The sequence below is a fragment of the Lissotriton vulgaris genome, unplaced genomic scaffold (assembly GCF_964263255.1).
Source record: "Lissotriton vulgaris unplaced genomic scaffold, aLisVul1.2 SCAFFOLD_4875, whole genome shotgun sequence".
Taxonomy (NCBI): Eukaryota; Metazoa; Chordata; class Amphibia; order Caudata; family Salamandridae; genus Lissotriton; species Lissotriton vulgaris.
In genome coordinates, this window is record NW_028246126.1 from 74,942 (window position 1) to 147,030 (window position 72,089).

A 72,089-nucleotide genomic window follows, 5' to 3' on the forward strand; every position below is an offset into this window, starting at 1 on the left:
AGAAAAATATCATAAAAGAATACACAATAAAATTCATCATAAAACATTACAAATATTAAAAAAGTACAATAGTACAGATACCATACAATTCATTCTCAATAAAACCATTTATCAGGGATCGAAGGCCAGTCAGCAGAAAATACCTCGGATCAACTCACCCCCTGTATCACCTCAACAGTTGCATAATTAGATTTCATCTCAATTTACCACATATTTTCTTTTGGTATTCCACATGGCAGCCAGGAATTTTGTGACCGCAAAACAATTATTGGCGATGTCTGTTTTTAATATTCGGTAGGAGTGAAAACACTGCCTGATACCCAAGTTTTTGCAGATGTGGATGATCCACTTCTTCCTAGAAGCCTTATAGGAAGGACAGAAAAAGACCGTGTGTAACTTTGTCTCTATTTCAGCCCCACACGCAGGGCAGTTCCTGGGGGCATTAGGGTGCCAGCGTGAGGTCAGGGCTCTTATTGGTAGGGAGTCATATCTCCATTGGAGGTATAGCTTCCTGTGACCATTAGGGCTGATGATGTCAAAAGCAGTCTCCAGTTTATAATGATCTTTTAAACCCAGGAATGATCTTGTTATTGTTCCAATTTGGGCATTTGATAGACAGGCCAGAAGATTTTGATCGTAATACAGACTAACTAGATCCCTTCAGGATTAGACCATAATGAGGATCAACCTAGCCTGTCAAATTCCTGCCTGATATATTTCAGCCAGGAAAGATTCCAGACGTTAGGAGCTTTTAACAGTTCTACAAGCTCACGCCTATAACTGGCGAGTTCAGGGGTAACCCAAAGTCACCTCCAAAAAGTAAGAGGCTTGAGTCCTTCTTCTTCCTTGAGTGATCTAAGTCCCAAGTCTATCCTAAGGGGAAGTAGGGGCGTACTAGGAGGCAGGGATACCAACTGCCTAAGAAACCTATTTTCCGCAGTAGTGATTGCTGGGTGGCAACTGTGACCCCACAGTTCCTCACCGTAGATCACCGCTCCCTGTGCCTGCATTTTATACATTTCAAGTGGGGGAGAAATAGGTTTTGAAATAGTTTGTTTTAGGAGTTTAAGGATCCCCCCTGTTTTTTGCGAGAGTTTTAATTGAGTTTTGGTCTGATGCTGTGCCCAAGTCATATATATATGAGTGAAATGTCCAGCTAACTATAACACTCATGAAACCTATGTTTTTTTCGATGAATTTCTAAGGTTTTTTAAATGATAATTCCTAACTATAACCTGCTTGAAACCTATGTTTTTTCAGTGAATTTCAAAGATTTTCTAAATGATAATTCCTAACTACAACCTGCCTGAATCCTATGGTTTTTTCAGTGAATTTCAAAGGTTTTTTAAATGACAATTCCTAATTATAATGTTGACCACTTCCACATGTCTTCAACAAGAAACCAAATCTGCAATGCTACCTAAAAAATGGCAATAGTTCTACTTACCACTAACAAGTTAACATCAACATTTAACTAGTGTAAGGACGTTGACTATGTACTGCGTGAATTATATCCAACTCACACCCGTATTTAAAGAGAAATATGTAATAGAGGTACTAATTTTACACTTACGACACCCAACAAAATCAAAATACCTGGCGCTACTACCATTACAACCACTCCTCCTGACCCCTCCCCCTCTACTACCTCAGAGGCAGTGCAAAACAGGACAGCGAACCTTCCCAAAATAATGTATCACTCAACAGTACACTAGCTCAATGTTCAGAGATGTGGCAAACAACTATGTATAAGGGAAGGAATTCGCACATCAACAATAATGTACACAATGCTAACACTACCGGTGATATGCTATACACAACTCACTATCAAAACTAAATACTTTGCTGTGTGTAGATATACCATTGATACGTGTAGTGTACTGCACAGTGGACGCAACCATATTATATCAGACTCTAGGGAATATCTTGGTCATGTTGGTGTGTTGTCTCCCCCCCTTAAGGCGGAACCGAAGTGGGCTGATCCAATGTACGCAACGTCAGCGTAGGAGTATAAATAATTGGCCTATGCCTTGAGCATGGATGACTTCTTCAAAGAGAAAAGACTCTGCCACAGCGTAGGTCCTCACCTTGGAACGGGGCTGCCGCCATGACCACGTGCTTCCTCGCTAGGCCCATTGCGAACTTAGCACCACTGCAAAGCAGACATGTCTGTAGCGACTACTGTCTTCGATCTACACTGCTTTGTGTCTAAATATGTCATCGGTATGTGTGCTGAAAACTGCCTTCAATCTACTCTGCAGTCAGTAGAATTGACAACTTGATACCAGTTGCGCATCAGCACTACAGAGAACATTGAATTCAGTCTCGATTTGTTTAAAGCAGAGACAATTGTACTATGTCCTCAGATTTTGTTAAAGTTTGAACAGTAAGAAATTGAGTCGTCATGCAGAGACAATAACGGACAGCATTCAACTTATCCCTGATTTATGTAAGGCAGAGACAATTTTGTTAATAATGCATGCCACAAAAAAACATTCCTCAATGTCTGTACTAAGTACTGCCTTCATATGTACACTGCGATCAACAGAGTTCACTACTTGATACCAGAAGCACATCAGCACTACAGACAACATTGAATTGATACTCAATTTATTTAAGGCAGAGACAATTCTACTGTGTCATCAGATTTTTTTAACGTATGTGACAAAAAAGCATTTGTCGATGTATCTTTTGACTACTGCCATAAATGTACTCTGCGGACAGCAGAGTTGACAACTTGAATTCAGCTTTCCATCTACACTACGGACACTAGGGAATTCAGCCTTGATTTATGTAATGCAGAGAAAATTCTACAGTATGTGTTCAGATTTTTTTTTACATAAGTCACAAAAATCATTTGTTGATATCTGTGCTGACAACTGCCTTCGATCTACATTGTGAGGGCTCACGATTCAGGTGGAATGACGATTGCACATGACGCATTCTAATAGCCAAGAGACATTGTACTAGTTCGACCCGCCTGACCCACGAATAATTAGGGTGCGCACACACTGAGTTCTTCATGTACCACTAACTCACTGCACCACAAGTCATCTTCACGTGGCCTTGTTAAAGTAGAATTCACTAGGCAAAAACATTGCTCCCAGTGTGGCCTGTCCGGACCACACATCATCACAGATTACGTAAACCCACTGCACCATAATTCATCACCACGTGGCCGTATTCAGGCAGCATTCAATAGAGAAAAGACATTGGTCTGAATACGGCCCCCCCTTACCACTCATTATCGCAAGGTACATACAAGCTCAGCGCCAAAGATACTACTAACTCAGTGCACCATAAATCATCGCAAAGAAGATTGAACAGTTTTATGTCAGCAATGAGGCATAGTATCACTTTTAAATGGAATTCAGGCAAAATTCAATCAACAAAAGACATTACTTCAATTACTGTGCCTCCCCTCCCACCGACCATGTATCATCGCAGGGTACGTACACTCTAAGCGCCAAAGATACTACTAACTCAGTGCACCAAAAATCATTGCCACATGACCCTATTGAGTCAGATGTCTTATTTAGAAGAAAATATGTCATAGTTTTTGGCGATGTACTGCAACTTACTCCTGTGAAAGGACAACCAATATTTATAACAAAACTTGATTTTAAAGACTTTGCTACCATTGCGTCCTGCTTGGAACACGCATCATTGCAGGCTCCACAGAACTTTGTTGCTTCAGTTGCCACTAACTCTGTGCACCACTTATCATCACTGGCTGCACACACACTAAATTACGAATACTGTGAACCTCTAATCAATGCCACGTGGTCTTGGCCTCTTGCTAACCGCTGCCTCCTGCCTACACTGCGGTCATCAGAGCTCACAATTATTTACACTGTAATTTTATTATTTGCAGAGTACAATACCAAACTAAGTATAACATTTATCAAACCCTATACAATATCACGTAATTATGCTTCCTTTAACAACTTATTTTATATGAATTATAGATTTACTTGAATAATAAATTTCATGTTGCAATTGCAAAGGTATACTTAATGATAGTCTACATTGTGGATAGCATAGGTCACAATTTGAACCTCACTTCATTGGAAACCTGAATTGCCTTTTTGGAGAAAAAATGGCTACATCACTGGAAGAATCATCTGATTCTGATCATTTTGTTGCTGAAGAATTCATAACCATCAATGGTACTTTTTTCTTTCACCTCAAAGTACATACAGTCCAGTATGCAACAGTCAATGCTTTCAGTGAAGCCCGTACACACCAAGCATTGTCGTAGGGTGAGCACATGCTAAACACCAGACATACCTCTAACTCAGTACACCATAAATAATCACCACAAGGCTTTATTAAGGCAAAATTCTGTAGTCAAAAAACATTATCCCCAGTGCGGCCTATCCGGACCACGCATCATAGCAGGTTACGTATGCGCTCAGTCCTAAAGGTAGTACTAACTCAGTGCACCATAATTCATCACCTCATGGCCGTATCCAGGCAGAATTTAACGAATTCTTAATTCATTATGTATAAAGTGCATTACCAAACAAAGTAATGTTCCTCAAACCTACACAAAATCACCACACAGCCTTACTAAGTCATAATTCCCACGACAAAAAACATTACTATCAGTTCGACCTGCCCAAACCACACGTCATTGCAGGGTCCACAGAACATTGTTGTTCATGGCCGTATCCAGGCAGAATTTAACTAATTCTTAATTAATTATGTATAAAGTGCATTACCAAACAAAGTAATGTTCCTCAAACCTACACAAAATCACCACACAGCCTTACTAAGTCATAATTCCCACGACAAACAACATTACTTCGACCTGCCCAAACCACACATCATTGCAGGGTCCACAGAACATTGTTGTTTTAGGTGCCACTAACTCAGTGGAAACTAAACTAAGTATAACACCTATCAAACCCTACACAATATCCCTTAAGAATGCATCCTTCAAAAACAATTTATATCACTTATCGATTTAGTTGAATAATAAAATGCACGCTGCATACATGTTCTATCTTCCACTTCAATCATAATTGAAGATGATGGACTCCACCCTAAGATCTAAACTGCAAACAGCAGGGTTTACAACTTGAATTCACGTTTGCATCTACACTATAGACAGTAGAAAATTCAACCTTGATTTATTTAATGCAGAAACAACTATATTGCATTTATTCAGATTTTGTTAAAATAACTGAAAAAAAGCATTGTTCTATAACTGTACTGACTTTTAGCTTCGATGTACACTGTTCACAGTAGGGGTCACTATTTAAATTTACCTATTCATCTACACTACAGACAGCATTAAATTCAGCCTCAATTTATTTAAAGCAGAGAAAAAAATAGTGATGTTGCACTGCTAGTGTGTGCAAGCACTTCCAATAACTGCATCGTGTGAACTATGATAACAAAGAATGTAGAAGATTGCGCCAAAATGTACCTCCACCACCAGCAATACCATGTACCTCTGGGGTATTACCTTCAACATCGCCATCAGACATACGCCCCCAATTTGTGAAAGTTACAATGCACTGTATGAAGAGGAATTGTTTAATTTGTTATGGGAAGCAATCAGTACACCCAGTTTGCACAGCAATGGATAACCATTGATGCTAGGTTGTTTTGTCCTCCCTCAAAGTTCATATAGTCCAGTATGCAACAGTGAATGATTTCAGTGCAGCCCGCTCAGACCACGCATCATCGCAGGGTGAGCACATGATAAACACCACACGTACCACTTACTCAGTACACCATATTTGCCCTAGTTTTGAAGGTAGATATGCTAGCTCAGTTTGAGATAAGGCCCACAAAGGTACTCAGACACCCCCCAACTTGCATCCACAAACTGGAAGGAGTTGGATTTAGCATAGTGAGTGCTCTAAAGGCGCATGGAAGACATGTCTTCCTGAGCCTCATGTGGCTGTCATGGAAGCAATTAGTAAAGGCTCACACGGCATGCGTTCAATAACGTTCAGGGAGAGGGAGGGGGAGACTTGACAGGAGGCAAAATGTAGTCAAACTCATTATGTCTTGTGGCATATTATTGTTGTTGCCCGTTGCATGGCGGTGGTGTGTTTGTGTGAGTGCAAGTGATCTGGTTGTTTGGGCCCATTGCTGGCGGTATGGATGTCTTGTGTGCAATGTGTGAATGGCGTGTGAATGACCATAAAGTGGCTTGTGTCGTGAAGTGGCTTTATGGGTCCCCTTCAGAAGGCTTGACTTCAATATTTATATACTTTGGTAGGTGTTTGTGCTTTGAAGCCAGCGTTTATGGAGGTGCTAAAACCAAACTAGTGTAAGTGGTGGATTAGCTTTATCAAATTAGTGTTAGATTTATATTTGTGGAGGTGTAATGGACTTTTGAAAGATTTGATTTTTGTCAATACGGGTAGCATGGAACGTTGTGCCCTAGCTCAGTCATCACCTAGGCAAATTTTCACATTTTTGAGTACTAGACAAAGGTGGAAGTACAAGGGTGAATGAATTGCGTTGCTCTCACTGTTTTTTTACCCAACATGCCCTGCAAAGCTCAAATGTAGTTGAAAAAAACTTTTTCCACACATTTTTGTGTGGGAAAGTTGTGGAATCACTGATCTGACACAAATTTCCTACCACTCAGTGTTCCCTCAGGTATCCTGATAAAAATGGTTTCTCATTCGTGTGGGAGGCCCAAGTACCTGTGACAGGCAAGGGCCCAAAACGTATTGAGGAGACAATCAAAATTGCCTATCACAAAACAATCTGCTTTTGCAAGGGGGTCACCTGGGTTTTTGTCCCTGTGCTTGGCGGCCAGCTAGGGAACCCTACCAAACCTACACATTTCTAAAAATTAGACACCCAGGGAATTCCAGGGCGGTATGGCTTGCGTAGATCCCCCAACGTTTTCTTAGCCAGAATCCCCTGCAAACCTCAAATTTAGCTGAAAGAAAATAACTTTTTTCACATATTTTTGTGTGGAGAAGTTGTGGGTTCACCGGGCTGACCTACCACCCATCATTCCCCCAGGTCTCCAGATAAACATGGTGCCTCACTCGTGTGGGAGGCCCAAGTGCCGAGTCGTTTCCTGTCGCTCGCGCTAGGCCTACCTGAACAAGTGAGGTACAATTTTTATCAGGAGACTTAGGGTAACACAGAATTGTGGTGCAACTGTTATTACCTATTGACTTTTGATGCATTTCTGCCTTCCAAATGAAACATGACATATCATTTTCATGCTAGTATGGGTACTCACTATTTTGGAAATGTGCAAATATCTACTGTTTCTAAACTCTATATTTTGTTCCAATTTCAGAAATACACAGGTGTCTTTTATACCCATTTTTCCATGTATATATTTTCCCAAATTAATTGCAAATGCCTGGTACATAATGAAAAACCATTGCAAGATGCTGCTCAGTTATTGGCTCTAGGATCCTCGGGTTCTTGGTGAACCTACAAGTAGAAAGATCCTGCGGATGTAACTGTGTATTGCTTTCAAACAGCTGCCAAAAATAGAAGAAGTTACAGATGAAAGGGTTGGCACAAATGTCCTGTTTTTTCAACTAATTTACATTATTCCAATATTCAAATGTTAGTTTCTATAAAGAAACCGTGAAGTATCTACACAAATTACCCCTAGGTGAGTTTTGTCTCCTTTTATAAAATGTATAGATTTCCAGAATTCTATATTGCTTTCATACCCATTTCTACCAGTAACTGGAAGAAGGTTAAAAAGCACACAAAATAGCAAAAATAGGCTATATCCCAGTAAAATGCCAAAACTGTGGAAACACTGTTGGTTTTCTGACAAAAGTCTGTCAGTCCCTAAATGCTGGGAAATGGTGATTTCAGCCCCACAAACCCTTTGTTGATACAATTTGCAGGGAAATAAACACACAGTTTCATTTGCATCACTTTTATCCCCTTTTTCCAATAAAAAAAAAACATTTTGCTGTATTTTGGCAAATCTCAGGATCCCCTCCAAGGGAATCCACAAACCCTGGATACCTTCATAATCCCCATGATGTTGGAAGAAAAGGATGCACCTTATGTGGTCAAAATGTTACAGAGGCCTAAGCGCAAACTACCCCAAATAGCCAAAAATTAGCTCAGCCCTAGGGGGGGGGGAGGCTGAGCAGTTAAGGGATTATTATTATTGTTATTATTATCCATGCCATGCAGTTCCTGCATGGCATGGACTAAACAGTCCGTCCTGATTAGAAGCTTGATTTGGAGTTCCTATGTTGGTGCCTGTTTCAAAGACACTGTCATGGGAACACCAAAGTACCGCCTGCCAGACCAGGAGAAAACTCCTAATCTGGCAGGCGGCCAGGGGTCGACTATGGCAGAGAGGTAGGAGTACAGTGATAATCCACCCCGCTCCGGGAACACCTAAGTTGTAATTACACACCAAGGTTCTTATTTAGAGTTACGATATAAGGTCCACAGGCCTGCCATGTTGGAGAGGCATGTTCTCTCTTTCCCCTGCTTAGAAATCCTTATCAGGCAGGCAAGTAAGAATCGTGGTTCCTTGAGCTGAGCCACCATGCCAGTAGCTCCACTGAAGGCATTGAAGCATTGTGGGTATGCTCCTTGAGTAATGCACCTTCTCAGGAAGGGCTTTTGTTTTTCAAAACAAACTCAAAGAGTGGGAATTAGTATTGAAAAACAAAGAAACACATATACCGAAGCACAGTGAGTTTTCTCCCTGTGTTTGTAGGTCATATCTTTTGACTCCTGTTCATGGACCTCTGGGCTTTCCCCTGTGGTTCTGAACAAGGAATCTGGTCTGATGTACTTTGAGCGACAACCCAATGGTCGACTGGCTGCCGGTCAAAGATTTCTGCATTTAACATCAATCAATCAATTAGGGGGTTTATAAAGCGTGCTACTCACCGGTGAGGGTCTCAAGGCGCTGCGAGGGGGGTGCAGCTCTGGTTCAGTCAAAGAGCCAGGTATTAAGGTTCTTCCTGAAGGTGTGGAGGCTGGAAAGAATCTTATGTTGACAAGGAGCTTGTTTCAAGCCTTGGCTGCGACATAGGATAAAGCTCTTCCGCCCGCTCTGATTCTATGGATTCGGGGGTTTCTACAAGCGTGAGGTCTGCAGAACGAAGGTTCCTCTTGGGTACGTGGACGGATACTCTATCGTTGAGGTATTTGGGTCTGATGTTTGTAGGCGTGGGTGAGCAGTTTGAAGGATACTCTCTTCTCGACAGGGAGCCAGTGGAGGTCACGTAGGTGTTGGGTCATGTGTTCGTGCTGAGGTGTTCCGAGAATGAGTCTGTCTGCGGCGTTCTAGATGTCTTGGAGCTTGTGGAGGTGGGTTCTGTCGATTCCGGCATAGAGGGCATTGCTGTAGTCCAATTTGCTGGTTATGAGTGCATGGGTGACGGTTTTTGTGACTTCTGGGGATATCCATTTGAAGGTCTTGCGAAGAATCTGAAGGCAGGTGAAGCTGGTGGAGGTGATGAAGTTAATCTGGTGAGGGATGATGAAGGAGGAGTCGAGGATGATGCTGAGGTTCTGTGTATGGTCTGTCAGGGTGGGCGGACTCCCGAGGGCAGAGGGCCACCATGTGTTGTCCCAGGCGGAGGTGGAGGGTTCGAGGATGAGGACCTCAGTCTTTTCCGAGTTGAGCTTCAGGCAGCTGCTTTTCATCCAGGTAGCTATGTCCCTCATTCCTTCATGGAAGCAGTGTCTGGTGCCTTGGTGGTTCTTTTTGTGAGGGAGAGGGTGAGCTGGGTGTCATCGAGGTATGAAATTATGCTGAACCCGTGTTGTCTGAGGATGGTAATGAGGGGGACCATGTAAATGTTGAAGAGCGTCGGGCTGAGCGATAATCCTTGGGGTACTCTGAAGTTGTTCTGTGTGGGTTTGGAGATGAATGGAGGAAGTCTGATCCTCTGGGTTCTGCAGAGAGAAAGGATTGGATCCAGGAGAGGGTAGTTCCTTATATTCCAGGATCTTGAAGTCTGGCTGCAAGGGTGCGATGTGAGACGGTGTTGAAGGCTGCGGAGAGGTCTATTAGGATTAGTGCTGCAATGTGTCCCTGGTCTATTAGCATGAGGATGTCATCGGTGGCAGCGAGGAGGGCCTTCTCGTTGCTGTGGTTGCTGCGGAATCATGACTGTGAGGCATCTAGGATGGAGTTCTCTTGGATGAAGGATGTCAGTTGTATATTTATGAGTCTCTCTGTGACTTGGGCTGCGAAGGGGAGGAGGGAGATGGGGCGGTTATTTTTCAGGCTCGTCGGGTTTGCAGTGGGCTTCTTGAGGAGGGGTTTGACCTCCGCCTATTTCTAGTCATCTGGAAAGATGCAGGATTTGAAAGAGGTGTTGATGGTACGTCCTATTTTGGGTGCGATGGCGGTGGTAGCCCTGTGGTGGATGTGTAGTGGGCAAGGGTCATTGGGTCAGGCTCCCGAGTGGGTGTTCTTCATGATCACAGTGGTGTGCTCGATGGTGGCCGGAGTCCAGGTTGTGATGATCGGCTCTGTGTCAGTGGTTTGATGTCAGTGGCTGTACTGGGGGGTTTGATGAGTTGCTGTATAAAGTTGAAGAGTTCTTAAATGTTAGTCATGTTAGTGTGGATCTTGTTCTTGACAAAAGTCCTCTAGTTTTCTCTTTGTCGCTGGTAGCCTTCAGGGCATCAAAGTAGCGTTTCAGGTCTTCCGTGGTTTTCCGGTTTCGCCAGGTTTTCTCAAGTCATCAGCAGGAGCGCCTGGCTACTTTGAATTCGGTGGTGAACCAGGCGGCTTTCAGGGGTCGTTGTTTCCCGGGGCTGGCAGAGGGGTGCAAGCTTGTTGGCACAGCTGGAGACCCAGTAGTTAAGTTCCTTGGCTGCAGAGTTGGCGTCCGTCATGGCGCAGGGAGGGTCAAAGAGGAGGAGGGTAGTGTTGACGTGCTCTTCTTTGATCTTGCTCCAGTTCCTACGAGGTGGGCGTGGGGGGGTTTGGGTCCGGTGGAAGTGTTGAAGGTGAAGTGTACGCAGTGGTGGTCAGTCCAGGGGAGCTGTGAGGTATGGCTGAACTGGATGTTCATCCCTCCTGGGAAGATGGGGTTGACGGTGTGTCATGCTTTGTGCGTGGGGTGGTGACGAGCTGCTTTAGTCCGAGGTTGGAGAGGTTGTCGAGGAGGGTGATGGAGTCGGGGTCGCTGCGATGGTCAAGGTGGAAATGTAGGTCTCTAAGTAGAATGTAGTCTGTAAATGTGATGGTGTGGGGTGCGATGAGGTTGGCGATGGTTGGTACGGAAAGGGTGCGCAGTCCAGGGGGTCTGTTGGCGAGGGTGCCCCATAGCGTGGTCATGGGGTTGGTCTGGATATGAAGGTGAAGGTGTTCTGTGCTGGCGTGAGGGTCGTTTATGTTTGAAGTCAAAAGTTGAAGGGAGGTTTAGTGAGCGATGGCGAGTCCTCCTCCAGAGCGGTGGGGGTGGTCCCTTCTCTGGATCTTGTATCTGTCGGGGATGGCGGTGGTGATGTCTAGGCCGGAGGTGGCGTTAGTCACTGCGAAGATCTGCCATGGATGCATAGAACTTGTACTGACTTTCAACAGAGTGAAAAACAAAATGTTTGACAGCCGGGTCATCTGCCATTTTTGAGATGGTATCCAACAATTTTCAAACTCTTAGTGACCTGTAGCTGCTGAATATATAACTAAGATAGGACCTTAATTAATGTAAGCATGTTTTATTTGGTATAAATTCTTAGGTATAGATGCCAATGCAGATGAATACATTTCAAAATATTTATTTGGCATAATAAAGAAACAACTTTCTCAGCACACATACTTCACATCACCCTTTTCTTTAGAGTTGAAATAAATATCAGCCTTCTTACAAATGTATTTTCTTATATTTCTCCACTGGTCCTCCTCACCTTTACAGATAGCTTTGGCTTTGTTAGAGCAGGTGCACGGTTGAAAAGTCAACTACTCTTAGCATATCAACGAAAAATGAACCTAATAAAATCCGCTTAGAAAGAAACACAGTTCATTAATTTAGTATCATACAAAATTAACAACCAGTCTTCTCAACCCAATCTGTCAATAATTGGACATCTGACCCTCTGAAAAGCTATGAGAGGATAAAAAAGAATGTTACAATGCTAATGAGGCAAATGTGTTCAGTTCTACCATCTCATTAATGTCAAAATGTCATTCCTCACTAATGACTCATTTACAGCAAAATTCTTGTCTGGCATATTTTATGTTTCACACAGTCTCAATGCGTGTCATGATTCTCGCGTTCCACAGAAAGAAAAACTGTATTAACATATTTTAAAATTTCCAAATTCAAATGACATTTTAACGAGGTAGCTCTCTCGCTCATTCTTTTATAATGCATTGCTTTAATGCAGTAGGCTTTTTTAACTTTCAAGCGCTTATAATAATATGAAAGGTAAAATCTTTGAATGTCATTGATAATTCCGGGTCATACACAGGTGTTTTGCTCTGTTATGAACAAAGATATAATCGTGTATACCAATATTATAGAAGATAATAATAGCTGAATGCATTCTTACGTTTGACAACTAGTTGAACATAAGGGGATACCTATTATCAAACAATTATGGCTGCATTTATTTGGCAAAGAGTGAAATAGCTTGAGACACATTTAGCAATTAGAATATATAAATGAGTTTCTGTTCCAATAGATGCTGAATAAACTAATGGCCTGCATTGCCCATAGCACCCAGATACAGTGAAGTGAAACTAAAAAATACAAATAGCAAGCCTGTCTCTGTTAATTCCGGGCAGACAGAGGAAGGTAACAAATGTATAGTGCATTATGGAACAATTTATGTTCGTAATTTCCCTTTTAGTCAGGGACGTAACACAACCCCCTGCAGCACCTATGGTGCAGGATGGCCCTACCTCTTCAGGGGCCACCCACCCTTGAGGCCCCCATCAGACCAAAGTCAATTAATATCTGTGATATGTGAGTGACTCAGGAGCCGCTTGAGACATTCCGATGAGTGGGAATCATTTTCCTTTTACACTATTTGATGGCTTCCATCCATAACTCAAGCTCACAGAAACCTGCTGGTACCAATAGCCCTGACAATAGGCAAGTGTGAGGTTCTTTGTGTGTGTGCTGAGGCAGTGTCTTTGAAGTGTAATCATGTGAGGATGGCCTATCCTGCCAACACCCAGGCCTTCTGTTGTGATACTATCTGAGAGGAATATACAAACATGAACTGCCATCTACACATAGCCATGTGACCGAGGAAACAGGCTGCAGGCACCAAATGTGTAGGACAAGAAAATTCCAATTTTTATTAAAGTGGCATGTTCAGAATTGTGATTAAAATTCCGACTACACCATTAAGGAGGGTTTTAAATTACAATTCCTCATACACCATATATATCTACCCGGTCGCCAACTAAATTTGTCTTTTGGTAAATGTAAGAATTCAACCCAATGTTATCCTATTGGAGAGGTTAGGTAATAGTCAGGGTTTTTTACGCCCAGGGAATGTATGTTTTGTAAATGAAGGTTTAGGTCTGGTAAAAGGTTTAATTTGCCGAGTTGAATCGGCAGTTTAAATTTGCAGAAACATGCTGCAATAACAGACCTGTGAGTATTTTAGTGAGTGGCACAATAAGTGTAAAGACCAACTAATAGCATTTAATTTACGGCCCCTAGGTACATGTAGTACCACTGTACTTTGGTCTTATACATAAATTAAATGTGCCAATTGGGTGGCTATCTATGCCATATGTAAAAGACGAGCCAGACAGCAGTCGGGAAATACACGTCTTTATTCCTTCAATCTCTCACGCATTTGCCCCCGTGTGCTTTCTCTTTCATTCCCACCCTTCCTGTTCCTGTTATTCCTGACCTGGCCAAGAAATCCCACGCCGGGTCAGGCACAACGACACTATATCTCCTCTCTTTTTTAAATGTTCAATGCTTACTTGCTCAGAGTTCTTCAATAAGTGAGATAGGTCTCCTGATCGACCTCTTTGGTCTGTGAGAGGGGTGCTCCTCTCTTGGCTCTCTCGGACTTACTGCGATTTCATGTCCTTCTTGGTCTTCATCTTCTTGGCTTGATTCGTCCGTGCCACATTCTGGTAATTCCGTTCCGGTGTATACTGCAGGATTGCTTTTCTTGAAGTGTGACACGTTTTGAGTGGTTCTCTTGGTCTCAGAGTTGGCGGTAATGATAGTTCCTTTCCATCTCATCACTTGTAGTGATTGGGCGTAATAGGGACTGTTAGCTTTTGTCTTTTGTTCTTGCCTGACTAGCACCCAATAGCCTTCTCGAATGTCACCTTAGCATTTTGACGACTGTCTGCATACCCTTTCATTTTTGCGTTCTTGTCCTTGTCAAGACTCACTAGTGTCTCGTGTTCCAAGGTCGGGGACCAGGACCGTATGGCGATATCTGCTGCTGGAATTCTGATAAGGGGAGTTTCCGAGCATCAAAGTAGCTGGACACTTGCTAGTGGTGCTATGTGGCATGGTTCTGTACGCTCTTAATACTTCATTGAGTGCTGGTTGGACATCACGTTGGGTCAGTTCGGCTTGTTGTATAGTTTTCTTTACAGTGGCCGTGAATCTTTTGACCATCCCATAGGCTTGAGGCCACATGGAAGTGATCATCCTGTGTCTGAAGTTTAGGTTTTGAGCGAACTCTGCAAAATCGTGTCAATTGAAAGGCGGGCCATTAACTGTTTTCACTACTGTGGGGATTCCCCACGCAGCAAATGCTTTGTCAGTGATAGGTATAACAGCGTCTGCTTTTGTGGATGACACTTGTTGTGCAATGGGGAATCTGGAGTCCGTGATGATAATAATATAGTTCCCCGACTTTAACGGACCAAAGAAGTTGATAGCCTCTTGTTGCCATACATCGTTGGGGAGGTTAGACAATTTAAGCGGGGTGTGGTTCTTCACGCCCTACAAGTTGGCATTGAGGGCAGTCTTGGAGTCTGGTTTCTACCATTTGGTCCAGGGACGGGAACTAGACATGCTCCCGTAACGCTTTCTTCGTTGCCACCATGCCTTGGTGTCTTCATGTTCAGGTTGACAGTGCCTTGTAAAAATGGTAATGGTAATGTAGTTTCTTATATAGCGCACGTATCACCACAAAGGGTATCTCGGCGCTTGCTTTGGAAACCCGTCCTGGTTTTTCCCTGTGGGATAGCCCAGCTGGGCACCCCCAAGGTGAAAGCCAGGCATCCCGCCGCGGGGGCCGTAGGGGAGATTGAGCAAGCTATTGCCCAAAGTTGCCGAGCGTGAACCCCTGATTCAAGTAGGCACCGAAGCGAAAATTATCAGGTCCGTGGACATTTGGGCTCCAAACCCTGCCGCGTCGGGAATTGAACCCTGGTCCCAGGCTGACCTCTGCTTCTGGGTCTGCCTCCTCTAACCGGTGAGCCACACTTCTCCACTGTCTCTGTTGTTGGTGGATGGCATACTCGATCAAGTGCCTTGTTGTGTTTCTTGTGAGTTTCAACGAATATCAAGATGTCATCACTGTAGTTGAATGAGTTTGGAATGTGCTGGATGACACACTGCACCGTTTATTTATTTATTTATTTATGTATTTTAAGATTTATAGAGTGCGTAGCTGCCACAGCGATGAGGCGTCCCAGCGCTATCAGACACCCAAAAACCAGAACCAAGTAGTAACTGGCGGTCGGTACATTACTTGCAAGGAAAGAGCCATGTTTTTAAGGTTTTGCAAAATGCCAGATGATTCGACATTACTCTCATCGAAAAGGGTAGGGAGTTCCAGAGTTTAGCGGCTAGGTAGCCAAAAGAATGACAACGACCGCCGACCCTCGTTCTCCGTATGCGTGGCTCGTAGTATTCCAGCAGATGGATTAGGCCTGATGGGGCCTGTCGTGCCAGGATCTTATGGAAGTAACACAGTGCCTTAAATTTTGTTGTAATTGGCCCGGCTGCATTAGCGATTAGCTGAACCTACACGTTGTCCTCCTTAACTTGGCTATATATGAAAACGCCATTTTTAATGCTGTAGCGGCCATCTTAGATCATGAGCGGCCTCGTGGCCGACGTGCCCTTTAGTCCGTTGTCCGTTCCGCTGACCACTCCTATCTGCCCAGCAACAGGCTATTTTTAGTACTGGTCAAGTCGCACATGCGCAGTTCCCACTGACCCGTAAACCTTCTGGAATGTGCACCAAACTGACCAGCGGAGTTGTGTCCCCTCCAATGAGCTGGCAGTATTCCAAAACATGACCATATATGTCCTTAAATGTGTCTTAACTTGTGCCGCCTATCTTTTATTGCCCCAAAACTGTATATAAACGGGGTCACACCGGTGTTCGGTGTGATACCTCTAGCATTACCGAAGGGTGCTGTTTGAGTGTACCACCACCCCATGGGGTCTTAATAAACTTGTTCTTTGCCTTTTACAGCTTCCGTGCCAACAGTTCTTGAGTGTAAGTGGGTTATCTTTGGAGTGTGTAGGCCTTGGGAACCCCGAATTACTTCAATTGGCGACCACGAAGGGACTCATCGGCGACTCGGATGCCCGAAGGAGAGGTCGTGATGAAGGCTTGGAAACCCGCCATGGGCGCGCGCTGCCACTAGTGACCCGAGTCTTGGCTGCCACGGTGTTTTTCCTTTCCTTCCGATCTGACCTTCCAGGTGGCGCCGGTCTCCGACTGAGTTCCGAAGTGTCTGCATCGCTGAGAAAGTGCCGTTTGGCTGATTTGGCTTACAAGACCTTGGCAGTTGGAATCTGGACATTTGGGAATTTGGGTAAGCTTCGTGATCGGTAAGGTAGTCTTCGGACGCTTACTGAGGTCCTATGATTTGTGTTCGGTAAGGTAGTCTTCGGACGCTTACTGAAAATCTGTGCTTTGTGATCGGTAAGGTAGTCCTCGGACGCTTGCAGAAGTCCTATGATTTTTTATTTGAGTTAGCTAACATTGTGAATTTGTTATCTTTGAACTTATATGTGTAGTGCACTTCACATAGGCAGGCATGTAGAGATGTTTCTCTAACTTTGTTTTTTTCCTTTGAGCGGCACAATTGTGTGAAGAACTGTAAGTGCCATTTTGTCCGGTGTCACGCTTTTGTGATACTTTTCGAACATGCCTGTTTTCAGCACACTCCGAGGAATGTGCTGTCTTGGAGAAGGTACCTCAATTAGGTTAGCGGAATCACAGCCTGCTCCCCCAGAGGGAACACCAAATAGGGACATGTACATAAAATTTGGCCTTCCCCCTATTATGTACAGTAAATTATGGCATAAGTACACCAAGTCCGATCCTGAATTGCAACGGCCTCTACACGGGTGGTTTGATTTAATTAAAATACAATTTGTAGAGCAATGTTTGTTTCAACGTAGGTCTAGACAAAATATGTTTGATTGTGTGCGAATGTGGGAGAAAGCGGCGCGTGAGCGAATGAAGCGTGAAGTTGCCTTGGCGGACAAAGAGCAGCGTAAGGCTGCTCGGGATAAGGCTTTACAGCTTGAGGAAAAGGAGGCTCAGGAGAAGAAAGAAAGGGAGGAACGGGAACGTAAATTGCAAACGACTGGTCAATTTCCTATTCGTCGACCACTCTATCCTGTCCTTAATAATGACATAGATGATTTTTCTTTGTTAGAACGGTCACCGCCTCCGTATGTTTTGCCGACGGCTGCGGATGAGGATTCAGGGGACGACGGACGGGATAAGTCGGACAAGAAGGGTATATCCGCTCTCAGGTTCACTGCGGAGAGGTCCGCTCACCTACGCAGTTGGGCTCGTAAAGTGAATAAGCGTAGTATTACTCAGGAGCAATTGTTAACAGAAAAGAAAGGGTGGTCGGATCTTGAATTGATGTACTTTTTGTCTAGTCTGGCGGATGAAGTTGTAGGCGCATATCGTGACCTTTCTGATACGTTTGAGCCAAAAGCATTGTCAGTGTATCGTGAAAATTTGACCAAAGGTGATTTTGATCTTTCAGATGTTGATGACCTGTTTGCACAATTGATCAAGCTGCGGGATGAGACAACCCGATTGCGGGAGGAGCGGAAAAAGAGGCAAAAGGAGTCCGAATTGGAGACTAATGGGCAGGCCAAAGAGTGTTCTCTCCGTGGTTCAGATAAGAATTCTGCGTTGCATGTTATGCCTATGCGTGAAGCCGCACCTTTGTATGTTCCGCCAAAAGGGGAAGGTACGGATGATGATAAATTGTCGAAGGATGCGAAAGGGTATTTTTTGTATAATTGGGTATATACGCCGTGGAATAGAGCGGATGTTATGGCATTGAAAAATTCCTTACCTGACCTGCGGAAGAATCCGGCGGCATTTTATGAGGGGGTGGAGGGGGCTATATCGTCTTGTGTGATGACTCTCGTAGACATAGATTTGTTTTTTAGGCTAATATTACCACCTGATATGTGGAGGCAGATTCGTAAAAATAATGACGAAACGATATTGGGGGGGACATGGAAGGAAATAAATGCTGCAGATTTAGACAGAGAACCAGCCTGTAAGCCTTGCCAGTTAATTCTAGATCTGCCGGCAGCTATCTTGAATAAATTAAAAACGCTTGTTCCCTCCAAAAAGATTGACTGGACCATGCTAACATCGTGTAAGCAGAAACCCGATGAAACGGTTTCAGATTTCTTTACACGTTTCGAGGAAGCTTTCCATGATTACAGTGGTCAATCTTTAACAGATGATACGGGTCGGCATTTGTTTGTAGATAAGTATGTAGCTAATCTCCTACCAGAGATTGCAAAGCGATTGAAGTCGAGTGAAAGTTCCTGGGCCACGGCGACCGCTGCGTCCTTGTTAACTATGGCTCAGTATTGTGAGCGGCAGGAAGTGGAGGCTAAAGAAAGTGTAGAGAAAAAGGCAAAGGAATTGAAAACGAAGGTGATGTTGGCGCAAGTTCGGGGAACACAGGGTAGAGGGAATGATAGAGGTAGACGAGGTGGAGGAAACGCATTGTATGGTCGTACGGATATTGCGGAGGATCAGTGCGCTTATTGTAAGGAGTTTGGGCATTGGGCCGAAGATTGTCCGGTACTTCGTGAACAGCGTAGTCAGCGTGGTCGAGGAAGTGGAAGGTCGAGAGGAGGTTATACTGGAGCGAGAGGTGGCGGAGGTGATCGTAGACAGGTTGAGGAGAGGGGCCGTGGCCAGGACGAACGAAATACGTTTGATAGACGGAATCAATATCAGATTTTGGAAGGAGAGAATGTGGAACACCAGGATTATGTGCATGCATAGGATTGCGTAGGATGGGGTAAGGAATCAGTTGAAGTGCCGGTAGATCAGCAAGGTCCATATGTAACAGCGGGTATTTTGGGTTCTACTGATCAATTTCTAGTCGACACAGGAGCTACTCGTAGCGCTCTGTCGAAAAACTTGGTTCCGAGGGCTCCCCTGTCTGGTGAAATGATTACGTGTGTAGGGTTTGATGGCACACCCTCCCCCAGCCCATTGTCCAAGCCCCTTGCACTATGCATTGACAAATATTTCAGTTTTGGCCAATTTTTGTTATCACCCCATACCCCAGACAATATCCTGGGCATTGATTTACTTAAATATTTTCGAGCGACAATACGGTGCGCTCCAGAGGGAGTGCGGGTTATTCTGAATGACAATTACCCTGACCCTGATGATTGCCCTGACCCTGACAGATTTTATGCCATTTTAGACATTCCTGCTTTGGCCTCTCTGCCGCACACGTTGTGGGCGACCTCAGATACGGATGTGGGAGAGATGCGTATTCCACCGATACATATTACTGTTAAGGAGGGGGCCCCTCTACCACGAGTACCACAGTATAAGATTTCGAAAGAAGGTGAAATTGCATTGACACATATTGTTCAGGATTTGATTTCTGCAGGGGTGGTGGAGGAGGTCCATTATAATGTTTGTAACAGCCCTATTCTACCGATTCTTAAGAGAGACACTGATGGCAAGATCTATCGATTTATTATCGATTTGCGAGAGATTAACAAAATTGTCATTCCCCAATACCCGGTGGTGTCTGATATTACGACCTTGCTTACCTTAGTTCCACCGACAGCCACCACCTTTAGTGTTATTGACTTAAAGAATGCGTTCTTTTCCATCCCTGTTCATCCTGATAGCAGATATCTGTTTGGTTTTACGCTCAATAATAAATCGTATAGATTTTGTCGTGTTCCCCAAGGATATACTGAAAGTCCTAGCATCTATAGCCAGGCTTTGAAAAGGCAGCTAGATTCGTTTAAATTGCAGTCCGGCGTAGCGCTCATCCAGTACGTGGATGACCTTCTGCTTGCCGCTGACTCCCATGCACAATGTGAACAGAGTACACTTGCGTTGCTTTCCTTTTTGGCGCAAAACAATCACAAGGTTTCGAAGAAGAAGCTCCAATACTGTAGACCCTAGGTGACGTACCTCGGTCATCTGTTGTCTAAGGAGGGGCGTGCATTAACATCTGATCGAATTCAAGCAATTTTAGACACACCAGTCCCCCGCACGCAGAGAGATGTACGTGCCTTTATAGGGTTGACGTCTTTTTGTAGGCAATGGATCATGGGTTTTTCGCATATCATAAAACCTTTGCTAGCATTACTGTCCAAAGCCACACCAATGCCTCTTGAGTGGACAGATGAATGTCAGAAAGCTTTTGAGCAGTTGAGGCAGGCCCTTTGTTCCGCACCCGTGTTAGGTACACCAGACTATACAAAACTTTTCACATTGTACGTGCATGAGAATGATGGGTGCGCGTTGTCAGTGTTAGTGCAATTACACGGGGATAAGCAGAGACCATGTGCATACTTCTCTGCAATTTTGGATCCTGTAGCACGAGGGTTGCCAGGGTGTTTTCGAGCGGTAGCAGCAACTGCAGTAGCCATACGGCAGAGTGAGGGAATAGTGTTATCACACAAATTATTGGTGTTAGTTCCTCATGCGGTAGATGCCCTGTTAAACCAAACAAAAACTCAATATCTCACGAGTGCACGGCTAACAGGATACGAGCTGACACTCTTGGCGCCACATATTACATTGAAAAGATGCGCTACTTTGAACCCTGCCACTTTATTCCCCTATCCGGCTGAGGAGGGTCAGGAAGAAAAACATCACGACTGTGTTTTCCTGACCGAGGAACAGACAAAGGGTCGTGTTGACTTACAGGATGTGCCACTTCCAGATGTGGATGGGGAACTGTGGGTTGATGGATCGTGCCTAAGGCTGCCAGATGGCACGACTTCCGCAGCATATGCGATCACGACACTTAAGACAGTGGTAGAAACAGCTAGGATACCACAAAAATCAGCCCAGGCAGCAGAGCTGATAGCTTTAACAAGAGCCTGCGAATTGAGTGCCGGATTATGTGTGAACATATACACGGACAGCCGGTATGCCTTTGGAGTGGCCCACGACTTCGGGCTTCTTTGGAGAGAACGCGGGTTTCTGACATCACACGGAGAGCACATTATGCACGGAGAGCTAGTGCGTGATCTCCTAAATGCGTTGCTTGGCCCTAAGAAAGTAGCGATAGTAAAGTGCAGTGCCCATAAAAAGATAACGGATAGAGTGGGTCAAGGAAATGCCTTTGCAGACAGTATAGCAAGGCAAACGGCTATGTCCCGAACTAGCTCCCCCATGTACGTGGTACAATCACAGGCTGAGCGATGGAGTGATGCTAGAGCAGAGATACGGGATATCCAAAAATCAGCCACAGAATCTGAACTTGCGGCTTGGGCAGCAGATGGGGTACTAGATGACGAGGGTTGTTGGAGAAGCAAAGACATGGAAAAGTGGAAATTGCCTGCGGCTTACTTGCAGGCGATGGTCCAGATGACACATGGACTGGCTCATGTCGGAGCTCTTGCAATAACTCGGCTTTTAACACGAGTTTGGGAACATCCCGAGATTGCTAATACTGCAACGAGAGTAGTGCAGACCTGCCTGGTGTGTTTGCAACACAATCCTGGAAAGGGGACCCATACTCCGAAAGGAGGTTTCGTTCCACCTTCGGCACCATTTGAAGTGCTTCAAATGGACTACATCCAACTCGAGCGCTGCAACAACCTGAAGTATGTCCTAGTGGTGGTGTGTGCTTTTAGCAAATGGGTTGAGGCCTACCCCACGAAAGACAATACAGCTTTGACAACAGCTAAGGTGTTGCTTAAGGAATTCTTTCCTCGCTTTGGAGTTTGCAAATTTTTGTGGAGCGATAATGGGCCCCATTTTGTTGGAAAGATTGTGGAATATGTACTGAAGGGGTTAGGGACTCAGCAAAAGTTCCACGCTGTATTCCACCCTCAGTCAGCAGGTTTGGTCGAGCGGTACAATGCCACGTTGAAGCTTAAGCTGGCCAAAATTGTGGCGTCTACATCATTGAAGTGGCCAGATGCGTTGCCGCTAGCACTACTATCTCTTAGATCAGTACCCCACTCACGAACCGGCCTTACGCCCTATGAGGTGGTGTTTGGCCGCCCTATGAATATTTGGGGGATGCCCAAGCCGCGATTAATACATGATGTGCCTTGTGTTATGATGAATGATTATTTGGCACGATTAACAAATGATTTGCTCTCTATTCATCAACAGGTTCGAGAAGCGCTCCCTGACAACTCTACTGGAGAAGGCCATGATCTTCGTCCTGGTGATCATGTAATGGTTCGCTCGTTTGAGAGAGCAAGCAGTTTGGAGCCCAGGTGGAAGGGCCCTGAGCAGGTCCTCCTGGCGACCCGCACCGCAGTACGAGTGACAAACAGGAAGCGGTGGGTGCATTCGACACATTGTCGCCGTGTTTCTCCGGATCTGGTGACTCCTGCTGTGTTGACTGATTACAAGGAGATTTTGGAGAAAGAAAAGAGCCCAGCTGTGACGTCGGCCGAAGTGGAGGGAGCCTTCCCGGACCAAACTGCGATTGGGAGAGAGCGCTACAACCTACGTCCACGATAAGAAGATTTTTGTGTCCTTTTTAAATGACTGGTTGGTTACCGCTCCAGGTTTGTGAAACGGAAACCGGGAATTCCAAGGGGGGGGGATCAGTTCTGCCAGAGTAGCGACACCCGTCTTGGCCCGGAGAAGAAAACAACGGCTACCTCGGAGTTCAGCACCGCATTTTTCTTTTTTTATTAGGTATACACGTACGTGTATCTGGGACAATTTGTGGACAATTTGTGAACAATTGGTGCTATTTGAGATTTTGCACGAATATTCTTGAAATATGGCATCAACGGCATCCCGTGATAAGAAAATATTGGGTGCCTTTCTCTTTGTCTTGACTATCGTGGTGATAGCTGTTATAGCCTGGGTAGTCGAACTTGTGGTGCCTGTACGTGAACATTTGCTGCCGACTACCCCGGCACCGTCTGAACATTTTCATTTCACACTGCCCTTTCATGAAGAGCGCCATCGCCAAACGTATTTAAATAACAGCTTCATTCAGATTCTTCACCACACACATAACATGACCAATACCTCGAATTGTTGGGTGTGTGGAATGTTGCCTGGGCACCAGAAGAGGGGGGGCACCCCACTTATTCCACTCACGTTTTCACACAATGGGTCATGCAACGCTTGGTACACCCTCCTTTTTACTTTGAGATGGCCAACTAAAGGGGGGGTGCTTTTCCGTTTGAATAAAGTATGTTTCCATGACAAAGATAGGTTTCCCCAGGCTGAGGGTTTACGTTTCGAATGGGAAGAGTATAGGCCTGACAATGTATCTGCCCCACGTGTATACAGCAATCAGCGGAATGTTAATGTATCTAGTGCTCATGTTATAAATGTCATTGCCACAAAAGCCGATTTATGTATCAGAAACAAGGGCACGATTGCAGTGGGAAAAAGTGAATGTAACATTTCTCTTACGTTTGATAGCCCGAATGGCATATCATTTGTTGCATCACGAAATACATACTTTATCTGTGGAACGAAGGGATACCATCAGCTTCCAGTGGGGTGGTTGGGCACGTGCTACGTATCGTTTGTGTTGCCCCCTGTATTCATTGCCCCTCTGATGTACCACAACGATTATACACTGTACCATGATTTCGTTTTGAATAGGGTTAAACGAACTGTTGCCCTGGAGGACATTGACCAAACAGACACTGCGTTACAACAATATGTGGACTTTAATCTGGGACTATTCTCCTTTGTGGGGGCTGCACTGAACAGTCGGAAGATCAGACGACTGACACGTGTTGTTGAGGCTGTTGCAAATGACACTGCCATTGCCCTGGGGAATATTACCGAGGAACTACAGATTTCCAGAATTGTCACCCTCCAAAACCGAATGGTATTGGATGTTGTTTTGGCTGATCGTGGGGGGGCATGTAGGATTATCGGAAGCAGCTGTTGCGTATATGTCCCGGACAATTCTCCATCTGTGTATGATGCTATTTCCAAGCTTCATAAAATAGCTGCTGAAATACACCCGGACAATGGAACTTGGACACTTTCAGGGTGGTTCTGGTCTATGATTGCAACTTGGGGCTGGAAACTGTTGACAATTCTCTGTATACTTGTGGGAGCAATGTTTTCCATATGTTTATGTATTCAATGTGGTCCAGCCTTATGTTCAATGTGTTTATCAGCTTGTATACCATCAAGACAAGCTCTTGCCCATGACAAAATGATGCTTCACAAGGAGGTAACACAAATAATGTTAATAGACATCGAGGACGAACATCCTGACTATGTTCACTATGAGGTAGATTCAGCTAACCGCTAAAAGGGTCGTCTGTTGTAATTGGCCCGGCTGCATTAGCGATTAGCTGAACCTACACGTTGTCCTCCTTAACTTGGCTATATATGAAAACGCCATTTTTAATGCTGTAGCGGCCATCTTAGATCATGAGCGGCCTCGTGGCCGACGTGCCCTTTAGTCCGTTGTCCGTTCCGCTGACCACTCCTATCTGCCCAGCAACAGGCTATTTTTAGTACTGGTCAAGTCGCACATGCGCAGTTCCCGCTGACCCGTAAACCTTCTGGAATGTGCACCAAACTGACCAGCGGAGTTGTGTCCCCTCCAATGAGCTGGCAGTATTCCAAAACATGACCATATATGTCCTTAAATGTGTCTTAACTTGTGCCGCCTATCTTTTATTGCCCCAAAACTGTATATAAACGGGGTCACACCGGTGTTCGGTGTGATACCTCTAGCATTACCGAAGGGTGCTGTTTGAGTGTACCACCACCCCATGGGGTCTTAATAAACTTGTTCTTTGCCTTTTACAGCTTCCGTGCCAACAGTTCTTGAGTGTAAGTGGGTTATCTTTGGAGTGTGTAGGCCTTGGGAACCCCGAATTACTTCAATTTGATCCGTCGCACAACTGGCAGCCAACGGAGTCTAGGAAGCACATGGGCAACTGAGTGCGATCTAGGCAGAGCGACCAAAAGCCGAGCCGCCGCATTCTGGGCCCTCTGAAGACGTTGAATACTTGCTTTGATAGCGCCCAGGTAGAGACAGTTGGCATAATCCAGTCTGGACACAACAGATGCCTGGATAATAGTCTGTCGCACCTTATGGAGAAAGAACCCGACCAAAGGTCTAAGGCAACGTAAAAGTCCAAAACATGTCCCTGCGATGGCCTTTGACTGTTTATCAAAAGACAGATTACTGTCAAACCATATGACGTATTCAGACCTCAGCAAGGCCTGTGAGTGCAAAGGGTTCGCCCTTCTGTGCACGAAGTCCTCAGACTACACAAAGAATTTGGCACGGAAACTGAAAATACAAAGACAAGTTTAATAAACCTTTATAGGTTGTACCACAGCCCACACAACACTCTACAGCATTGTACAGGGTAGCACAAAGAACTCAACTACACAGTCCCCTTTTATACAAAAAGAAGGGGCTCATACATGGGCGGATACAACTCAGAACATGATTTACGACCATATATGGACATTTCTGAACATGATCAATACATGGGTGGAGTTAACGGTTCTTGAGGCCCACGAAAATGCACATTCCTATCTACGCTAATCAAAGACAGATGTGACTCTTACAGAGAATGCGCTACATGCACAAAGGGCTATTTATAGACTGTTGCTGGGCAGATCCTGAGGGCGACTAGCGAAGAGGTAGGACTCATCGCATGGCGAGCACATGGCAATATGTAGCAGACAAAATGGAGGACACTGAACAAGATGGAGTCTGGCCGTATTAGGAGTTAAAGTGGGAAAACACGCAAAAGGGGAAGGCAATTATCATGTCTTCAGCTAATGCTTAACATTATCGCTGTTTTATGTACAACAGATGACCCTTTCAGCATTAGCTGAAGACATTCGGTTTCCTAGGATAATCTAAATACTCATTGTTAATGTTGATGCTCATCATTCCAGCTACCTCTCTAGTTATGCTTTTCTGGTGGGCAGCCTCAGCAACAGCTCTTTTATTGAGTACACAAAATGAAACACATAGGGAACATATCATTGTAGTACATTGAATACATACACAACATGTACAAATTATTGCAATATTTATACAGAGACAGGTAAGAACTTTCCAACCCCATGTGGAGATCAAAGTCCAGAACCAACTTGAAAATGTCCATGTTCCATTTTCGACATGTATATCAGCTGAGATCTTATGTAACATATTAATTGCCTCGTATACAGAAGGAGTGTGATCAGGGATAAAGACGCAACAGCAACTTCCGATAATTCGACAAGCACCGCCTCGATCTGCTAACATTACATCCAAAACCATTCTATTTTGTAATGCAACAATTCTAGTAATTTGCAGCTCCTCAGTAAGGTTTCCAAGAGCTGCAGCAGTTTGATTTGTCACAGCCTCCACTACTCTAGTTAATCGCCGTATTTTCCTACTGTTCAGAGCAGCTCCAACAAAGAAAAATAAAACTAAATTAAAATCTATTTAGATACTCAAGGGGGCGCACCAAAATGAAAGTCCAAATAAAATAAGTAGAGAAATGTTCTTTATTTATCTTTGTTCAGCAACAAAAGGCATATCAATAAAATAAGTAGTGAGATCAGCCAACGCGTTTCACTCCCTACCAAGGAGTTTCTTCAGGGCGCTGCGAGTATATCCGGTAAGTTGTCTTTTGTAAGATCCCTCTGTAGTCAAACCGGTATTTTTCGGGTCATTTCTTTATTCCAGCCTATTTCTTTAAAAGCCTTTGGGGTATCTCTCTTCCCTTATCTTTTCTTTATATCGTGGACTTTGTAGGTCTTGTCCGAAAGCGTTCTTGTATTTCAAAAAGCTACCCGTCCCTGGTTGTATTTGTTACAGGTGGGTGCAGTGCTGTGGTTACCGTTGTCAGTTTCGGCGTCTCGGCATGGCAACCAGCCATGCCGAGACGCCGAAACTGACAACGGTAACCACAGCACTGCACCCACCTGTAACAAATACAACCAGGGACGGGTAGCTTTTTGAAATACAAGAACGCTTTCGGACAAGACCTACAAAGTCCACGATATAAAGAAAAGATAAGGGAAGAGAGATACCCCAAAGGCTTTTAAAGAAATAGGCTGGAATAAAGAAATGACCCGAAAAATACCGGTGTGACTACAGAGGGATCTTACAAAAGACAACTTACCGGATATACTCGCAGCGCCCTGAAGAAACTCCTTGGTAGGGAGTGAAACGCGTTGGCTGATCTCACTACTTATTTTATTGATATGCCTTTTGTTGCTGAACAAAGATAAATAAAGAACATTTCTCTACTTATTTTATTTGGACTTTCATTTTGGTGCGCCCCCTTGAGTATCTAAACTGTTTAACTGATCTGGAGAGCACAGCGACGCCAAACAGCAGCTGGTGTCGGGGTTGGCAGCACAATATCAAACTGACTTGAACACAAACCTATTGGCACTGGAGTTTAGGTGCGGCATCTTAAGGTCCGCTGCTGCTTTTTCGTACAAATACTAAATTAAAATCTATGTATTGTTGCAAAATAGTGTCAGTTTGGTCTACATTATCAATAGACAAAGTCCGTTTGTATCTATTTACAGTACATTATTCAATAATTTCAAATCTTTATGATATGATGCAGGTGCTAGGAATACAGGCGGTAATAAAAATGCTACATAACATACTCCGGACCATCCAGCTGGTAATCGGTAATAACCTCTATTGCCACATACAAAATAAGTATTATGAGAGGCCAGGAAGGTGCTATTATTTAGACCATCAATATTTAACACAATAATACAATCACTAACGCCTACAGGGATATAACCTACACTCTGTACACATAAATCTGCTTGAGCTTGGACCACTGAATTTACGAACTTTTCATTGCCAACAGTGTCTCTAGTGTTCGTAAAAATATGGGGCGTTGAATCATTGTCCGGTCGATATTCTTCCCACTCCCATATAGTTCCGTTGGCTTGTGGATAACCTTCTTTGTCCTGATGGCATTCTTTATTCAGTCTGAAAAGCAGTCTGCCCACTGTAGGCTTCCTTGTAGCAAAAAGCAAAGTGTACCATGCTCGACAGGAGCCAATATGAGAGAAAGGGAAAGGTATAAACGGTGTTCCCCCCTTCTCCTGATGTGCTGGAATCATCCCCCATATCCGACAATTTGTGGCATTAGTAGCTACATGGGTGTGGTATAACATCTGAATGAAAGTATTATTCAAATATGACTGTCGATGCTTCAATTCTTGATATGGAAGTGTATAAAAGAAATGCTCATCTGGCACTGGAGTGGAAACAACATACAACTCACAGGCAGGAATTGCATTCTCGACAAACCACGTGATTGTAGCAACAACTGCTACAGTAGCAACGAACCCTACAGCACAAAAAATCTTCCTCTTATCCATTCGAACAAATGTACAAACAGTATCTTCCTGAATCTAATGGGTTGTCAGATCTCTTCCCCCTAGGCAGCCGTTGGTTTCTTTACCAGCGGGCCAAGACTGGTGTCAATACACTATCGCAGGGCTGATCCCCTCCCCCCTTGCCTCATTGGCTCTCCGTTTCACTGACCTAGGGACCGTTCTGACAACTTATCACACAATTGCAGGCCCTCTCCTTGGTCGCAGATTATATCTTCTCGCTCCAGGGACTGTTGGGTCCGGGAAGAACTCCTCAGTTTCGTCAGGTACCACAGCACAGCCTTTCTCCGCAGTCAGGATTTCTCGATGGTCGGTCAATACAGCAGGTTCCACCAGTCCGGGTTGCACCTTTCGACATTGTACGGAATGGATCCAATTCTTCCAGTTGGTGACTCGGGCGGCTGTTCTCGTTGCAAGAAGAACCTGCTCGGGACCGCACCACCTTGGCTCCAGACTGCTCGTTCTCTCGAATGATTTTATAAGGACGTAATCTCCAGGCCGGAGATTATGGCCTGCACATGTGGACCGGTCAGGAAGTGCTTCTCGAACCTGTTGATGAATAGAAACCAGACTGTCAGTTAATTGTGCAAAATAGCCATTCATTAAAACACAAGGAACATCATACACTGAACTTGGCTTAGGCACTCCCCATATGTTCATGGGACGCCCGAATACTAGATTATTGCAGCGTTCCAGCTGAATATAATCCATTTGCAATACTTCAAAAGGTGCGGTGGGTGTTGAAAATCCTCCTGCTGGAGTTCGTGTCCCTTTTCCTGGATTGTACTTAAGACAATTCATGCAAGTCTGTACTACTCTCTTAGCCGTGCTAGAAATCTCTGGATGCTTCCAAACTTGCGTAAGCAATTTCACAATTGCCGAAGCTCCAACATGTGCTAGCCCATGCGCCATCTGAACCATAGGTTGTACAAAGGCTGTGGGTAACTTCCACTTATCCATTTGTTTATTTCTCCAACAACCTTCATCATCCAACTCTCCATCCTTAGACCATTGCTCCCGCTCTTTATCGGAAACGGTCCTCTGTATCTCTAGCACTTCCTTCCTAGCATCGTGCCAACGCTCAGCTTGTGACTTCACAACGTACATTGGAGTAGAGTCAGGCTGCATCACAGTTTCACGTGCTACTCGGTCTACGAAAGCATTTCCTTCTGCAAACTTTATCTGTCACTTTCTTGTGTACGCTGCACTTCACTATGGCTATCTTCTTTGGATAAGTCAATGCAGTCAAAAGATTATGACTAACTCTCCATACATTATCTGTGCTCCATGTGATGTCAAAAAGCCCCTTTCCTTTCATAGCAGGCCAAAATTGTGCGCTACTCCAAAAGCATAGCGGCTATCCGTGTAGACATTCACGCATAATCCTGCACTAAGCTCACATGCCCGTGTCAACGCTATCAGTTCTGCTGCTTGAGCTGATTTCTGTGGTATGCGTGCTGTCTCCACTATTGTGTGTAACGTAGTAATTGCATATGCTGCTGAGGTAGTACCGTCTGATAGCTTCAGGCAAGACCCATCCACCCACAGCTCTCTATCCACATCTGTAAAGGGCGTGTCCTCCAAATCAATACGACCCTTTGTCTGTTCCTCAGTCAGGAAAATACAATCATGTGTTTCTTGCGCCTCAGGCTGAGTCGCCGGAAACGGCAACAACGTGGCTGGGTTTAGTGTTGCACATCTTTTAATGTAATATGAGGAGCCAATAGTGTCAGCTCATATCCTGTCAGACGAGCACGAGCACTAGTTAAGTGCTGCGTCTTTGTTTGATTCAAAAGAGCATCCATAGCATGGGGAACCAACATAAACAGCTTATGAGATAACACAATCTCCTCACTCTGACGTATCGACACAGCTGTCGCTGCAACCGAGCGAAAACAACCAGGTAACGCTCAAGCAACAGGGTCAAGCACTGCCGAGAAGTTGCACAAGGGTGCTGTTTATCGCTGTGCATCTGCACTAACACTGATAATGCGCATACATCTCTCTAAAAGGCTTCGTGTAATCAGGGGTGCCTAGTACTGGTGCTGAACAAAGGGCCTGTCGTAATTGTTGGAAAGCATTCTCACACTCATTTTTCCAGGGAAGGGGAACTGGGGTGTCCTTTGTCAAAAGCGCTAACAGTGGTTTAACTATGTGTGAAAAACCCAGTATCCACTGTCTGCAAAAGGAAGTAAGACCCAAGAATCCTCGAACATCTTTCAGTGCAGAGGGTGCGGGTGTGTCCAAACTTTCTTGAATACGATCTGGTGTAAGTGCACGCCCCTCCTTAGGCAAAAGGTGACCTAAGTAGGTTACCTTTGGTCTACAATATTGCAATTTCTTTATTGATACTTTGTGATTATGTGATGCTAGAAAAGCAAGCAAAGACAGTGTACACTTCTCACATTGCTCAGGGGTATCGGCCGCCAACAAGATGTCATGGACATATTGTATAAGCGCCACACCTTCAGGTAGAACAAAAGAATCCAATTGTCGTTTCAACGCTTGGCTATAAATGCTAGGACTCTCAGTATAGCCTTGAGGAACTCTACAAAATCTATATGATTGATTATTCAAAGTGAAGCCAAATAGATATCGGCTATCAGGATGAATAGGGATCGAAAAGAAAGTGTTTTTCAAGTCTATAACAGAGAACGTGGTTGCAGTTGGTTGAACCAGGGTAAGAAGCATCGTAATGTCAGAAACCACTGGGTATTGAGGTATCACTATCTTATTCACTTCCCGCAGATCGATAATAAATCGATAAATCCTAGTGTCAGTGTCTTTCTTCAAAATCGGTAGGATAGGACTGTTACACACATTGTATGGAACCTCTTCCACCACCCCACTTTAATAAGATCCTGCACAATCTGTGTAAGAGCCTCCTCCCCCTCCTGTGAAATACGATATTGAGTTAGGCGTGGCAACACAGCTCCCTCCTTTACACTGATGTGCACCGGGGGAATGACCATCTGTCCCACATCAGTATCTGAAGTAGCCCACAAGGTACGAGGTAAATAGGCCAATGCAGTATCCTCTTTAATCGTACAGACCCTCTCCATTGTCGGATAGTTGTCGTTCAAAATAACACGTACTCCTTCAGGGGAGCAACGTATTGTAGCTCTAAAATGCTTGAGCATATCCACACCCACAATGTTATCAGGCGTGTTTGGGGGAGATCAGGAATGAACATGGTGCAACAAACTTATCTACATGAAGTGCAAGAGGTTGTGATAGTGGGCTAAGAGAAGGTGTCCCATCGAACCCTATTGATGTAACAGTTAAGCCAGACAGGGGAGCCCTCGGAACCAATTGTTTAGACAAAGCGCTACGAGTAGCTCCTGTATCAGCCAGAAACCAATCAGTTGAACCCAAAACATGTGCTGTAACATAAGGGGATACCTATTATCAAACAATTATGGCTGCATTTATTTGGCAAAGAGTGAAATAGCTTGAGACACATTTAGCAATTAGAATATATAAACGAGTTTCTGTTCCAATAGATGCTGAATAAACTAATGGCTTGCATTGCCCATCACCCATAGCAACCAGATACAGTGAAGTTATAGTTAAAAATACAAATAGCAAGCCTGTCTCTGTTAATTCCGGGCAGACAGAAGAAGGTAACAAATGTATAGTGCATCATGGAACAATTTATGTTCAGTCGGACATTGAAGTGGGCTAGTTTTCCCAGTCCAGAGAATAATTTTGGGAATTTCCTGATGATGGCAGGTGCGTCATTGTCTTTGTACAGAATTTCCACTAGCTTCAAGCGCTCAGCTGACGGTAAGCTGAGGAAACAGTCAGCTGCTAAGGGTCCTTATATGATGTGGATTTGCACATGAGCTGGTCTGTCTTTGTATGTCAGTAACGTCAGGAATTGGCCTAGACACGGCAGTGGTTCTTTGGACACCCACTTGTAAACACGCACAGCGGCCAGCTTCAATTTAGGTTTCGGATTCATCCTCTCGTACTAAGACGTGCAGATGTGATTGAGTGCCGCACCAGTGTCAAGAACAAACTTTGAAGGGTGCTTTCCCATTTGGATGGGCAGCCTAGGGTATGTCTTAAGTCGGTCAGGGTCTGCTACCTTGCACACATACTCATCGCTGTCTCAAGATATGGGAGTGAGGGCTGATGACTCCTTTGATGATGATCGTCGCAACCGATGCAAGAAGCGTGATCTTGATGAGCTAGTGGATCTGTCTCTTCTCTCTTGTACTGCTCTTGTCTGATGACGAGGTCCAGGGTATCGGTTGGCTGGTGTTACAATGAGTTTGGCACGCTGTTTCTAAGTGATTGTCTTTCCCACAGTTGTGGCACAGTCATCCCATGGCCGGGCATGGGCCAGTGTGGGTGTTGTCTTGGCAGCAGTGTTAGGCGCCATGAATCTGCTTGAGAGTTAATCAAAAAGCTTGTTCAGGTTTCTCCGTCTTGCCTGCTTCCATCTTTTTTGTGTGTTCTTCAGCTTGATCTTTTATTCACATGAGTTCTTCGATGTCGTCAAAGGAGTAGTGTTAATTTAGCGGGCGACGGCGCAACGATTCGGAGTTGCACCCTTCTATGATTCGTAGGCAAAGTGCATCTTCAGTATTGAAGTTATCGAATTTGCAGTATCGAGCTAGGCGTCTAAGGCGTGTAATGAAATCACCCATTGCTTCTTACTTTCTTTGGAACACTAAATTGAAGGTGTAGCATTCATAATCCAAGTTTCGCTTGTGGTAGAACTTTCAGTATACTGCTTCTCTTACCTCTGCATATGAAGCAGATGTGGCCGGCGGTAATTCTTTGATGATTTGGCCGACGTCTTTGCGCACCTGATTACACAAGGCAATAAGTTGTCGGTTCTGGTCGTTGACCTGCAATCCTTTCATGAAGTCCTCAAAGTCTTCCAAACCAACTTTGCCATCTAGAACTCATGCTGTTTCCAGATGTCATTATCAGTGGTTCAGGGGGGTGCAGGAATGATACCCCCAGCAAAACTGGACCTGACTACGTGTCTTGCGGTGGACCTGGTTACTCATTCTGTGAAGAGTCTGGGAGCGTAGACATGTTGACGTGCAAACAACTCAGCTCGCTCTTCCCAACTCAGTAGTGTGTCTGAGTGGTGTCTGGTAAGTGTAAGGGTGCAGTGGGCAATGGTGATGCTCACAAGTGTCTTCGCACTCCTTTTCTTGATAGAAATAGCAGTGGTTTCTCTTTTGACTGAATTCAAGATGGCCACCGAAGTGGCGACAGGGTGTCTCCAATGCTATGGAGTCTGACTGCAACATGATCGCCGTGCAGGACAGACATATGCAGGCTGCAGGCCGTGGTGGTGAGCCTTACCCCATCTAGATGTGGCGCTGAGGTCGTAGAGTTTTAGTGTTGGTGCAACGTGAAATGGCAGCTGGCGTTAGCTGTAACTCCATGGATGACAGATACTCAATTTCAATGCGGTCTGCCGCATAGCAGGCGTTCGCGTTGTCAGTGAAGCACTCAGCTTCAAGGCAGGCAATGTGGTGTGTCTTTTGCAGCACATCATTGAGGAGGGTTGCTCCGATCCCACCCTTGTCACCAGGTTTCGTGTCCCCTATGAAAAAGACAAGCCAGGCAGCAGTTGGGTAATACACATCTTTATTCCTTCAATCTCGCACGTATCTGCCCCCGCGCCTTTTCTCTTCTGCTCCTGCCCTTCCTTTTCCTGTTATGCCAGACCTGGTCCGGAAATCTTGCGCCAGGTCAGGCACAACAACACTACAGGTGGAAGCCAATTCTACCATGTTTAAATGAAGTAGCACAAGCACTTTAGCACTGATGAGCAGTAAGTAACATATGCAGAGTCCTTAAGCCGACAAAAGTGAATTTAGCAAAACAGAAAGAGTAAAGGCAAAATGCCTGGGGGTAACCATGCACAAAGAGTCAGGTTCAACAGGGACCATCCAATGAGAGCTTTAAAACATACTCCAACTCTTTGCTTCTTATGCCGCATGTGGAGTAACTGATATGCTTCTTTGTACAACTAGTGGTTATGTGCCTCTGCTAGATTTAGCTTTTTTTTTCTTATTTTGGTAACGTGGAGTTCAGAAATTACATTTAAATATGCAGACCTGTCTTTTTTTTTTACAGCATAATTGGTACAAATAGACTGATCAATTTAGTCCAGTCCTATGTGTTGTGATTTGTGTTCTATATATAGTTGCTCAGGCTGTCCTCACAGGATACATTTAATGCACATCCTTTGAGGAGATGAGTTTACTTTTCGTTCCTACAGAGCCATCCAACTATTTTCTATTTATTTATTTATTTATTTATTTTAGTGTTTTATAGAGCGTGAACTTGACCCGTAAGGGTAATAGAGCGCTTTACAGAGTCAGAGAGTCATACAATAGGCAGGTTATCACAAGAGTACTGTACATCAAAGCCCTTTACAGAGTCAGAGAGTCATACAAGACAGACCCCCGGTTTCTTGGTGGGGCGAGGTCGCAGGATGAGGCCAGTAGTCTCTGAGGTGGTTGTGGGACGGGTTTAGCCAAGGAATGTATCCATGAGGAAGGATTTAGCCTCCTTTCTGAAGCGTGCCAGAGAGGGGATTTTCTGATGGCGGGTGGGAAGGAGTTCCATATTCTTGGTGCTGTCCCAGAGAACGCCCAATTATATATTTTTTTTCGAAAGAGTGCAGGCTGGAGTAGGAGGGCACTGGCCGATCGTGAATTTCTGCTTCCTCCGGATATCACAAGTTTCTGTGCAAGATATACAGCAGAGTTTGAGTGTAGTGCCTTGTGCATGATGCATGCCAGCTTGAGTTGAATCCTAGCCTCTAGAGGAAGCCTGTGCAACGCTTTCAAATGTCCTTGTGCCGGTAAGTAGTCTGGTCATTGCATTGAGGCAGGCTTTTAAGGGTGCTGGGGAGATATTGGGTAAACCAGAGAGGGTGGAGCAACCATATTCCAGCCTAGAAATAACTAATGATTGGACTGCAAGTTTCAGGTCGGGATCGTCAAGAAAGGGTTTCAGTTTCCATAGGTAGTTCAGGTGGAATCTGGCAGATTTGGCCATTGAGTTGATGTGGTCTTGCATGTTTAGGTTATAATCCAAGGTAATTCCCAGAGATTTGGCCGAGTCCACAATGGTCGGGGGACAGTTTAAGGCTGTGATAGCTTTAATCCATGTCTGGATCTCAGAGTTGCTTTTGGGCAGGGAGATTAGGAGAAACTCAGTTTTCTTAGCATTGAGTTTGAGTTAATTGGAGGAGAGCCATTGGACGGTCAGCTTCAGGGCCTCATTCAAGGTGAGGATCTCCTCAAGAGATGAGATTTTTATGTAGATCTGAGTGTCGTCGGTGTACATATGGTAGGATATATTTGCAGTGCAAAGGACTTCGGCAATTGCTTCTAAATAGTGCTTGAAAAGGGTGGGGGACAATGCTGATCCTTGAGGGACTCCCACCATGACCAAGGAGGGAGCGGACAGGTTGCTGTTGATTAGGAATCTCTGAGATCGGTTTTGGAGGTAGGAACAACCTCACCGTCGCGGTACCCTCCTGATCGCCACGGCTTGAATTATGAACTCTCCTTGACAAAGGGCGTGCAGCCCGAAATGCATTGGAGTTTCATGCTTTATCGTTTACATCCAACAGTGATATGACGACAATATCATTGAGTAAACTAATCATCATGAGTGAAATGTACTGAATAAATCTACCTTCATACTTGAACTACTTGAACTTTTTGAATCATTGCTATGAACACCCAGGAGTGCCTTTCTTAGGGGATGTAAATGCAAATCCTTGCTTACACCATTCAGCTACATTTAATCACTTGCCTGCACATCTTACACATACACAAAATTACAGCATTCACAGCACAGTCAGTCAGAACGTTTAGGCCCTCAATTGTAGCTCTGTAAATGGGATTGATTTTTACCACCCATGATACCAGAAGTCCTAGCAATTTTGGGGTGGAGAAAATGTGACCCATTACATTTTAGACTTTGAGGGTTCATTCAGAAAGGAGGCGTTACTGGGGACATTGGCAATTCGATGTCTGAGTCCCCTGATATTACTTCATTTCTCCTAGTACTTTCACACTGAAAATTAAACTTTTTTCAGCAGAAAGTGAATGCTAGTAATTGGGTTGTTGGTTGACTAAGGTATGAGCCCAAGTCAGGCATCAACAGCAATCCTAATCCAGACAAAAGCAGGCAAACCCTCAATTAACCTGTGCTCACCCTTCTGTAGCTTGGCACAGAGTAATTAGACTAGACTTAGAGGTGGTGTTTAAAGTATCTGTGCAACATTTCAAACAGTAAGAATGAACACACCAGCCAAAACGTTTCCACACCAAGTTAGGAAAATATAACTTAATTTGATAAATGAAAAAGACCAAAACAGCAGGAATCTCATAAGTAGAACTTGAGATACAAATGTTTTAACCCCTTCTGTGCTGATGACGAGCCTAGGCTCGTCATGCAGCACGGTGCTCGTGTGCTGGTGACGAGCCTAGGCTCGTCATGAGCCGTGGAACGCTCACACGCGGGGCTAATTTCCCCGCTGTGCTGAGAGTTCCATTGCGCGGGTGTGGTCATGACGAGCCCAGGCTCGTCACCAGCACACGAGCACCGTGCTGCATGACGAGCCTGGGCTCGTCATGAGCACAGCGGCACCGTGCGCGCCCCCCCTCCCCCCCGCGCTGTGGGGAAATTAGCCCCGCAGCGAAGGGGTTAAAGAATAAACTGTAAAGGGTGCTTAGAAGCCATAAGAACTTAATTTGGATGTTTGGTTCCACATCCCTGGGACAAATTCAAAATTCAGGCCAATCACTATGGAGCACATGCTGGATACAGGGACCTGGTGAGCCTGACGAAAAAAAGCATCCTAATCCTGGTTACATTGATGTTGAGAATGCGAGGTGCAGCTGAAGCGACATGTTGGTGTGAATTAACACAACAGCAATGCGCCGGTCTTGAACTGCGCAGCAGTTGTGAAGCGTCATCCCCAATGAGCTGTGATGCGGAGGTTCGTCATTGAGGCTGCTGTTAACTGTAATTCTTAGACCTTGCACTGGTGAGACGGTTGAGCAGGAGAAGTTCTGATGGTAATGTGTTGGTTCTGATCCATTCAACAGAGGTGAAGCACAGGGACTGATCTATGCAGCAGTGGCAATGCGTGTGTGGGTTCTACTAGACCATACACCTTAGGCCCACTTTCAAGGTCCAGGACTGGGGTGGCATCACTTGGCAGGGCAGACTCACAGATGGCAGAGTGCAGATGCAGAATCAGGGTGATTGGAAGTCTTTTATATCCCTGAGATTCCAGATCAGGAGGCCAGCAAGCTAGCACTTAAAGTCATTCTGTGTTGAAGTGCTGCAGGTCCTGACCTTTTCCTCTGGCCAGGGAATCAGCAAGCAGCAGGGCATCAGGGCTGCAGGGCAGCACTGCAAGGCAGTATACAAGCAAATCAGCTGTCTATAAGAGTGGTAGTTCTTTATCAGCACAGCAGTAATTCTTCCTGGTAGGGTCTTCACAGATTCAGAAGTATACTGAAGTGGTAGTGGCTGCGTCCCAGTATGTGGGGCCTGAAGACCTTTGTGTGGGGACAGGACACAACCTATTCAAGTGTAAGGGAGACTAGGTCCAGCTCCTCCCTCCCATTCTGCAAGGATGGCCCATCAAGTCACACCAAAGCTGCCAGTGGGTGCGGCTGTCTAGGGGAAATACACAAAGTCCAAATGTCTCCTAACCCAAACATGTGATCAGAGACAAGGCAGTAGGTGCCAAATGGCTAAAGTCCAACTTTCTAAAAGTGCAATTTTTTAAATGGCAATTTGAAATCTGGTTTCACCATGAGTTGTGATTTTAAATTGTGATTCCAAAGACATTAAACTTGAAAAGTGCATATCTTCATAATTGGGAATTTCACTTATAAAATAGAAAAAGGATGGGAGAGATAAGCCTTCTGTACTGAAAAAAGAATTTGAGGGGTTTTCATTACCTGGCCATGTAACACTTAAAACTACATGTCCTGCCATTTAAATACAGAGCACCCTAGCCTCTGTGTTGTCACGGGCATACCTTAGGGGTGACTTATATGTAGGAAAAAGGCCTTTTTGGACCTGGCAAGAGGTTTATCTCACCACGTTGAAATGGCAGTTTAAACTGCACAAACAGGCTCTGCAATGGCAAGCCTTGTTAGAGGGCTACTTAAGTGGGTGGCAAAATAAGTGCTGCAGGCCCACTAATAGCATTTACTTTATAGGCCCGAGCACTTGTACAGCAATTTACTAGGGACCTATAAGTAAATTAAATATGCCAATTGGAAAAGAGCCAATATTACCATGTTTTAAGGAGAGATTATATGCATGTTAGCACTGGAAAAGTCATAAATAGTGGAGGAGGTAGGCAAAATGTTTGGGGTGACTCTGTAGAGTGTGCCATTTTCCACAGTGCAGGTAGAGAGATCGTCTCATTCCTATCAAACCCATAAAACATATGTGGCCAGTAACATCATCTTTTTTCTATATTTGCTTGTTAAAGCCAAATTTTGAGGCAAAACAGGACGGTACATAATAGGATTTTTCAAAGTTGATCAATGAGCCATAGTAATCTTGTGTTCAACAGCTTCAGGCAAAGAAACCTAGAGGTAAGCCCATGGGACTATTTTCCCATCGACAGAATGTTCATTAGTCCCAAAATTAGAAAAAGAAAACGTTTCGATATTTGGGGCAGCGGTGGGTTTGTGAACCCTGCCGACCATGAGCTTCATTCTAATTGGCTGCCAACACTCCAAACCAGGAAGTGCTGATAGCCATCTTATGACTCTGTAGAACCGAGTCACAAGAAAACAGTAAAAAAAACATTAAAAAACAAGAAAAGGTGACAGGGTAAAAACACCCTGACCCCCTAGGCCTGCTCAGGGGGTCCCTCAAGGATCAGTTGTGATTTTAAATTGTGATTCCAAAGACACCTAACTTGAAAAGTGCATGTCTTCACAATTGGGAATAAGACTTATAAAATAGAAAAAAAATGGGAGAGATAGGCCTTCCTGTACTGAAATACAAATCTAAGGGTTTTTCATTACCTGGCCATGTAACACTTAAAGCGACATGTCCTGCCTTTTAAATACATAGCACCCTGCCCTCTGTGTTGTCAAGGGCCTACCTTAGGGGTGAATTATATGTAGGGCTGGGCGTAGTTCGCTAACTAGCGCTACGCAAAGTGCACTTCGCACTACGCGAGCTACGTGTACCACTACGCAAACTGCGTAGTAGCCTGTTTGCACTATGCGAGCTGTAGTTTTCTGCCGCTCAAGTTGATTTTTACTCGAGCGGCAACTTTCTCAACGCGGACTGGTAGTTTCATATCGCGAGCATATGCGACCACTCGCAATGAGAAACCTGACCTCCCCGCGTAGAGAATCTCACTGGGAGGTTTATTTTCCACGCTGGCGATCGGCAACGTGATGTTGCTAATCACGAATGAGGAAAAAGTCTCGCCAGGATGTCATTTTGCTTGCTCGCGGTCGCCAACTTGACTTTGAGGACCGCGAGCAAGCAAGAAAATGACTGCGGCACTACGCTACGCGTGTTTGCACTGTGCTACGTGCAATTCGCGTAGTGCAAAGTAGCGGAAACTTCGCAAACTACGCTAGCGTAGCGTAGTGCTTTGCCCAGGGTTAATTATATGCAGAAAAAAGGCTTTTTTGGACCTGGAAAGAGATTTATCTCACCACGTCGAAATGCATTGTCAGGCCTGGTTAGAGGGCTACTTTAGTGGGTGGTACAATAAGTGCTGCAGGCCCACTAATAGCATTTGATTTATAGGCCCTGAGCACGTGTACTCCACTTTACTAGTGACCTATAAGTAAATTAAATATGCCAATTGAAGAGGAGCCTATATTACCATGTTTTAAGGAGAGATTACATGCACGTTAGCACTGGAAAAGTCACAAATAGTGGAGGAGGTAGGCAAAAGGTTTGGGGGTGACCATGTAGAGTGTGCCATTTTCAATAGTGAAGGTAAAGAGAATTTTCTCATTACTATCAAACCCATAAAACATATGTGGCCAGCAACATCATGTTTTTTCTATATTTGCTGGTTGTTTGAGGCAAAACAGGAAGGTGCATAATGGGATTTTTCAAAGTTGATCATTGAGCCATAGTAATCTTGTGTTTAACAGCTTCAGGCAAAGAAACCTAGATGTAAGTCCATGGGGCTATTTTGCCATCGACAGAATGTTCATTGGTCCCAAAATTAGAAAAAGAAAAAGTTTAGATATCTGGAGCAGCGGTGGGTTTGCGAACCCTCCCGACCATGAGCTTCTTCCTAATTTGTTGCCAAACAAGGAAGTGCTGACAGCCATCTTGTGACTCTGTAGTACCGAGTCACAAGAAAATATTAGAAAAAACATTAAATAACAAGAAAAGGTGGCAGGGTAGAAACACCCTGAACCCCTAGGCTGGCTCAGGGGGTCCCATAAGGCATTTTTAAAAAAATCATTTTGGTGAAAATCCTGAATTGGTTAAAAATCGTGCCAAAATTATTTAAAAAAAATTAAAACACTGGCTCCTGCGCTTCATTTAAAAAAATGCCTCAGGTGGGCCAGAACCCGGGGGCACTGCCAATTTATTAGCGGCTGTCCGGCAGCTCCAGAAACTGCCACCTCCTCAGGGCTGTGAAAAAAAAATTGTGGATGGTCCCAATCCCCCATGCTGCCCCAGGGACCGCCACCTCTCTGGGGCTTCAACAAACAACCGGGGGGCATGTGGCCCCTCGAAGCCACAGGGAGTGCCCCCTCCCTGGTGCTCTTTTATTAATTATAAACTGTGGGGGGGCTCGAGCCCCCCAATGAGCCTCGGGGACCACCAACTCCCAGGGGCACTAAATATGTAAATGCGGGGATCGTTGCAGTCAATTGTCCCCAACACGTGCAGGAAGCCTGCTATGGCCTGGTTCCCTTGCTTGGTCTCCAGCTGTTCCTGCAGTGTGGGTGAAGAGAACATGCAGGTATATCAAGTTGAAATGAACCTAGATGTTTACAGGTATGATAAATCCTGCATAATGAAACCGTAACAGAAGTATGGGTGGTAGTAGAGTTTTTTTTTCCTACGAAGGTCACAACCACATGAGCTTCTGTTATGGTCATTTTGTGCAGGATTGATCATACCTGTAAGCATTCCGGTTTGTCCAAGTGCAATACATTGTACCATATTACTTTTGTGACCATACTAACGCTTGACCAGTGTCTCAATTTATCCAACAGGTTTCTAAATATGGAGTTTTGGGATTTCCAGGACGATCTACAGTTATTTCGATCCACAAGTTGATGTTCCCCTGTTGGGACTGTCACTCGTTGTTTGATAATTTTGTGTGGTTAACTTATGTTTTCCTAATAAAGTACTGTTTTTCCACTACTGTTGACTACTAGATTTCATGACCTGGTGCACCCCCATTTCAGTGACTACAATCTTGGATCTGGAGTACAGAGACGTCAATCAACCGCTGGGGTTGGGGTTGAATGTGCAGGAATACTATGAATTGGGATGAGCGGGATGTGTGGATACAGGGGCCACACGTTGCTTTTGTGGACATGCATCCAAGACATGTGAAGAGGTTTAATAGGGCTGGCTGTATGACTCCTCCAACTCGCGCAGTTGCTAGTTGGAAGGTACCACAGGCCAACAGGTGCAGCACAGCTAGCAGCTTGGTTTGAGGAAGGATGTTGATTGCCCGCTGTGTTGCTACGGTCAGCCTATGGGCAATGTGGCAGTGTGCACCAACTTGAGAATGGGGCGATAATTCTTTTGCCACTTTTGCTGCTTTTGGGTTATAGGGTGACTCTAAAATGAGCCCTTGTGTTTATTAGGACTTTGCTGTAGCTACATGTGAATCACAACAAAAAAGTTGAAACAACAAGATAAGTGGGCAGGGTACAAACACCCTGACTCCGTAGGCCTGCTCAGGGGATCCCACAAAAACCCCCAGGGGCAAAAAATGATTACTGTTTTTTTTAAAAAAACAGCTGGGTGCACGAATCCTGACAAAAAAAAAGATTGGGCATATTCTCAAGGACTTATCGCTGAGTTATCGGCACTTTAGCACAGCAAAAGTGGCTAAAGAATTATCATCTCATTCTCAACCAGGTGAAAACTGACGATATTGCCAGTTTTCCAGTGGTAGCTTCCGCAAAAATCATCACCACGAATGAGAGCAACAACTAACGCTAATGATATGCAGAGTAGGCATTCCCGTGCAAAAAAACAAAAACACCAATTCCCAATATTTTCAATGACCATCCAAATCTGCGATGTCATCCAAAAACAGGCAATAAGCCGCATTAGCAGTAGGAATTTAGCATCTGCCTTTTACTGGTGTAAAGCTACAGTTTGAGGGGTTGCCCAGCCCAGAGCCATATCTAAAGACCAACACATGTCATAGAACTACTGATCATGCAGCTCCCACACCCAACAATGCCACAACACCCACCGCCACCACCCCCAGGACCTCCCCACGGACCACCCCCACCCCCTACTGCTGAGGCACCGCAGAATAGGACAACGGACTTTCCCAAAATGGCATGGCCACACAATAGCTGAATGTTGGGATAGGTGTGAACCAAGTATGTGTGAAGGAGTCAAGTCACCCATCAATAACAATGCACAAAATGTTATGTTATGTTATGTTAATTTTGATTTAAATAGCGCCAAATCACCGACAGGTCTCTTAGCGCTTGGGCCCAGGGAAGAGAAAACAGCAGCTGAGTGGGTTAAAGGCACACGGGTCATCAGAGGTTAAACTGCGCTTAATGCTTCTTTAAACAAGAGAGTTTTGAGCGATTTCCGAAAGTGGAGCAAGTTGGATTCTTTGCGGAGATGCTCAGGTAGTTTGTTCCAGAGCTGCGGAACCAGCACTGAGAAAGATCTACCGCCTTTAGAGGACAGTTTTTACCGAGGACATGACAACAGTTGTGCCTCAGAAGACCTTAATGAGCGCCCAGGAGTATAAACCTCAAGGCGTTCTTTTATATAGACAGGTGCTAGCCCGTGTATAGCTTTATGGGCTATAGAGAGGCTCTTGAATTACCTCTCTGTTTTATGGGGAGCCAATGCAATTTATACAACAGTGGTGAGGCATGGGTCCGTCTCGGCAACCTGAAGATCAATCTACTGCATCATTTAAGACCACTTGCAATCTACTTATCAATGCCTGGGGAAGCCCCAGGTAGAGGGCATTCCCATAGTCCAGCCTTGAGATTATAATTGCTGAGAATATCGTACGGAGTGTAGAAGTAGAAAGAAGGGGGACCAGTTTCCATAGCTGACTAATAAGTCCCGTACACGTACCCACCACTGATGAAACTTGGCTAGCCATTGAAAGTTCATGATCAATTTTTATGCCAAGACTTTTTACAGTTGAACATGGTTTGGGGGTGGGACCTAGGCCATGGGGCCAGAACAGATCACTCCAGGGTGATTCTGCTGCAGGGATAACCAGGAACTCTGTTTTGTCCGGTTTGATTTTTAGTGAGTTGGCAGTCATCCAACTCACGGTATAGCTGAGAATATTTTGGGCTTGGATCTGCGCAGATGCCGTGTTGTCAATGCTAACAACAACTGAGTGTCATCCGCGTAGTTAAAAATTTTGCAACCCATAAATGCCAGAGTTGTTATTAAGGGTTGCAGATAAACATTAAAAAGGAGTGGGGACAGTGCAGATCCCTGGGGAACTCCACAGTCAAATGAGCACAAGTCAGAGGTTGCATCCCCCAATTGAATCCTTTGTGTCCTTCAAGAGAGAAAGGATTCAAGCCATCGGTGATCTAGATCTTGTATACCTAAAGTGGCCAATCTGTCCAGTAGGAGAGTATGGCTGACAGTATCAAATGCCGCTGATAGATCTAATAATGATCTAATAATATCAGGGCACACATTTTTTTACTGTCAGCCACAACTCTAAGCCCATCAAGCACAGAGAGCATCACCAACTCGGTGCTATGATGGGCTCAAAATCCAGCTTGGCGTCCCTGGTGATGCTGAACACAGATAAGACGGAGGTCCTCATCCTGGGCTCCTCGCCCTCCGCCTGGGACAACTCCTGGTGGCCCCCCGCCCTGGGCACCGCACCCAAACCGACGGACCACGCACGCAACCTGGGTTTCATCTTGGACTCCTCTCTCTCCATGACCAGGCAAGTCAACGCCGTCTCCTCATCGTGCTTCAACATCCTGCGCATGCTTCGTAAGATCTTCTGGTGGATCCCCACAGAGACCAGGAAGACCGTCACCCAGGCCCTCGTCACCAGCCGACTGGACTACGGCAACGCACTCTACGCCGGAACCACCGCCAAGATCCAGAAGAGACTCCAGCGCATCCAGAACGCCTCAGCCAGACTCATCCTCGACATCCCACGACACAGCCACATCTCCGGACATCTAAGAGACCTGCACTGGCTCCCGGTCAACAAGAGAATCACCTTCCGCCTCCTTACCCACGCACACAAAGCTCTCCACGACCAAGGCCCGAGCTACCTCAACAACCGAATCAACTTCTACGCTCCCAAACGCCACCTCCGATCCGCCAGACACGCTCTCGCCGCCATCCCACGCATCCGCAGAGCCACCACAGGAGGAAGGTCCTTCTCCTACCTGGCCGCCAAGACCTGGAACTCCCTCCCTGCCGACCTGCGCCTGACCCAAGACCACCTCTCCTTCAGGAAGAAGCTCAAGACCTGGCTGTTCGAGCAGTAGCGCCCCCCCCCCCCCCATAGCGCCTCGAGACCCTACGGGTAGGTAGTGCGCTCTATAAATGCCCATGATTGATTGATTGATTGATTGGAGAAGATGGTGAGCCTCCAGGAACGACGAGAGCGTTTTCAAAGCATGTTGTTCTCTGATTTTGGCCAGAAAAGGTGACTGGGATATTGGTCTGTAGTTTTTTAAGTTGGTTGGGTCTGCCCCAAGCTTTTTTATTAGGGACTTAACTCGTGCCTCCTTAAAGCTGGATGGCAAATATCCAGTATCTAGCGAGTTGTTGAGTAAGGAGATGATGTGTCCCTCTAGACCTGGAAGTGCTATTCGGAAGATTCTAGGAGGGCATGGATCCGACGCGGGCCTGTTTTAATTCGGTTCATAAGCTGCCTAAGGGAAGCTATGTCCAGTTGTGGGAAACTGGAAAGGGTGGGATCTGGAGAGGGGGTTTGAGGGCACGGCAGTAAGGGGTAGCTAATGAAAGTATTATTGATATCTGATAGAATAAGCCTGACTTTTTCCAGAAAGAAAGATTGAAAGGTATTCCAATCAATTGGAACCTCTGATTTTCCTGTTTTTTTACTTAGCTCAGTCAGAATTCTAAAGGTTTCTTTCTGTTTATTTCCAGCATTGTTTATTCGAGCTACAAAATATTCTGCTTTGGTTGAGAAAATAAATGTTTTATAAGAATTGAGCGATGACTTATATTTATCTTGATCTGCGAGGTCATTGGTTTTACGCCACCGTCTTTCAGTATAACAAAGCTTTCTTTTAAGTTCTTTCAGTGAGGAATTGAACAAAGGGCCCCTTTTTCTGCTTCTTTGGTCATATCTTTCTGCTCTGGTACTACCTGATCAATGGCCCAGCATAGGTTTTTTGTGAAGTTTACACACTCTTGATCCAAATTCCCTTGTTTGTTGGCAGGTAGTGTATATGTGAGGAGGAGGTCTGTCAAGGTTCCTGGGTCAATTTTATTCCATTGACGTACCATTTTGTATATTTGGGGTGAGTGGGTCAAGTAACCTTCTATTGGGATGCAGCAACTTATTAAGAAGTGGTCTGACAATGGCAAGGTAAAATGTCCATGAGAGTAACCTCCGGGTGGGTAGTCTAGATAAGATCTAAAGTATGACCTTTATTGTGCGTGGGCACCTCTTCTAGTTGTTGGAAATCCTAATGTGGTCATGAGAGTCTCCAGCTGTAGAGTTGCCTTATCTTTGGGTGTTTTATCCCAGTGTAAGTTAAAATCCCCCGCTACTAGTACTCTCTGATAGCGTGTGCGGATATCAGAGATAATGGTTGTAAACAAGTCATTAAACTGAGGGGTTGATTTGGGGGAAGATATACCATCAAAAGAGCAAGACATGAATTATTAAAGGTGATTTTTACCCCGAGTATATCTGCTGAGCCCACAGTCTCTGCCATTAATTTTGTGACCATCAGTTGTTTTTTAAACAAGATTGCCACGTCCCCCCTCTAATGTTGTCACTACGATTGTGCCACTTGGGGTATATATATTTTTTATATATATATATATATATATATATATATATATATATATATATATATATATATATATATATATATATATATATATATATATATATTCACTGAAAAAAACATAGGTTATAGACCATATATAGTTAGGAATTAGCATTTACAAAACCTTGAAAATTCACTGAAAAAACAATAGGTTTTAGACCTTATATAGTTAGGGATTAGCATTTACAAAACCATAATTTACTCGCACAAAACCATAGAAATTCGCATATATAGTTAGTTGCAATAACTATATATCGCGCACCCGCAATCCACTGCTGATGATGTCCCATATTACATCATTCATGACATGGTCAGTGACATCACTGATGACATCACTGATGACATTATCCAGTGACTGTATGTTTCTGTAAAGTTAAAATATGTCTTACATATTAAAAAATGAGTGGATGTATAAGTGTCTGGATGAAGCATTTAGTAGGTGCATGACTGACTGTATGAGAGAGTGATTAAATAAGTCTCACTGAGTGCATAGGTTAGTGACTAAACTGTCTTAATTTGTGCATCATTATATCTGTTCTGTAAACTGCTGCATGTGTTGATCAGTAGCTATATGAGTAACTATATGGGTTATTGATTGGTTGCCGAAGTATTTGTATGGGAGAGTGAGTGTGTGTGTGTGGGTGGCTGGGAGGTGTGTGATTCTGTGCATAGATGTGTCAACAGTTGATTCACTAGATGTATGCATTCAAAGCTGCATGTGGAAACAACTGTATGGATTGTTGACTGTGTGCATGGGTGCATTGGTGAGTGAATGTATATCTCAGTGCTACATGTCAAAGTAAGTACATATGTAAAACACAGTACATGTGAGAGTTGTGATATATAAATTACTGTGCATAAGAGCCAGTGAATGTGTGAGTGGCTATATGGATCATTGTAAACTTGTATCAGGGATTGTATTTTAGAGTAAATATGTGTTAGTATATGTTTGAATAAGTAAGGTGTGTATAACTGTATAGTTGAGGAAATAGAGGTGTGATTGATTTTCTGCATGAGTGACTAGGTGTGTGAGTAACTCCATGGATGAGTGACAGTCTGTGAGTGTCTGTTTACACTGATTGTATCTAAGGTTATATTAGAGTCTGAAGAGGTTCATCGTATTATCACATGAATGATATCATCAGTGATGTGATCAGTAATGTCAAATGAGATGTTATCAGTGATTTCATCAGTGATGTCATTTGAGATGTCATCAGTGATGTCATTTGAGATGTCATCAGTGATGTCATTTGAGATGTCATCAGTGATGTCATCAGTGATGTCATTTGAGATGTCATCAGTGATGTCATCAGTGATGTCACTGACCATGTCATGAATGATGTAATATGTGACATCATCAGCAGTGGATTGCGGGTGCGCGATATATAGTTATTGCAACTAACTATATATGCAAATTTCAATGGTTTTGTGCGAGTAAATTATGGTTTTGCAAATGCTAATCCCTAACTATATAAGGTCTAAAACCTATGGTTTTTTCAGTGAATTTTCAAGGTTTTGTAAATGCTAATTCCTAACTATATATGGTCTATAACCTATGTTTTTTTCAGTGAATTTCAATGGTTTTTTAATAGCAAATATCAAAAGCTGTAAAATGTCAAGTACGTGGTAGGTAAAACCATTTTCGTATTTATGCACGCTGATATGCTTTGAACGCTGCCCCCCCCCTCTTTTCTTTTAAAAATTGGAAGAAACAAAAAGTATTCCCTTCCATAAATAACCCAAGACTTTTATTTTGTTATGGCAAGGGAACGAAATAGAGAATAAACTATAGTGGGTCACCATAGGGTTTAATGAAGGAATGGTTCTTCACCAGGTTAGATATTTTCCCAGACCCTCATTCTCCAATGTGATGAACTAGGCTAAAATTCTTCTGGTGCCTGCGCCCTGTCACAGAATATCACCCTAAAACATGGAATCTCCCAAACACCAGATTGAGTTGAACCCCACAGTAAGCCTTATTTCTTCAGGGCCTCAGAATTTCTTTACTTTGCTCATGGAAATTGTGGGATATTGGAGAGATAAAGTGTCACCATTAAGAAAGGGTAGTATTTAAATTTGCATATCAATTATGTTGAACCTTTTAGACATATGATATGCTAGCTTGAACTTATGCTTTACATTTGAAGCCAAATTCAACAGCTTAAGTAAGTAGGTTTTCGTAGTTGTAACTTTAAAGGGTGATCTAGCAAGTTGTAATGATTTTCTAAAACAGTGGAGCGTATTTAGTTTTTTAATGTACATGTTTATAAAACGATTACACAAATGAAACATTTGTGAGTTTTAAATTTCCGGAGAAGTATAATTCACCAATAGCTTTCTCTGTAGATGTTTTTCCATTAACAATCCCAGTTCCATCACCCGCCCAGGATATCACTACTGTTAGTTGTCATTTTTGCTTCTGTTTTAATAAAAAATGTTTTAAGGTGTTTACTGTTTTTGTTGCGATGTATATATTTATAAGTTATTAAAGTGTTATAATCCTACAAATTTTTTATCGATTATTGCTCTTTCAGATATTCCCTGTCTACAAACAGAGAAGAATAGGAATATTCTGTCTCCCTTTGCAGATAGTGAAGGATAGGTAATGCGGACTTTTGTCCCACGTTGTAATCCGTCATGCCTGTTTTTCTCCCCACTGATTGATTGATTGGCTGGACATTTGTTGTTCAAGGAATAGTTCTTTCGAGGTATTCTCTGTTTGCAAATAACGTGGAATAGAAATATTCTGTCTAGTCTTTGCAAGTAGTGAAGCGTGGGTAATGCGGACCTTTGTCCCCCGTTGTAATCTGTCATGCCCATCTACTCCCCACTGATTGATAAACTAGTTCCACCCGGACCATTTATTAGAGGTACATCATCTGGCTCAACCGGAGGGTACCCCTAATAAAGAAGACATATGTAAAATACGAAGTAATCACTGTATCCTGTTAAACAGAAACTTTAGCATGAAACACACTTGAAAAGGAAAGGAAAGAAATCGAACAAAATCAGTAGGCCACTGATGAGTTTTTGACTTCGCTAGAAATAAGAAACATGAAAGTGGTGAGAGAACCCAAGCTTGGCGTTACGGCAGCCACGAGGTAGCTAGGCTCCGCCACCCCCCCACTGCTCCAAGCATGTCTGTCCCACCGCCCGCCACGCCGAATAACGGTAACATGAAATAGATACAAATCAGCAGATACCTACCCCCATTCCGGAACCTCCCGAAGTGCAACAGGTTCGCGGCTACGCCCATCCGGAAGACGAGGCCTTCGGCACGTGTAGGGCGAGTCCTGCTGGCAGCCGTTGGCCGGGGAGGTCGTTGCGTAAGGTGGGCCAGGAGAGGAGCCGAGGCCGACGGGATCCCTTGTCCCATCCTCTTCTTTTTCAATAATGGCTGCGACAACGGGGGGGATGTCTTGCACATGCCACCGACCCCCCCCCCGGGCCAGGAGAGGAGCCGAGGCCGACGGGATCCCTCTTCTTTCTTCCATAATGTCTGCGACAACGGGGGGGATGTCTTGCACATGCCACCGACCCCCCCCCCTGGGCCAGGAGAGGAGCCGAGGCCAACGGGATCCCTCTACTTTATTCAATGTCTGCGACAACGGGGGGGGGGGATGTCTTGCACATGCCACCGACCCTCCCCCCCCCTGGGCCAGGAGAGGAGCCGAGGCCGACGGGATCCCTCTTCTTTCTTCAATAATGTCTGCGACAACGGGGGGGTGTCTTGCACATGCCACCGACCCCCCCCCTCCCCTCATATCTCCTGGTCTGGTCCCGGCTTGGTATGAGCTCCCCGTTCGGTCCTGAAGCGGCGCCCTGCAGGCCACGGGGGGGATGTCTTGCCTCTGCCTCCGACACCCCCCCTCTTTTTTTTTTTTTTTAAATCTGTTTATTAGCATAGTAATTGGAGCAGTTATATTACGGATATCAACGCCAGGTGTCGGCGTAGGGTGCGCTGGGAGGGAGAGGCGGCGGGAACGAGCCTCTCCCACCCCCCAGGTGGGGGCCCCTCAGCTGCACCCCTAACGCTCCACTCACCCAACAAAAGGTCTTGTCCACTATTGCGAGGCAATGATGCTCCGCTCACCCAGCGAGGGTCTCGTCCACTGTTGCGGTGCAACGGCGCTTCTGAGTTCAGCTAGAAAATGAGTCCTGCGTCCAGAAACGTTCTCCTCAACTTTGAAGATTTTATAAGAGCCACGGGGGCCCCCGACCCCCGCAGACACCCCCGATGGGGAATGACTGCCATGATCACCCACCAAACGACCACGACATAGCCGCGGGACGTCGGCGCGCTCATGCCGGCGCCGGCCTCAGTCTTGAAATGACCAAAATCCTGCAAGACTACCAACTTGATCAGTTCCGGTGGGACACCAGTATGACCCGGTAGGAGAGATTGTTGCTTCCCACCCCACTTTGACTGATGGTTCATGTCGCCAGTCCCCTCTGCTACCCTTCAACGAAAACTTTTGGACTGCCAAAAGAGGTCCCGGTCCAACCACGAGTTGGTGGAGACATTTTGACTATACTTGGACCTTCCTGACCTCACCCAAAATGGCGCCGGTACAAATGAAACTCTCAACTCCTTGTTGTGCCCCGATTGCTCAGCCTTGATATCATGAGATATGTATGCAGTTTTTAGCACATGAATTGATATGGGATAAGACTGATTATATGTTCAGACAATGAATTGATCCGGGATGGGTATTGATTATACGTTCGAACAATGAATTGACATGGGACGGGTACTGATTACACGTTCGGACAATGAATTGATATTAAGTTCTAATGCATCATTGATTACTGTATTTATTGAAGTTTCGAATTGTCGACACTTTTGGTACTTGCTCACAATGAATTTTCGATATGATTTTGTTGCACTTGTCGCACTTTTTACTATGAAATCAACGACCACTGACTCTGTTATGTTTTCCACAAATAAATACCCCCCCCCCATTTACAGTTCCAGCCTGCTCCGTGGCCGGCCCACGGGGTTGTAGGCCCATATTTGTGCACCAACATTTTTATTAAAGGTTTTTGAAAAAGCAAACATAGTTGTAACGCGTAGGTTTTTTCAGTGAATTTCAATGGTTTTTTAATAGCAAATATGAAAAGCTGTAAAATGTCAAGTACGTGGTAGGTAAAAACATTTTCGTATTTATGCACGCTGATGTGCTTTGAACGCTGCCCCCCCCCTCCTCTTTTCTTTTAGGAGTATTCTCTCTTTGCAGATAGTGAAGGGTAGGTAACGTAAGCCTTTGCCCTCCTTGTAACCCGTCGTGCCTGCTTCCCTCTACATTTGATTGATTGTTATCCAACCATTTACTGTTTTAGAATTGGGTGCTCTCATGCTGACGCCAGCTTCAATCTGAAACATCCAGAAACACTGTAGACTACCAATTCAATCAGTTCCGGTGGCGCCCCAACGTGACCCGGTAGAGAAGAACTTGCCCTCCCCTCTTTGACTGATTGTTCTTGTTGCCTGTCCCTTCTGTTGTAATATAACAGAACATTTTGGACTGCTGAAAGGGGTTGTATTCCGACCGCTGGTTGGTGGAGACATTTTGACTATATTCTGGACCTGCGTTGTCGCGTAATGCGTCATATGACGCGCCGCGTTAGCGCACCCGGAAGTGCACCGGTGCGCAAGGCGCAGCTTCCTGGAAACGATCCAGAGCGCGGCGCGCAGCGCGTAACGTAAGCATAACAGGTCATGTGACTTGTTAATAAAACTTTTCATTGGTTCATTTTACTTTTGGTTTCCTAATGATGGAAGGCTTGATCATATGACCTAAAAATAACACTTTTCATTCGATTAAAACATTTTTTTTCCCCAAACGATGAAAGACCCACCTTTTTTTTCTCACTCGGCAATAAAAAAAAGGTTCCGTTAGATGACAACAGAGGGGACAGGCAACAAGAACCATCACTCAAAAAAGGGGAGGGCAAGTTCTTCCCTACCGGGTCACGTTGGGGCTCCACCGGAACTCATCGAATTGATAGTCTACAGTGGTTCTGGATGTTTCAGACTAAAGCTGGCGTCAGCATGAGAGCACCACCATCTCGTAGCTCCGTCGTGGCCATTCTGCAAGCAATCATGGCAGCCGCTCCCCACCGCAAGCCTGCGGGAGTCGGGGGCCCCCAAGACTTTTGTAGAATCTTCAAGGCTGAGGGGACGCTTTCGAGAATGGAGCCCAAGCCCTAGCAGACAAGCGTCCGAGTTCCAAGGTGTCCCAGGGCCATTTTAGTGGACCAGGCCCAAATCCGAAGAGCCGGCCGCCATTTTAAGAGTCCTGTTGCAGCCGCCTATCGCTGCACCGCAAGAGTGGATGCAACTCAACTACATGGTGACCGAGACGCTGTAGCCGGAAGAGCGGGCGGTAAACAGCTGAATGGCAGAAAAAACACAGTGTAGCAAAAGCTGGCGGAATGACAACTGAAACGGTAAAGGGGCGCCCCACTACAGCAGACGAGCCTCCACCTGGGGAGGCCCATTCACGCCCCCCCCCGGGGCGCCCCACGCCGTTTTTCGGAGCAGCATTGTAGGATACCAAAACCAGTGCGGCAACTTACTGGACATCACCTGGGTGCCGTCCAGATCTCAGCGCATTCTGCTACCTTGGGACTATTCGCACAGCAGACCGCTACTGACGAGGCACAGTGCAGCAAAAGCGGGCAAGTACCATGAGTGAAGTTAATTCGATCTTTCAATAGTACAGTAATCAATAACACATCAGAACTTAATATCAATAGGGATGCCAAAATGTTAAATCAATTCTCGTCCCTGCTCGCCATGTGCTTCAAAACTGCATACGTATCTCGTGATATCAAGGTTGGGCAACCAGTACACAACAAGGAGTTACGAGTCCCATTTATACCGGCTCCATTTTGGGCGCGGCCGGGCAGTTCCAGGATATAGTCAAACATAACAAATGAGGCTGACGTCTCTGAAGCAGTTGATGCACAGCAGGACATAGCAAATAAACATGAAGTCTCTGAAGCTGTTAACTCACTGCAGGACAAAACAAGTGAACCTGAAACCTCTCGAATAATTGTCGCTCAGAAGAACAACACACAAAACTCTGTAGTGTCTGAGGAAAGTAAAACAGAAGGGCACTGTAGTTTCAGACACACTTAACACTAATGACTTAACAAAGATATCGTCTGTCTATGAAGCAGCTGTCATGTTCACAGAATTGACAAAGAAGTGTGCAGACACCATTGCTATTAAGAAACACAAGGAAATCCCTAACGCATCAGCATTCTCGGAAGAGGTTGACACAGATGACATTTTAAGGAACAAAGAAAGACAAATTAAGGATGAGGAAGTTATCACTTTAGTTTTTTCATCAGCTAGCGACAGCAACAAACACATTGTAATGGAGATTAGAGAGGCTACGGATGGGTGAATAAATTATCAAAAGAAATGGCGACTCCCCCCTTTAGCAGATTAGCTAAATCTTTGCGTAATTTGGGCATAAAAGTTATATTATTGTTGTTGTTGTTGTTGTTATGGTTGTAGTTCTGGTTAATTTCCATTCAGAGTGTCCTACACAGCACCACTCTAGGTAAACACTACTTTATGTAAACCTGGGACATAGCACTCATTGAAATGTTTGTGATTTTTCCTGTTAAGTTGCATCATAAGTTATTTTAACCATTCCATATAAAGTCATGCATAAAAATGAATACATAGACACAAATAACATGTATATCCAAAAACAAAATACAGATTTCGGCCTTATTTATTGCCTCTAGATTTCAAAGGCAAATTTCTGGGGAAAACATGCACATTAAGGGTTGCCATTCCTTAAACCTTTGTTTTTTTTTAAAAATGGGAAGAAACAAAAAGTCTTCCCTTCTATAAATAACCCAAGACTTTTATTTTGTTATGGCTAGGGAACGAAATAGAGAATAAACTATAGTTGGTCACAATAGGGTTTAAAGAAGGGATGGTTCTTCACCTGAGTGCCGTCCACAACTCAGCACGTTGTGCTGCCTTGGAACTATTCGCACAACAGACCGCTACTGACCATTGTTGCTTCTGTTTTAATAAAAAAAATGTAAGGTGTTTACTGTTTTTGTTGCGATGTATATATTTATAAGTTATTAAAGTGTTATAAACCTACTACTTTGTTGGAGTTCTATATATTTTTAATGTGACACATAATTATGAAGACTTTGATGTACAAAAAGGCATCCCTGGAATCTTCCACTTCAGGCTCGGTCCCACACACCCTCACAGTGAGAATCCCCTCCCCAATCACAATACAGGATGGTTATCAGATAGTAGGAACGCTTGTGGTGTGACGGATCTCATTGGGTGGGGGCCTTGATCTACTGTAACTCCTTTGAAGAGGGGTGATTCTTTACAGTTGGAGCCATAAACTACATCCGCAGGGCTAGGTGATAGCCGGGGACCGGCCTGGACAATCGGACACAAAGGAAGAGGAGTGTCAGAGGGTGCCGTAGTGAATAGGGTGAAAGGGTGGTGTCGGGCGGGCACAGGGTGTGATTCTCAGGGAAGAGCAGCGCAGAAGGGGGAGGTTTATGGCCCATGCATAAGACAGAGAGCGGGGGTGACCAGTGCGTGGGGGAGATGCTTGCGAGGGTGGGGAGCCATGCTAAGGATCGGCGTCGTGCAGAGAGTGGGTCTGGTCAAGGCATCTAAAATGATTGCCGTGCACCACAAAAGTGTTGCATTGGAAAAAAAGCAAGATGGCGCAGACAAGGTTTATCAATACGGATTAATTTATAACAATTATTTTTAACAATATATTTACTCGCAGTGTCAAAATGGCGGTCAACACTTCCTGATTTCCTTCGAATCGAACGTTAACAGACGTCACGCAGCAAAAAAAAAAAACGCTCACGCGCAGCCGCTGGAAGACAAGTATCAACATACATGAGCATCCTCAGCCACCCTCAGAAAATAAGTTGGTCAGAATACGTCTCCCGTACCCCCTTATACTCATTTCCCACATTGTTTTTCCTCCATCTTGTAAATTAATTAAAACAAAACACCATTTTTTTTTTGGTTTTTTTGGCCACGCGGGGCACTTTAATATCCCTGTCATCAATCCTAGGGGGTCAGGAGAGGTCTACCTTGCCCCCTTTCCTTCATTTCCCCCTTCGTTTTGGCCTCCTCTAGTCTCTCGATCCTACCGAGAGACAAGATGGCGCTGCTACGGACTGTTTAGAATGTTGACAGACACCGGAGAGCCAATCAGCTTCTCTTCGCAAAGCTCCATTACGCGAAAAGTACGCGAACTAGTGCGCTATCCAGGACGCTGTCACAGATATATCTGTTTTTAAAAACGTTAATTTCACAAAATCCACCGGAGCACATATATTGAGACCCAGCAAAGGCACATCGGGCTAACAGTCCCTACAATTTTTCCAAGTTTCGTGTAAATCCATTCAGCCGTTCGAGCTAAAAGTGAGGCCAAACGCCCTATGGAAAAATGAGTGGGAAAAACGCGTTTTGGGACCCCCCTTTTTTCTCGCCCCCCCTTAATGAACCCCCCCAAATTTTATGGGGCTGCTCGGAAACAAAATATGCAATTTTCCTGAAAATTTCAGCCGATTCCATCCACAAACGCCAAAGTTATTAGACATAGAATTTTCAAAAGTTCCATAGAGAAAAAATCCTAACTATATATACCTACTGGCGACCGCCAGTAGGTAATATATATATATATACATTTCAAGTGTAGAGGTTATGTGCTGACAACCCTCACTATGCAGAGCACAGACCTCTCCATTTGTACATATACTGCTGTTGCTTGTAGTGTTGTGGACAGTGGACGCAACCATATTACCTCAGGCAGTGGGGAAGATCCTGCTCAAGTAGCTGAGTCGTCCCCCCTGTAAGCGGAAGTTGAAGTGGAGTGGGCTTTCCAAACGTACGCCACTCCAGCATAGGAATGTGAATAAATAGGCCGGGGCTCTGGCAGTCACCAGTCGGTAGTTATAGTTAGAACCTAGTTTCCATAGGAAAAGCTATTTTTGATTTGCTAATAACTTTGGCAGTGTGTGATGAATCTTTGCAAAATTCTCCCAAAAATTCCATCCAGGTGAGCTCCTATCCTGAAAGTTTGGGAATGATTCATCAAGCGGGGGCTCAGAAAAAAGGGGGGGTCCCAAACCACGTTTTCCCTATGTTAATTTCCATAGGAAATTTTGCGAGGGGCTACAGCCAGAACTACTGAACGGAATTACCCCAAATTACTGCAAACTACTGAAAGGAATTCCTCCAAATTTGGCAAAAAGGTAGAGCTTGGTTCAGAAAGTGACCTTCTTTTAAAATGGTGTAAATCGGTTCAGTAGTTTTTGAGAAATTCAAAAAATAAGAGCAAAAAAAATAAATTTCTCATTGGAAACTTTGGGCAAGGCTACAGCCGAAACTACTGAAAAGAATTACCCCAAATTTGGCAAAAAGGCAGTGCTGGGATCAGAAAGCGACCTTCTTTTAAAAGGTGTAAATCCGTTCAGTAGTTGCTGAGAAATTAGAAAAATAATAGTTTCGATATCGGGGCGGAGCAGTGATTGGCTGCCAACACTCCAAACAAGGAAGTGTTGGCATCCATCTTGTGACTCGGTAGAACAAAGATATAAAACAAGGGAAGGGGCAGAGTAGAAACACCTTGACCCTCTAGGCCTGCTCAGGGTGTCCCAGAATGACCCCCAGGGCCAAAAAAAGCATTTGATTTACAGATAAATCAGCGCAATTTGCACTGGGGTCACTAGTTTCCGTATTTTATTTTAATGAGGCCCCTGGGTGGGCAAGGTGCTAGGGGCATTTCTTAAAAAATAATAATGGGGGCTTGCTGGGGCTACAGGGGCCCACTGGGGCCCTTGCAGCCACGGGGCTTCACTCATGTTTGGAGGCGGGGTTGCGCTGTCCCCCTCCTGGAGCCTTCCTTGTGCTTATAACTTTGGCATTGTTTGACGAATCTTTACGAAATTTTCCAAAAGGTTTCTCTCTTTTAATAAGTTGCTATCTTAAACATTTCGGGGTGATTGGTCAAGGGGGGCTGAGAAAAAAAGGGGGTCTCAAAACATGTTTTCTCAAAGCAATTTCCATTGTAAACTTTAGACAAGGCTACAGGTCAAACTGCTGAACGGAATTACGCCAAATTTGGCAGGGAGAATGGTCTTGGTCCAGAAAGCAAACTTTGTTTAAATTGTGTAAATCTGTTAATTCATTTTTGAGAGATATCAAACTTTACAGATATCGATATTTGAGAATTCTGTCATCTGATTGGCTGAGGGGTTACAAGCTCATTGGCTATGAACTGTTAAAAGTAGGAACTGTTGGCAGGCATTTTGTGATTTAGTCCGTCAGCTCGCATCTCTTCCTCTACAAGCCATCGGGACCATAGTTCTACCTCTGCAAGGCAACACTGAAAATATACCGCAGCTCTGTCTCCACGAGATACCCCCTTCACGCTTCCTCTCACCACCTGACCAGTATACGGTTATGCTTTTAGAAGCCAGTACGTTGGCTCGCAGCTCTGAGTCTGCAAGCTGTAGACATTTTTTGTCTCAGTCTGGGAGCTTGAATCTCTACCTCTACAAGCCATAGGGTCCGTAGTTCTACCTGTGCGAGGCCACATTGAAAATATTCAGAATGTGTGTCTGTGTGAATTACCCTTTTCACTCTGCCTCTCCCCACATCACCAGGTCGGGGCTATGCCTTTAGAAGCCAGTCCATTGGCTCGGAGCTCTGTGAGTCAGTCCATTGGCATGACCCCCTACACTACCCAAACACCACTGCACTACCCTTAACAGTAAAACTACTCCCAGCACGACCTCCTACAATACACAATCAACTCTGCACTACCCAAACACTAAAACATTTCTCCCAGCATGACCCCTTACACTACCCAAACACCACTGCATTCTTGTATACTCTAAAACACTACCCCAGTACGACCCTCTACACTACACAAAAACCATTGCACTACCCTCAACCCTACAACACTACCCCCAGCACAAACCCCCAAACACTACACAAACACTACTGCACTATCCTAATACACTACTCCCATCATGACCTCCTACACTACACAAACACCACTGCGATACCCTAAATCCTAAAACTCTACTCCCAGCATGACCTCCTACACTACAGAAACATCACTGTGTTACTATAAACCCTAAAACACTATGCCCAGCACGAACCTCCGAACACTACACACATACCCTGCACTACTCTAAATCCTAACACACTACCCCCAGCATGATCTCCTACATTAACCAAACACCACTGCACTACCCTCAGCCTTAAAACAATACTCCCAGCATGACCCCGTACACAACCTCAACACCACTCCATTGTCATAAACTCTAAAACACTACCCCCAGCAGGACCCTTTACACTACACAAACACCACTGCACTGTCCTAAATCCTAAAACACTATGCCCAGCAGGACCCCCTACACTACACAAACACCACTGCATTATCGTAACACTAAAACACTACTCCCAGCACCATCCCCTACACTACCCAAATACTACTGTACTACCCTAATCCCTAAAACACTATCCTCAGCATGATCCCCTACACTACCCAAACACTACTGCGCTGCCCTAAACCCTAAAACACTGCTCCCAGCACAACCATCTACATTACACAAACACCACTGCCCTAAACCCTAAAGCACTACCCCCAGCATGACCCCCTATTCTACCGAAACACCACTGCACTACCCTAAACCCTAAAACACTACCCAAAGCACAACCCACTACACTACACAAACACCACTGTACTACCCTAAACCATAAAACAGTACCAGTCCGTCGCCTTGCAGCTCTGCGTCTGCGAGCAGTCGGATCTGCAGCCAATCCTTTAGGTCATAGCTATGTCTCTGCTAGCAGGGCCGTCGGCCCGTTTCTGTCTCTGTGCGAATCAGACCCGAGCTCTCCCTCTGCGAAGCAGCACACTGCTGTGGGTTTGTGAGCCAATGGCCCGTTGCTCTCCCTGTGGGATCCGATGGCCCATTGCTCTCGCTGAGCGAGCCGACGGCCCGTAGCTCTCCCTGTGCAAGCCGAGCCCACGGGCTGCTGCTCTGCCTCTGCAAGCCTGGCTGACAGCCCGCAGGTCTCCCTGTTCTAGCCAGATTGCAGCCGTCACTCTGCAAGCCGATATTGGGAATATAAGGCGGCTCTAAAAAGAACCCTTGTGTTTATTAGTTGGAGCTACATAGAAGTGCTAAAGCACAGCTTCAGGTTATTCACAACAACTCGATTTCTCTGATCTGTGAAGTGCACTCCATCAATTCTGTAGATACCAGCCATTCTATGGTCTCTGAGGCATGCAGACACAGCTTTGTTGACATTCTTCCTAGAATTTTCAATTTGAGGACAAAACTGGTTTGACCATTTCCACTTCTGTTTTTTGCATATATTGGAATATACAAAGACAGTTTGAGGCAAAAGAACATCAATTGTCTAAAGGTGTCCTTCATTTGCATGGTCAGGGTGTTGGAGATGCAAACAGGCTTTAACCAAAGGCAGCAATTGGTGCCACTTCAATCCTCTCTCTGCAAACCATTTAATGTCCACATTTTATAAACCTAGGTCGATATGTATCTGTTCTGGGTACCTCTTGCACCAGAAAACATAGCTATGTCCTACGATCCACACTAGCATTTTAAAGGTATGGCTGGGAGGTATGGATAGATGTCTGTAGCTCATGCAGTCCGTTTGTAGAATAAGAGAGTTGTTTAAAAATAGGTAAATACTTTTTTTCTTATACAAAACGATAACTGATTGGGAGATGAAAAGCATTGTTTTCTACAAAGTAGGGTGCACATTAGTTTGTGGAAAGCATCTTTGTCATTGGTTAATAAAAAGCTGTTTCAACGTGGAGTACATATGATAGGATAAAATATGCTCTCTTCAACCACACCTGCTACCTGCATTTGGAACAGCTGAATGGCGGAAAAGGCACAGTGTAGCAAAAGCTGGCGGAATGGCAACTGAAACGGTAAAGGGGCGCCCCACTACAGCAGACGAGCCTCCACCTGGGGAGGCCCATTCACGCCCCCCCCCGGGGCGCCCCACGCCGTTTTTCGGAGCAGCATTGTAGGATACCAAAACCAGTGCGGCAACTTACTGGACATCACCTGGGTGCCGTCCAGATCTCAGCGCATTCTGCTACCTTGGGACTATTCGCACAGCAGACCGCTACTGACGAGGCACAGTGCAGCAAAAGCGGGCAAGTACCATGAGTGAAGTTAATTCGATCTTTCAATAGTACAGTAATCAATAACACATCAGAACTTAATATCAATAGGGATGCCAAAATGTTAAATCAATTCTCGTCCCTGCTCGCCATGTGCTTCAAAACTGCATACGTATCTCGTGATATCAAGGTTGGGCAACCAGTACACAACAAGGAGTTACGAGTCCCATTTATACCGGCTCCATTTTGGGCGCGGCCGGGCAGGTCCAGGATATAGTCAAACATAACAAATGAGGCTGACGTCTCTGAAGCAGTTGATGCACAGCAGGACATAGCAAATAAACATGAAGTCTCTGAAGCTGTTAACTCACTGCAGGACAAAACAAGTGAACCTGAAACCTCTCGAATAATTGTCGCTCAGAAGAACAACACACAAAACTCTGTAGTGTCTGAGGAAAGTAAAACAGAAGGGCACTGTAGTTTCAGACACACTTAACACTAATGACTTAACAAAGATATCGTCTGTCTATGAAGCAGCTGTCATGTTCACAGAATTGACAAAGAAGTATGCAGACACCATTGCTATTAAGAAACACAAGGAAATCCCTAACGCATCAGCATTCTCGGAAGAGGTTGACACAGATGACATTTTAAGGAACAAAGAAAGACAAATTAAGGATGAGGAAGTTATCACTTTAGTTTTTTCATCAGCTAGCGACAGCAACAAACACATTGTAATGGAGATTAGAGAGGCTACGGATGGGTGAATAAATTATCAAAAGAAATGGCGACTCCCCCCTTTAGCAGATTAGCTAAATCTTTGCGTAATTTGGGCATAAAAGTTATATTATTGTTGTTGTTGTTGTTGTTATGGTTGTAGTTCTGGTTAATTTCCATTCAGAGTGTCCTACACAGCACCACTCTAGGTAAACACTACTTTATGTAAACCTGGGACATAGCACTCATTGAAATGTTTGTGATTTTTCCTGTTAAGTTGCATCATAAGTTATTTTAACCATTCCATATAAAGTCATGCATAAAAATGAATACACAGACACAAATAACATGTATATCCAAAAACAAAATACAGATTTCGGCCTTATTTATTGCCTCTAGATTTCAAAGGCAAATTTCTGGGGAAAACATGCACATTAAGGGTTGCCATTCCTTAAACCTTTGTTTTTTTTTAAAAATGGGAAGAAACAAAAAGTCTTCCCTTCTATAAATAACCCAAGACTTTTATTTTGTTATGGCTAGGGAACGAAATAGAGAATAAACTATAGTTGGTCACAATAGGGTTTAAAGAAGGGATGGTTCTTCACCTTAGTGCCGTCCACAACTCAGCACGTTGTGCTGCCTTGGAACTATTCGCACAACAGATCGCTACTGACCATTGTTGCTTCTGTTTTAATAAAAAAAATGTAAGGTGTTTACTGTTTTTGTTGCGATGTATATATTTATAAGTTATTAAAGTGTTATAAACCTACTACTTTGTTGGAGTTCTATATATTTTTAATGTGACACATAATTATGAAGACTTTGATGTACAAAAAGGCATCCCTGGAATCTTCCACTTCAGGCTCGGTCCCACACACCCTCACAGTGAGAATCCCCTCCCCAATCACAATACAGGATGGTTATCAGATAGTAGGAACGCTTGTGGTGTGATGGATCTCATCGGGTGGGGGCCTTGATCTACTGTAACTCCTTTGAAGAGGGGTGATTCTTTACAGTTGGAGCCATAAACTACATCCGCAGGGCTAGGTGATAGCCGGGGACCGGCCTGGACAATCGGACACAAAGGAAGAGGAGTGTCAGAGGGTGCCGTAGTGAATAGGGTGAAAGGGTGGTGTCGGGCGGGCACAGGGTGTGATTCTCAGGGAAGAGCAGCGCAGAAGGGGGAGGTTTATGGCCCATGCATAAGACAGAGAGCGGGGGTGACCAGTGCGTGGGGGAGATGCTTGCGAGGGTGGGGAGCCATGCTAAGGATCGGCGTCGTGCAGAGAGTGGGTCTGGTCAAGGCATCTAAAATGATCGCCGTGCACCACAAAAGTGTTGCATTGGAAAAAAAGCAAGATGGCGCAGACAAGGTTTATCAATACGGATTCATTTATAACAATTATTTTTAACAATATATTTACTCGCAGTGTCAAAATGGCGGTCAACACTTCCTGATTTCCTTCGAATCGAACGTTAACAGACGTCACGCAGCAAAAAAAAAAAAACGCTCACGCGCAGCCGCTGGAAGACAAGTATCAACATATATGAGCATCCTCAGCCACCCTCAGAAAATAAGTTGGTCAGAATACGTCTCCCGTACCCCCTTATACCCATTTCCCACATTGTTTTTCCTCCATCTTGTAAATTAATTAAAACAAAACACCATTTTTTTTTTGTTTTTTTTGGCCCCGCGGGGCACTTTAATATCCCTGTCATCAATCCTAGGGGGTCAGGAGAGGTCTACCTTGCCCCCTTTCCTTCATTTCCCCCTTCGTTTTGGCCTCCTCTAGTCTCTCGATCCTACCGAGAGACAAGATGGCGCTGCTACGGACTGTTTAGAATGTTGACAGACACCGGAGAGCCAATCAGCTTCTCTTCGCAAAGCTCCGTTACGCGAAAAGTACGCGAACTAGTGCGCTATCCAGGACGCTGTCACAGATATATCTGTTTTTAAAAACGTTAATTTCACAAAATCCACCGGAGCACATATATTGAGACCCAGCAAAGGCACATCGGGCTAACAGTCCCTACAATTTTTCCAAGTTTCGTGTAAATCCATTCAGCCGTTCGAGCTAAAAGTGAGGCCAAACGCCCTATGGAAAAATGAGTGGGAAAAACGCGTTTTGGGACCCCCCTTTTTTCTCGCCCCCCCCTTAACGAACCCCCCCAAATTTTTAGGGGCTGCTCGGAAACAAAATATGCAATTTTCCTGAAAATTTCAGCCGATTCCATCCACAAACGCCAAAGTTATTAGACATAGAATTTTCAAAAGTTCCATAGAGAAAAAATCCTAACTATATATACCTACTGGCGACCGCCAGTAGGTAATATATATATATATACATTTCAAGTGTAGAGGTTATGTGCTGACAGACCTCACTATGCAGAGCACAGACCTCTCCATGTGTACATATACTGCTGTTGCTTGTAGTGTTGTGGACAGTGGACGCAACCATATTACCTCAGGCAGTGGGGAAGATCCTGCTCAAGTAGCTGAGTCGTCCCCCCTGTAAGCGGAAGTTGAAGTGGAGTGGGCTTTTCCAAACGTACGCCACTCCAGCATAGGAATGTGAATAAATAGGCCGGGGCTCTGGCAGTCACCAGTCGGTAGTTATAGTTAGAGCCTAGTTTCCATAGGAAAAGCTATTTTTGATTTGCTAATAACTTTGGCAGTGTGTGATGAATCTTTGCAAAATTCTCCCAAAAATTCCATCCAGGTGAGCTCCTATCCTGAAAGTTTGGGAATGATTCATCAAGCGGGGGCTCAGAAAAAAGGGGGGGTCCCAAACCACGTTTTCCCTATGTTAATTTCCATAGGAAATTTTGCGAGGGGCTACAGCCAGAACTACTGAACGGAATTACCCCAAATTACTGCAAACTACTGAAAGGAATTCCTCCAAATTTGGTAAAAAGGTAGAGCTTGGTTCAGAAAGTGACCTTCTTTTAAAATGGTGTAAATCTGTTCAGTAGTTTTTGAGAAATTCAAAAAATAAGAGCAAAAAAAATAAATTTCTCATTGGAAACTGTGGGCAAGGCTACAGCCGAAACTACTGAAAAGAATTACCCCAAATTTGGCAAAAAGGCAGTGCTGGGATCAGAAAGCGACCTTCTTTTAAAAGGTGTAAATCCGTTCAGTAGTTGCTGAGAAATTAGAAAAATAATAGTTTCGATATCGGGGCGGAGCAGTGATTGGCTGCCAACACTCCAAACAAGGAAGTGTTGGCATCCATCTTGTGACTCGGTAGAACAAAGATATAAAACAAGGGAAGGGGGCAGAGTAGAAACACCTTGACCCTCTAGGCCTGCTCAGGGGGTCCCAGAATGACCCCCAGGGCCAAAAAAAGCATTTGATTTACAGATAAATCAGCGCAATTTGCACTGGGGTCACTAGTTTCCGTATTTTATTTTAATGAGGCCCCTGGGTGGGCAAGGTGCTAGGGGCATTTCTTAAAAAATAATAATGGGGGCTTGCTGGGGCTACAGGGGCCCACTGGGGCCCTTGCAGCCACGGGGCTTCACTCATGTTTGGAGGCGGGGTTGCGCTGTCCCCCTCCTGGAGCCTTCCTTGTGCTTATAACTTTGGCATTGTTTGACGAATCTTTACGAAATTTTCCAAAAGGTTTCTCTCTTTTAATAAGTTGCTATCTTAAACATTTCGGGGTGATTGGTCAAGGGGGGCTGAGAAAAAAAGGGGGTCTCAAAACATGTTTTCTCAAAGCAATTTCCATTGTAAACTTTAGACAAGGCTACAGGTCAAACTGCTGAACGGAATTACGCCAAATTTGGCAGAGAAATGGTCTTGGTCCAGAAAGCAAACTTTGTTTAAATTGTGTAAATCTGTTAATTCATTTTTGAGAGATATCAAACTTTACAGATATCGATATTTGAGAATTCTGTCATCTGATTGGCTGAGGGGTTACAAGCTCATTGGCTATGAACTGTTGAAAGTAGGAACTGTTGGCAGGCATTTTGTGATTTAGATCGTCAGCTCGCATCTCTTCCTCTACAAGCCATCGGGACCATAGTTCTACCTCTGCAAGGCAACACTGAAAATATACCGCAGCTCTGTCTCCACGAGATACCCCCTTCACGCTTCCTCTCACCACCTGACCAGTATACGGTTATGCTTTTAGAAGCCAGTACGTTGGCTCGCAGCTCTGAGTCTGCAAGCTGTAGACATTTTTTGTCTCAGTCTGGGAGCTTGAATCTCTACCTCTAGAAGCCATAGGGTCCGTAGTTCTACCTGTGCGAGGCCACATTGAAAATATTCAGAATGTGTGTCTGTGTGAATTACCCTTTTCACTCTGCCTCTCCCCACATCACCAGGTCGGGGCTATGCCTTTAGAAGCCAGTCCATTGGCTCGGAGCTCTTTGAGTCAGTCCATTGGCATGACCCCCTACACTACCCAAACACCACTGCACTACCCTTAACAGTAAAACTACTCCCAGCACGACCTCCTACACTACACAATCACCTCTGCACTACCCAAACTCTAAAACATTTCTCCCAGCATGACCCCTTACACTACCCAAACACCACTGCATTCTTGTATACTCTAAAACACTACCCCAGTACGACCCTCTACACTACACAAAAACCATTGCACTACCCTCAACCCTACAACACTACCCCCAGCACAAACCCCCAAACACTACACAAACACTACTGCACTATGCTAATACACTACTCCCATCATGACCTCCTACACTACACAAACACCACTGCGATACCCTAAATCCTAAAACTCTACTCCCAGCATGACCTCCTACACTACAGAAACATCACTGTGTTACTATAAACCCTAAAACACTATGCCCAGCACGAACCTCCGAACACTACACACATACCCTGCACTACTCTAAATCCTAACACACTACCCCCAGCATGATCTCCTACATTAACCAAACGCCACTGCACTACCCTCAGCCTTAAAACACTACTCCCAGCATGACCCCGTACACAACCTCAACACCACTCCATTGTCATAAACTCTAAAACACTACCCCCAGCAGGACCCTTTACACTACACAAACACCACTGCACTGTCCTAAATCCTAAAACACTATGCCCAGCAGGACCCCCTACACTACACAAACACCACTGCATTATCGTAACACTAAAACACTACTCCCAGCACCATCCCCTACACTACCCAAATACTACTGTACTACCCTAATCCCTAAAACACTATCCTCAGCATGATCCCCTACACTACCCAAACACTACTGCGCTGCCCTAAACCCTAAAACACTGCTCCCAGCACAACCATCTACATTACACAAACACCACTGCCCTAAACCCTAAAGCACTACCCCCAGCATGACCCCCTATTCTACCGAAACACCACTGCACTACCCTAAACCCTAAAACACTACCCAAAGCACAACCCACTACACTACACAAACACCACTGTACTACCCTAAACCATAAAACAGTACCAGTCCGTCGCCTTGCAGCTCTGCGTCTGCGAGCAGTCGGATCTGCAGCCAATCCTTTAGGTCATAGCTATGTCTCTGCTAGCAGGGCCGTCGGCCCGTTTCTGTCTCTGTGCGAATCAGACCCGAGCTCTCCCTCTGCGAAGCAGCACGCTGCTGTGGGTTTGTGAGCCAATGGCCCGTTGCTCTCCCTGTGGGATCCGATGGCCCATTGCTCTCGCTGAGCGAGCCGACGGCCCGTAGCTCTCCCTGTGCAAGCCGAGCCCACGGGCTGCTGCTCTGCCTCTGCAAGCCTGGCTGACAGCCCGCAGGTCTCCCTGTTCTAGCCAGATTGCAGCCGTCACTCTGCAAGCCGATATTGGGAATATAAGGCGGCTCTAAAAAGAACCCTTGTGTTTATTAGTTGGAGCTACATAGAAGTGCTAAAGCACAGCTTCAGGTTATTCACAACAACTCGATTTCTCTGATCTGTGAAGTGCACTCCATCAATTCTGTAGATACCAGCCATTCTATGGTCTCTGAGGCATGCAGACACAGCTTTGTTGACATTCTTCCTAGAATTTTCAATTTGAGGACAAAACTGGTTTGACCATTTCCACTTCTGTTTTTTGCATATATTGGAATATACAAAGACAGTTTGAGGCAAAAGAACATCAATTGTCTAAAGGTGTCCTTCATTTGCATGGTCAGGGTGTTGGAGATGCAAACAGGCTTTAACCAAAGGCAGCAATTGGTGCCACTTCAATCCTCTCTCTGCAAACCATTTAATGTCCACATTTTATAAACCTAGGTCGATATGTATCTGTTCTGGGTACCTCTTGCACCAGAAAACATAGCTATGTCCTACGATCCACACTAGCATTTTAAAGGTATGGCTGGGCGGTATGGATAGATGTCTGTAGCTCATGCAGTCCATTTGTAGAATAAGAGAGTTGTTTAAAAATAGGTAAATACTTTTTTTCTTATACAAAACGATAACTGATTGGGAGATGAAAAGCATTGTTTTCTACAAAGTAGGGTGCACATTAGTTTGTGGAAAGCATCTTTGTCATTGGTTAATAAAAAGCTGTTTCAACGTGGAGTACATATGATAGGATAAAATATGCTCTCTTCAACCACACCTGCTACCTGCATTTGGAATGCACTGTTCAAACATAAAGCAATGATTAAATTTTAACCTGCAGGTGCTGTTAAATGTTCAAGAAAATGTTGCAAAAAATATTGTTAGGTTTAAAAATATAGGGGCATATTATCAAGGGGGTTTATCTCCACTTTTTTGGCTTTAAAAGCCAAGAAAGCGGAGATAAAATTATCTCCCTATTACCTAGCTGTCGCTAACACCAGTTAGCGACAGCTAGTAGTAGATAGCGACCATCTTGGGCCCCATTTTGCATGTCAGTGATATTTATCACTAATGACATGCAAAGTGGGCGTGCCAAGATGTTAGCCACTGGAAAGTGTCGCTAACATCGCTATCTCCTATTACCAACCTTTGGAGATATTCGCGCGAAGCGCGAATATCTCCAAAAGCTAACACTTGCCCTGAGCAGTTCTTAGCCATGTTATCCAATCGGAGTTAGATAACATGGCTAAGAGCATTAGCTCGGTAATGCATGAATATCGCTGACTTTTCAGCGATATTCATGCATTGCGGCCGATTTTTATCGCATTTGCGATAAACCTTGGTAATACCAAAGTTTATTTGCGATAAAAATCGCCGCAGCTCAGCGGTAAATTTTTTTCTCTAACCAAGCAATAGCGATAATTATCACTATTGCTTGGTAATATGCCCCATAATTATTAATCTGCATGTGTCGTAGAAGTGTTCTAGAAAATGTGTTGATAGAATACATTGAACTTCTCACCTGTATGTGTTCGAAATATTTTTTAAAACTGTTTATATGGAAAGTTCAAAAATAACCAATAGAGAGAAGTTTTGCAATTGAAAAAATCAAGGAACTATTCTGATTTGTTCTTTACATGTATTTATGTGTGGAGTAAAAGGGAAATTGCGCCATTACTGGTTCCATTCTTGATGAGATCAGTGCAATACATGTACTGTGTGAGAGAATGAGTTGCATGTGTTTGTGACATTTAGAATCTGCACACCAACTACGAAGGTAAGTTAGAAATTAAGATGGTGTGTTATGTGATGTCTAGTAGTGGTTAAGTATTTGAGGCAATATTTTTAACTTTGAAAGTATTTTTTATTTCTAAATAATATGGAACAAAAACTAGAAATGTTATGTGCACAATTTGTGGTCTCATTTTTTACACTGAGAGGTAGATTTCAATATCAGTCAAGACTGGTGCGTTACTGGGAGCCTTTGGATTTTGATGTTGTTATGAAATGTAAGAAGACAATATTTATAAATATGTGAGAGATAAAAAATAAAACAAAATGTTTTATGTACATTTTCTGCATGATTTTGTGCATATTGCTAAAGTAAATGTGATTATTAGTGAAGGTAATTGTCAGGGTGTGTTTGTCTGCTGAATATACGCAGGCCTTTTTGTGATCTGAGATTCGCCACCCCTTTAAGACAGTCACCAATTTTTTCATTCCACTTAAAGCTGTTAATATACATATAGTAAAGGGATGATACAGAAATAGTTTGGGAATTACACCTTTGTTTACTCTGGTCAGCTCCCAGCACCATGTTGTGCCCCCAGCGGTACTGTTTATAAAAAAAAATCTAATATAGCTGTTTGTGTTATAAAATAGCACTTCTTAGTTTATTGCCATATTGTTAGCGTTTGTACTGTATAGAGAATGTTGCAATCAGTTTCAATGGTATAAAACTGTACTGTGTTATGTTGAAAATATTAATATAAATATTACATATTCATAGGTTGTGTTGTTATATTTTACACTGTGAGGTACATTTGAACATTCGTGAAGACAGGTGTTATATTACGAAGCAGTTCAGAGTATGCACAGATTACATGGAGAGTAAATAGACAAAGTTGCTTTCTGTATGTATGTATGTATGGTTAGAATCATTGGATGGTGCTTTAAGATATAATCTAAATAGTGTTTGTGCTTTACAATTGGATATACTGCACCGTGTTAGTAATTATTGACTAGAGGCTGCTAAAGGGATTAGTTATTGCTTGTTTTTACGAAATAAAGGTGGAGAGGGGTGTTTCTTTACAAGAGATATTTTATAAATTTGTAAGATTTAAAAAAGAAAAAAAATGTTTTACAAAATGTTCTGTACGATCTTTTCACACTAGTAAACTAACTGTGATTATAAGTGATGAAAACTGTTTGGTTGTGTCTCTGTGTTGAATATACGCAGGCCTTTAAGTGGGCCGAGTATTACCGGTGGAGATAACTGCCATTTTTTTATCCAAGTTAAAGCCCTGAATGTACTTATATTAAAGGAATGGTACAATAAAAGGAATTACATCTCTGTTTACTCTGCTCATCTCACATTCTCCATTTTGTGAACTCAACAGTAGTGTTTATAAAAATTAATTAATAGAGCTTTATCTAGAATGAAAATAGCACTTATACTTTTATTGGCATGTTCGGGGATCTGTATTGTAAAGAGAAGGTCGTAATCAGTGTCTATGATACAAACAACCTGACGTATATTTAAAAGATTACATGGTTTCATGAATATGCTGTCCCTCTGCGAATCCTCTGGCCCGCAGTTGTACCTCTGCAAGCCAACATTGGAAATATACCTCAGCTCTCTCTCTACGAGATACCCCCTTCACACTCCCTCTCCCCACATAAGCGTCTTGCACGTATCTCTTTACAAGTGGACGGCCCGCACCTCTCCATTTACTAGTCAGCTCGCAGCTGTTCCTTTGTGAGCCGGCCCGCAGGTGTACATCTGCAAGACAGTCCGTTAGGTCATAGCTGTGTCTCTGCTGTCCCTCTGCGAGGAGGTCACAAGCTCTCCACCAGCGATCGAGTATGCTGCTGTGTGTTAAAGAGCTGATGGCTCGTAGCTCTCCCTGTGCAAGCCGAGCCCACGGGCCGCAGCTCTCCCTGTGCGAGCCAGCCCGCAACTGTTCCTCCATGAGCCGGCCCGCGGCTCTTCCTTTGCAAGCTGATGCTAAATTATGGAATACACTTCCTGCTGTCATAAGAGATGCTAATTCTCTCCTCTCCTTTAGGAAAAAGATAAAAACTTTGTTTTTAAGATAATTTCCTCCTTCTATGTCTAAAGGTCTTACTCTAGTTCAGCGCCAAGACACCCCAGTGTATTTGTGCGCTTTAAAAGTCTTTTTAACATAACATAACATAACATAACATAACATAACATAACATAACATAACATAACATAACATAGCATAACATGGGCAGCAGCTGTTCCTCTACAAGCCAGCCAGTTGTCTCGCAGCTCTTTCTCTACAAGCCAGCCCGATGGCCCGCAGCTCTCCCTCTGCGAACCACCGGTTGGCTCGCAGCTCTTCCTCTGTGAGCGAGTTTGCAGTTATACCTCTGCAAGCCAACACTGGAAATATACTGCATTTCTCTCTCTAAGAGATACCCCCTTCACTCTTCCTCTCCCCACATCACTGTCCCACTCCTACACATTTGCAAGCCGATGGCCCACACCTTTCCCTATGGCAGCTAGCCTACAGCTCTTCCTGTGCAAGCCGGCCCACAGCTCTCCCTTTGCGAGCCGATGGGTCACAGCTGTTCCTCTATGAGCCAGCCAGTCAGCTCGCAGCTCGTCCTCTACGAGCCAGCCTACTGACCTGCAGCTCTCCCTCTGCGAACCACTGGTGGACTCGCAGATCT